Source organism: Phocoena sinus, chromosome 1 (assembly GCF_008692025.1).
Source record: "Phocoena sinus isolate mPhoSin1 chromosome 1, mPhoSin1.pri, whole genome shotgun sequence".
NCBI classification, from domain to species: domain Eukaryota; kingdom Metazoa; phylum Chordata; class Mammalia; order Artiodactyla; family Phocoenidae; genus Phocoena; species Phocoena sinus.
Window position 1 is genome coordinate 109,787,927 of NC_045763.1, and position 54,088 is coordinate 109,842,014.

At 45.8% G+C, this 54,088-nt stretch overlaps 4 protein-coding genes across 9 annotated transcripts; 3 read left to right on the plus strand and 1 right to left on the minus strand.

Moving 5' to 3' along the window:
* Positions 1-5,221: 5,221 nt before the first annotated feature.
* On the plus strand, positions 5,222-12,093 carry CA14 (carbonic anhydrase 14). The gene is made up of 11 exons (XM_032653552.1): positions 5,222-6,114; positions 8,077-8,097; positions 9,058-9,237; positions 9,750-9,892; positions 10,120-10,215; positions 10,411-10,477; positions 10,674-10,831; positions 10,940-11,060; positions 11,280-11,300; positions 11,426-11,510; positions 11,633-12,093. The coding sequence occupies exons 1-11, from the start codon at positions 6,060-6,062 to the stop codon at positions 11,694-11,696; spliced, it is 1,011 nt and encodes a 336-aa protein (XP_032509443.1). The 5' UTR covers positions 5,222-6,059; the 3' UTR covers positions 11,697-12,093.
* Positions 12,094-12,422: 329 nt separating this feature from the next.
* APH1A (aph-1 homolog A, gamma-secretase subunit) lies at positions 12,423-16,066 on the minus strand. The gene is made up of 7 exons (XM_032606821.1): positions 15,719-16,066; positions 14,990-15,160; positions 14,750-14,823; positions 14,390-14,512; positions 14,109-14,236; positions 13,564-13,687; positions 12,423-13,225 (listed from the first exon to the last, which is right to left on the minus strand). The coding sequence occupies exons 1-7, from the start codon at positions 16,054-16,056 to the stop codon at positions 13,161-13,163; spliced, it is 1,023 nt and encodes a 340-aa protein (XP_032462712.1). The 5' UTR covers positions 16,057-16,066; the 3' UTR covers positions 12,423-13,160.
* Positions 16,067-17,974: 1,908 nt separating this feature from the next.
* On the plus strand, positions 17,975-30,354 carry LOC116742284 (uncharacterized protein C1orf54 homolog). 5 transcript variants are annotated; one of them, XM_032609609.1, is made up of 10 exons: positions 17,975-17,981; positions 18,423-18,488; positions 19,671-19,754; positions 20,155-20,213; positions 20,633-20,743; positions 26,473-26,889; positions 27,057-27,132; positions 27,360-27,438; positions 27,573-27,675; positions 29,767-30,354. In XM_032609609.1, the coding sequence occupies exons 2-10, from the start codon at positions 18,443-18,445 to the stop codon at positions 30,292-30,294; spliced, it is 1,503 nt and encodes a 500-aa protein (XP_032465500.1). In that variant the 5' UTR covers positions 17,975-17,981; positions 18,423-18,442; the 3' UTR covers positions 30,295-30,354. The 5 variants fall into 5 exon arrangements, with proteins under 5 accessions (XP_032465500.1, XP_032465530.1, XP_032465537.1 ...); XM_032609639.1 differs by lacking the exons at positions 17,975-17,981; positions 26,473-26,889; positions 27,057-27,132; ... (1 more) ...; positions 27,573-27,675; positions 29,767-30,354 and adding exons at positions 22,883-22,984; positions 23,668-24,309 and having other exon boundaries at positions 18,367-18,488; XM_032609646.1 differs by lacking the exons at positions 17,975-17,981; positions 26,473-26,889; positions 27,057-27,132; ... (1 more) ...; positions 27,573-27,675; positions 29,767-30,354 and adding exons at positions 22,886-22,984; positions 23,668-24,309 and having other exon boundaries at positions 18,367-18,488.
* A 5,673-nt stretch (positions 30,355-36,027) lies between these two features.
* On the plus strand, positions 36,028-48,945 carry MRPS21 (mitochondrial ribosomal protein S21). Of its 2 annotated transcripts, none has more exons than XM_032607321.1 (3): positions 36,028-36,119; positions 36,554-36,668; positions 48,627-48,945. In XM_032607321.1, exons 2-3 carry the CDS (start codon positions 36,586-36,588, stop codon positions 48,805-48,807), a joined length of 264 nt encoding a protein of 87 aa, XP_032463212.1. In that variant the 5' UTR covers positions 36,028-36,119; positions 36,554-36,585; the 3' UTR covers positions 48,808-48,945. The 2 variants fall into 2 exon arrangements, with proteins under 2 accessions (XP_032463212.1, XP_032463202.1); XM_032607311.1 differs by having other exon boundaries at positions 36,074-36,337.
* The last annotated feature ends 5,143 nt before the right edge of the window (positions 48,946-54,088 follow it).

Here is a 54,088-nt window from a genome sequence, read left to right on the forward strand (position 1 = left end):
ATGACTCCCCACCAGCTACAGGGAATTAACTGAGGCAGAAGCAGCCAGAGTCAAAAATGTCATCTGTTTCCTTTAAAGGTTTTTGGTTTTGTTTTTAAAGTATCTTACATTTTGAGTGGTGGGTCTGTCAGGGCCTGCTGCTTTGTCCTAGTAATATTTCTACATGACCCCAGCCAAGCCACTTTACCCTTCAAGACTCATGCTCTTTTTTTTTTTTTTTTTTTTTTTTTTTTTTTGCGGTACGCGGGGCTCTCGCTGTTGTGGCCTCTCCCGTTGCGGAGCACAGGCTCCGGACGCGCAGGCTCAGCGGCCATGGCTCACGGGCCCAGCCGCTCCGCGGCACGTGGGATCCTCCCAGACCGGGGCACGAACCCGTGTCCCCTGCATCGGCAGGCGGACTCTCAACCACCGCGCCACCAGGGAAACCCTCATGCTCTTTTTTTAAAAAATATATAGATATTTTGAAGCAAATAAAATGTCGATGAAAGCACAGCAAGCTCTTTTCCTTTAAGGTTTCAAAGAAAACCCAAATCATTTGTCACAATCTGATCTGAGAACAGACTTCTTATTTGGGGGATGATTAAACCAGTAATAAGCTACCATTGTCACAAGATTTTGCTATATTATCATCTGATTCCTATTCCTATAGCAATTCAGACATAACAATTCTTTAAAAAACAAAGAAAAAGATATCTTTAACTAGAATCTTCTCACTATTGAAAGGAAGTGGCGTAAGTGTTACTGTCTTTTGCTTGGGTTGGAACACAACCTTCATTTGAGTTAGATGAATGGTAGAGAATAAAAAGAAAAGGGAGAAGTCAGGCAGAATGAGGAGGCCACCAGAGCAGATGGAACAAATTATTATAATTCCGGGGCTCCATGATATCCTTCCTTGCAGAGGAAGCAGTTTATTAAATATATTAAGGAGAATCCTGCTTTGACATAACGTATCCTTTGGCGTCATCTCAGAGACAGTGAAGCATGGGTCTGCCTGCTGTGGAGTGCACTTTTTATGTTCTCATATATAACTATAGGCCCTGGTTACGCACCCATCCTGTGGAAACATTGTTGACATCAGCTAAAGAAAATCTCACTGCCAATTGTCCACCCCCCTTGGTTCACATAACACTTTGTTCTACCACTATTTAGAACTTCTCACTGTTGTATTCTAGTAATTGGGTAAGGTATCTGCATCCCCTAAAGAGATTGTGAAATTCTTGAGGGCTGGGATTATGTCATTAATTTTTTATTTCTAGGGCCTGCCACGTCGCCTAGCACCTAGAAGTACTCAATATATGTTTGTAAACTAGTGAAAGTATTGTTGCTAACCTTTGCAAAAGGGACTGCAAGAACAATTCCAGATGGCTGGAATCTCTACAAAGAATGTCAAACTCCTGGGAATCCCCTGGCAGTCCAGTGGTTAGGTCTTGGTGCTTTCACTTCCGTGGCCCAGGTTCAATCCCTGGCTGGGGAACTAAGATCAAGCCAGGCCGTGCGGCAAAAAAAAGAAAAAAGAAAAGCAAACTCCTTACCACCTCTGCTCCTCCAATAGGTGTAGAGCACTGATTCTCAGGTGTGGGCCCTCAGACCAGTACCATCTAACAGGTCACCAGGGGACCTATTAGAAATGCAAGTCTCTGGGCCGTTCTCACCTTCTGAGAAGGACCACATTCTGCCTATGGAATGTGTCTCTCTGCTTTCACTTTTAGGGATTCAAGAATCCCTCTTGAATTCTTTCCTGAGTGAAGCCAAGGACCCTCACTTGGCAGCCTGTCCCAGGAACTTGCCCAAGACCTGGGACATGACCATCCTCTTGTGCCCCATTTTCCTCCAACCTCTTTACAAAGCGTTATTAATAAATCTACTTTTTACCTATCAAAAAATGCAAATCTCTGGACATACCCCAAACCTACAGAATCAGAAACCTTGGGTCAGAGGCCCAGAAATCCGAATTTTAACAGGCTTTCCAGGTGATTCTGATGTACAATGACGTTTGAAAACCAAAAAGAGAAAGTTCAATGGCGCCTATGTCCTTTTTCTGGCTTAGCTTAGCAGCTCTATGACTAGCCATGGGAGAATCCATAAATCCCTCAAAACTCAGTCTTTATAGAGTATAACAAGAGAGTTGAAATGATGCCTGAGGACCCTCCTGGCCTAAAATTCTGGGAAAAGGCAGAAAGAAAGTAAATAAATATTCCAGTGACTAGACTCATTCATTCAATCAGCAAATATTTATGTACCAGGCAGTGTTCTGAGCATGGAATCAATGCATGACACAAAGTTACTCCTTTTTAATTAAAGTTGCAACATTTCAGACCACAAACTTTGACCTGTCTTCTGTCTACAAGATTCTCATACTGCATCTGTCATGCGATGTGAACTGGAAAACCGAGAAAATGATCCAGAGTTCTGACCAGCCCCTCCCCCAAATTACTTTGACTTTAATTCTTGAAAGTTTTTGTGTTTGCTTAAGGGCCTTCAGTACCAGTGTGTTAGAAGACAAGCGTGTGATAATAAATGTGATTATCAAAATAGACTATCTCTATGTTACTATGTTACTCACGGCGCAAAGTTGCTTGCCCTTTTAGGAAACTGAATCCATCTAATTCTGTCTCCTCATCGATTCTTTCTTCTAGGCAATTAGTCACCACCTGTACTGTTTGAGCAAATTCCTGTGTTGACCATTCCTCTTTCCTTTTGATCTGCCTCCCTCCCTCGCTGAACTCTCATATTCCCCACCACACAAACTCAGAGCACTTAGTGGGTTACTGCAAGGTGTTTTAGACTATTTACCCTATTTAGTAAGTTTAAATATCCTTTTAAGAAAGGACCCTTTAAGGGACTTCCCTGGTGGAGCAGTGGTTAAAAATCAGCCTGCCAATGCAGGGAACGTGGGTTCGAGCCCTGGTCCGGGAAGATCCCACATACCGCGGGGCAACTAAGCCCGTGCACCACAATTACTGAGCCTGCGCTCTAGAGCCTGTGAGCCACAACTACTGAAGCCCTCAAGACACAACAACTGAGCCTGCGTGCCACAACTACTAAAGCCCACGCGCCTAGAGCCCGTGCTCTGCAACAAGCCACCGCAATGAGAAGCCCATGCACTGCAACGAAGAGTAGCCCACGCTCGCCGCAGCTAGAGGAAGACCCAACGCAGCCAAAAATAAATAAATAAATAAATTTATTAAAAAGAAAAAAAAGGGCCTCTTAAGAAAAAAACAAAGCCTTGGGACTTACCTGGTGGTCCAGTGCTTAAAACTCCACGCTCCCAATGCAGGGGGGCCAGGCTCGATCCCTGGTCAGGGAACTAGATCTCACATGCATGCCACAACAAAGATCCCATGTGCCGTGACTAAGACCTGGCACAGCCGAGTAAATAAATAAATAAAACAAGGCAAGAAAAAACAAACCCAAAAGTCACCACACTTGGATACCTTTGACTCTCTGACTGGTTCATATTGCACTGCATTTGGAAGGACAGGAGATGGCGCCAGAAGGCAGCAGAACTTGGTTTTAGCAGGGTTTCAGCCAACCCCAGAGTGAGCAAAGGGCTAGAGGGAGAAGTAGGAATTAAAAAAAGGCGTCAGAGTTTGAGTAGCAACTGTGGGGGGCTTTTTTTTTTTTAACATGTAGGGGTCCTCCTGACACTACTCCAGATCAGCCTGGTGACCACAGGAATATCCACAGTAAAGCCAAAGGTAAAAATAAAGGCAACTCCGATAAACATTTTAAATAAATAAAGGCAAGTGCCTGGAGTTTGCCTCCTTTCCCCCTCTCTCCTAGATACCAGGGCCTTTGTCCTTTTGGGAAGCATGAGGGCCTGGAGGGACTGCTCACTCAGAAGTGGGAAGGTGCTGATTTGGGGCTAAGACATCTTTGTGAAACATTATTCAGTTGTGTAGGCAAAATCCCAAAGCCCACCAGTAGTGAAACACTTCCCAGAAGGAATCACACACAAAACATTTTGAATTGAAACTTTAAAAATTAAAAAATTCATAGACAACCAGGAGGTGGCGCCTGGTAAGACACATGACCTACCTTGGGAGGCTGCATCACAGCCCCAGACACTCCAGGGGAACTCTGTCCTGGCAGAGGTCATTCTGTCCGGGCCTCTTCTTTCCTACCTTGCAAAAGATGTCTCTGCTTTCTTTCTTTTTTCTGTTCCTCTGTGTTAACTATCCTGATTCCCAGGAAGTCTAATTTACACTTTAAGCCTTTTCTTCTTCTTAGATGGGATGAGTGGGGCTTTGGGGGAACTTTGAAACATAAAACTTATCTGTAAGGGAAAAGTAATTCGGAGGGTGATGAAAGAATTAAAAAGGAAATGACATCTGCAAAATGGCTTTGCTTTCCAGATCAATCACAGTGGACAGAAAAGCATGGTAGGCTCCTGCCTCTGCAGGGGCTGATGATCTAGCAGATGCATTATTCTGTTCACTTGGCTTTTATCCTGCACCCTTATTTAGCTTCCGCTCCCTTTGTTTTGGCTATTTATTGCTACTTGGCAGAAGCAAGGAGGGCAGAAGGAGCTCAAACGGGTGCATCTTTCTGGCTGTGACTCCGGTGAAGGGTATCAGGAAAAAGAGGTTTCAAAGTCTGGCCTGAAGTTATCTTTGGGTTTCACATTCTGTAGTGAGGGATTTAGGATGTACATTCCAATCGGGATTTCCAGTCCCGTGGGGGAACAAACACCAGCCCACATTCCTGAGACTCGGCAGCCTCTATGCTCCACTTGCCCAGTTCTCTGGTGGCAGGTTTCACTCAGTCCCAAAAGTCCTGCCTCAGCCCTTTGTTGGGCAGGAGGGAAGACCCTGGGCCCCTCTTCCACTCCAACGGGATCACATGGTCTCTCTCTGCTCCCTCCCCTCTCTTTCCCTGGAGTCCGCCTTTTTTCTGATGGTGGTAGTGATTGTTTCTAAGGTCACCCCGTCTCTCCTCCTGCCCTGGCCACCGTGCCAGGGGTCAGTGTCCTCTTTGGTGACAAAAGCCGCCCTAGATCTGGGCTCCCTGGGGAGGGAGATGGCTGGGCCTCACAGTTGGAGCCGCTGTCTCTCCAGGGTGTTGCTGCAGCCCCGCCCCCCGCTGGGCACACAAATGGGCTTTATTCAGCAAACAAAACCACCCCCTCCCAGGCCACACAGGCACGTGGACCCAGCCTCACCGTGGGAAGCCGGTGGTGACAGGCGCAGGAGAAGGAGATCGCTCCAAACAAATTCTCTTTGCCTCACTTCTCTTCCTTATTTTCCACACCCCACGTTCTGGTCCTTGACTTCCTCCCCTCCACCCGCACCCTGAGTCTCCCAGCTCCTTCTCGTTTACCTCTCTCCTAACTCTGCACTCTTCCTATTCCAGGGTGCTCACATTCTGCAGGGCGTGGGGAACGGGTCCTCCCACCATCTGCCCTACACCATCCAGGGAGTTGCTCCTCAGAGGAGAAGCCAGATGGGGAATAAGAACCCCTGAGGGAGCTGGATGGGACCCCAAAGGATCGGACCCCCAAACCCTCCGTTCCTGCCCCCGCCCATTCCAGTGTCTGTGTGAATAGCAGAGGAAGGAAGAGCTCACCCCAGCTGCGCTCCTGAGCCAGGGCCAGGGCCCCTGTGAAACCCACTGCGCTGCGCTCTGAGCAAGGCCATCCTGCATGCTTAATCGGCTATTTAAGGAGCTGTTCGCCAACAACCCAGACAGTCCCCACTCTCCACGTACACCCGTCCAGAGCCACCTTAAAAGCGGGAGGCAATTGTGAAGTAGCTGGCCAGCAAGTGGAGTGAAGACTGCAGAGGGAGATAAAAAAGAGAGGGCAGAAAGAGAGGCAGAGAGAGATTTATCCTGGGGACCCAGAAACTCACGGTACCCCACTGAAAACCAAATCCCCTGGAAGCCCGCAGAGGCACAAAGAAAGCAAGAGAAAAAGATAAATACACTCAACTCCAGGAAACTTCTCTTCTCTCTCTCCCACCCCTCCGCCTCTCTCTCTCCCCTCCTGTCTTCCCCTCTCTCCCTGCCCTAGTCCTCTAGTCCCCAAACTCCCAGTACCTTGTGTTTCTTCCAGGGATACCATGTTGTTCTTCACGCTCCTGCTAGAGGTGATTTGGACCCTGGCTGCCAACGGGGGTAGGTACATCTGGATGTCTGTGTGTGTGTCTGTGTGTGCTGATGTACACATGTTGCCATGCATGCTTAATGGAGGAGGAGGAGTGTAAGAGGAAGCCTAGGGCTAGAATAATAGGCTCGGGAAAAGACAGGACTGGGGAGGAGACCACTTTCCTTCTTTTTCTTTGCCATTCCAGCCTTGCTGTTAGTGGGGATGGGGGCAAACTAGCCTGGGTCAGGATGTGTACACACACTGCGGGAGTCACTTTGCAGGCTGCAAATTCTCTCTGGAGCTCCTTCCCCCACTGCCCTGGTCCCAGGCAACCCTCCTGGTCTTCTTTATTTACAAACTCATCCAATTAGGGAGCCAAAGAGGCCTGGAGTGAAAGGATAGAGGACTGATGGGGTGGGGGGAATACTCTTGCCTCCTGCCAAACTCACACCCTGATCCCTGACTATGAACTTCATGGCCAAAGTCCCCTCTCGGTTCTATGGGGCGACTAATTTCCCGGTTTTTCCTGAAAGCTGTAGCAGTAACAGTCAACACTCTTGGGCCCTTTACAATTTACGCAGGACTTTCAGGAACTCCCAGGAGAGGAGGAAGGACTCTTGGGGGGGGAACAGGCCGAGGTGCTCCAGGAATGTCCCCAGAACCCCTAGCCCTCATCTTTGTGATCCCTGTGTCTAGCACATAGCAGGTGTGTAATTAAAATTTGTTGGAAGAACAGGATGAGGGGGGTATCTAGAGGGCAGAAGGGGAACACAAAGAAGATGATGGTGAGGGGCACCCAGCCGAGGAGAGTTGTAGATTGCGCCTGAAGAGAAAGGAACAAATTGGGGAAAAGGAGGAAGAGATGTAAAACTACTGTGCTGAGGATTTGGTGGGAGGGGAGGGCAAGGCTCTCAGCCTGCCCAGAACCAGGGAATTCGAGTTGTTGAAGTGTCCCACTGAGCTGGTGAGTGAGAGGCTGCCTCCAGCCCTCCCTTGCGCTGCTTTTCAGAATTGTCTGAACGAAGGGATGGGCCAGGAGAAGAGCCCAACGATGAGATAAAGGATATCTTAGAAGTCTGAGGGGTTTGTTTAAGGGAATAAGAGAGAGAGAGAGAGAGAGAGAGAGACAGGGAGGAAGTTAGAATTTTTCTCCAAAGTTTCTAGCAGTTTGAATAATGCAGAGACAACCCGCAGGAAGGCCTCCCTTTCCCCTTGAAGCAGTTTGGCCCTGGGTGAGAGCTGGACCAGTAGACCCCCGACCTTTTAGCTGGAGACAGGACTGCACCAGAGCCTGGCATGTGACCCAGCTGGCAGTGCCCTTTTCCACACACAACGCTTCACTTTCATCCTGTCCCTGCCAGCCTGGCGGCCTGTGCCCACACATTACCCTCAACGTGGAGCGGACCCTGCCCGATTCCCACCTTCCCCAGCCATCTGGGAATCTAGGGAGCAGAGGTTCCTGGTGATGGGGAAAGTTTCCTTTAGAGTTCCTGGGACCAGAGGAGGAACTTAAATGTTAATTCACAGCTCAGTGCCTTCTTTCGTGCAATGCTTCCAAGCAAAGGAATAATGGCCCTCTCCCCTCAGCAGCACTGCCCGCCCACGCTGAACTCCTTGCCCCTCTCTTTGTTCCAGTCCCTTTCCTCCAAACCCTACACCATCACCTCAGCCCTATCTTCTAAGGGTTAGATTGGCTTGGCAGAGGCTGTAGAAAAGTGAGGGTTGGGTATTTTGCACATTTGGATCCAGGTTAATTTTAGTCTCCTGGCTTTATCTCTTTTCATTTCTCCTCCCCCTTTACTCAGCGAGCACAAGCACAGCCTGGCTGGTGATTTTAAATAGGCCCCCGCCTCGACCTTTCCACCGAGGTGTCCAGTTTCAGGGCTTCCTTTGGGAAGTGCTAGAGCAGAGGGAGGAGAAAGGGGGGCGGGGTGGAGGAGGGCCCTGCCCCAGGCTGCGCTGGCTGTAACTCAAATTATTCTGCCTTGCAGGTCAACACTGGACATATGACGGTGAGAGCAGAACCCAAGGCCTACCGACGCCCCTTTCCCACTGGGACCTCTTCACCTGGCGGGAAGACTTAGCCACGTGGGTTGGGAGGTTTCCTCCAGCTTCTCACCCTGGCTCCTTCCTTCCCCGACTCCCCATGCCTCAGCTTTCACATATATGATTCCTAGACACTGTTATAACAATCAAATCCCACACACCCTGATTCAGCAGAAAAGCCAGTTATGTCCTCAGTCAATCTGTGCGGGAGTGAGGGAGCTGGAGTGGAAAGGGAACTGGGTGGGGAAAGGCGCCATAAGCTTAGCTGCCAATTCTCCCCCTGGCTCTCTTTCTATCCTGATGGATCCTACCCCCACCTGAATCTGGAATTGGGACACAGCTTGAGGTCAGGGGTGAGGAAGAGGTCGGCAGGACAGTTTGTGACCCTGGCAGAGGTGGAACCCGATTCCTTTGCGTTTCTGATTAATAACTTAAACCGAATTCCAGAGTCAACGCAAGGTCCAGTGCGAAAGCAAGAAGTGAATGATGGAAAGTCAGTAGATCTGAATCTTAAGGCCACCTGATAGGGAGTTCCCAAGAAGACCCTACCTCTCTAGGACCATTTCATTTCCCCAGTTTTCCTGCTCCTACTCAAATCCCACCTTTCTGGGTATGCGGGCTTTCTATCCATCCCCTCTTCCTCTCATTTAGCTTTCTTGTCTTCCAACAAGAGGACAAGTAAAAGCAACTGCTCCCCGTTCATCAGGAGAGCTGGGGAATCATCACTGCCTCTGCGTAGGTGAAGGGACTGCAGCAGCAAGTCCAGCAGGGGCTCCTTGCTCACCCAGCCCCGCACACCTAGGGGCTTCATCTGGGGTGGAGAGAAGTGCATTTCTGCCTCCACACGGGTAAAGCTGGGTGAAGGGTTGCTGAAGGGTGGTTAGGGGCTGGAAGACAGGACAGATGTCTGTGGTAACCCCCACCAGGTCCACATGGTCAAGACCACTGGCCAGCCTCTTACCCTGAGTGTGGAAGCAACGCCCAGTCCCCCATCAACATTCAGACAGGCAGTGTGACTTTTAACCCTGAGTTGCTACCTCTGCAGCCCCATGGATATGAACAGCCTGGCACCGAGCCTTTGGACCTGCACAATAATGGCCACACAGGTAAAAAGACCAGGTCTCCAAGGAGATATAAGCTCCAGTTCCAATCTTAGGAGTCAGAAGTGAAGAAGCATTCTCCTAACTTCTAAATTCTCAGAAGGTTTCATCTATAAATTTGGAGACATGAGAATGGGGATCAGGCTCCTGTAGCCAAAGGTGGGCACTGAATGTGTATGATCAAGCTTTATGGGTGGGTTAGCATCATAGCATTGACTAGATCTTTACTAGAAAAGCAGTGGCTAGGACTTCCAGCCAGTGGTCCAGTGGTTCAAACTCCAAGCTCCCACTGCAAGGGGGCACGGGTTTGATCCCTGGTCAGGGAACTAAGATCCCACATGCCACACGCAGGGTGCGGCCAAAAAGAAAAAAGAAAAGCAGTGGCCTATGGGAAGAAGTGGGTGATGTGCAGGGAGACAGAAAAGGCCGGCCAAATCTCCCCAAAGTGGTGGCAACCCAGGGGTGGGAACATATCCACATTCGTCCACCAACCCTAACTCGCTCTCTTTCCCTCACAGTGCAACTCTCTCTGCCCCCTACCCTGTATCTGGAAGGACTTCCCCGAAAATACGTAGCTGCCCAGCTCCACCTGCACTGGGGTCAGAAAGGATCCCCGGGGGGGTCAGAGCACCAGATCAATGGCGAAGCCACAGCTGCAGAGGTACCAGGGAGCAAAGCCTCGATTAGGACACAGTGGTAGGCACTGTCGGTGCCAGGGGGAAAGGAAGGATCTGGAAACTGGGAAAAGTCATACTTGGGGGAAAAGGACAAGCTTTGTGGGACAGATTTAGGGCGTGCTAGAGGTGGTGGTGGTGGCTAGGATAAAAGCTTTTGGGAGGGGGTGGTGGAGAAACATTAAATGATTCAATTCCCTCTCCCCTCCCTCAGCTCCACATCGTACATTATGATTCTGATTCCTACGAAAGCTTAAGTGAGGCTGCTCAGAGGCCTCAGGGCCTGGCTGTCTTGGGCATCCTCATTGAGGTCAGTGGCCCCCAATCCCTCCTTGGTCTCTCTCCACTTCCTCTGTATCCCTCAGTCCTATTCTGCCCATGTCTGTTGCTGGTCGCCCTCCCAAGACAAGTCAGCAACCCATTCTGACTATTTATCCTATACACAAATGTCTTACTCCAAACATGGACTCATCCCGAACTCTCTCACCCTTTCCTCCCCATACAGGTGGGTGAGACTAAGAATCCAGCTTATGAACACATTCTGAGTCACTTGCATGAAATCAGGCATAAAGGTGAGCCCTAAAAATCTATCTTAAGACAAAGTAACATTAATTAGGCTTCAGGGAAATTTCTCAAAAAGGCCTGAGAGGCCTGGAACGAGGCAGTGAGTTGGGGCCGGAGTAGGTAGGGTGTTCGCTTCTAGGAGCCCTGTCTAGGTAAGCGAGGGTGCAGTGAGAGGGAGATGAGTCCTAGTCTGTTCTTGCCCAGATCAGAAGACCTCAGTGCCTCCCTTCAACCTGAGAGAGTTGTTCCCGCCACTGCTGGCACAGTACTTCCGTTACAATGGCTCGCTCACCACACCGCCCTGCTACCAGAGTGTGCTCTGGACAGTCTTCAGTCGAAGGGCCCAGATTTCAACAGGACAGGTGAGTGGTGGAGAGGTGAGACAGCAGACATAGTTGTAACCTCAAACCCTTTCCCACTCCCGAGAGCGAGTGCCACTTGTCCCTTAATCCCACTCTTCTACTTCTCAGCTGGAAAAGCTTCAAGAGACACTGTTCTCCACGGAAGAGGAGCCCTCTAAGCTCCTGGTACAGAACTACCGAGCCCCCCAGCCTCTCAATCAGCGAACGGTCTTTGCTTCGTTCATCCAAGGTAACTGTACAGGGCTCGGAAAACGAGACGGGAAACTGGGGGACTCAATGGCAGGAACTAGGGAACCCCTGGGAAGGAATAGAAGGCTAACACGGGAAGGGATTTCCAGGACTTGCTTGGACTGGGAACCACGCCCCAACCCCGAGTACTGGCATGGTGTGCTACTCCCAACTGGGGTGGGGATCTAGTCTCACTGACCCAAGTTTTCTTACCTTACAGTGGGATCCTTGTATACCACAGGTAAGACAGGCCTACCCATGTATCAAGGGGTGGAGTGCAGGGTAGGGTTCTCCTCAGTGAGTTAGGGAAAAGCTCAATATCTATGTTAGTCTTAGGCTGACACCTTCCATCTTTCTCTCTCCCAGGTGAAATGCTGAGTCTGGGAGTGGGAATCCTGGTTGGCTGTCTCTGCCTTCTGCTGGCTATTTATTTCATTGCTAGAAAGATTCGGTGAGTTCCTATTCTCCATTCCTCCAGTCCTTTCTTTGGCGTTGAAAAGCATTCGCCTACTCCACCTCGAATCTGTTTCGCCTAGGACATTAGCCATTTCCACGAACCATTCTCCCTTTCAGGAAGAAGAGACTGGGAAACCGGAAAAGTGTGGTCTTCACCTCAGCACGAGCCACCGAGGCATAGACTCCTTCCCGGTCACCACAGATGGCTTCCCCTCGCCTATCAGGGAGCTTCTAAAGTGGGGTGCTGGGACTGGCCAGAAAATACTGTAGGAGTAGGCTGACATCCCTCCTTCCTCCAGACAGCCCCTACACAGAGGTATGGACAGGCTCTCATTCAAGGAAGAACAGAACCTTCAGCCTCTCAAAACATGTAGATAAGGACAGCCCTATGTTGACAATGCAGAGGGTGAACTGTGTTTAGTTGTAGGGGAAGCTGGGGATGTGCCCCAAAGTCCCCCACCCCCTCATCTTTGTATCCCTGTCCCGAGATATAGTACAAGATCTCCCCTTAGGAAAAAGGGTTGCTGCTGCTATGTTTTTTTCCCTCAATATATTAGGAAATTAAATTTGCCGACTCCGCCTCTGGCCTTACTTTGGGGGCTCTTGAGAATGGGAGAATTCCTTAATGCCTCTGATGGCAGAGGTAGGCAAAGGGTATGGAAAAGGAAGAATGGGTGAGTAACTCCTTCTACCCCAATCCTGGAGAAGGGGAGATCCACTGCTGGAAAATGCTTAACCCAGAGCTTCTGACATGTTAGACCCCCAGCCCAGATTTCTGCCCTTGTATCAAAGCTATGCTTGGAGGGAACCAGAGGTTGCCAGGTTAGGAGGGAGGTTGGAAAAGAGACATGAGAGGGCAGAAACCTCAATCAACATGTTATCCCCTCCTTTTAAAGCCAAGTTCCCCCACAATTATAAAGTCCTTTTTATTGGTCAAAATCACAATCACCTTGATTAAAAGGATGGGATATGCCATCCTCAGCAGAAAATGATACAGTTTATAGAAAACCTCCCCGCCCCCCCCACATCCCCCAATTAAAAACTAGAAAAAAATCTGCCCTCCTTCCCTGCGATGTTACGGTAGGCTGACTTCCCCAGTGGCACTGCAGCTCTGGAGTGGGCCAGCTCCCCGCAGCACCCTCCAGTTCACCTTGGGGAGAGGAGGGATGCTGGTGGTCAAGGAGGTTGAAACATTAGTTCCAGTAATACCAGTTCCCAAACATGCACTTCCTTCCTTTCCCCCAAAGCCTGGGACCAAGGGGAAAGCTGGATAGATATAAGCCCAGCCATAAGGAGCAATTTGAGGAGGGAAAATATAGTCCAAGGAGGTTAGGAGAAGAATTAACACATACTTCCTCCCTCCTCCCGCTTCAAAAGAAAAAGGCAATTTGGGGGTCTTTATCACACCAGAAACGGTTCCCCTCAGACCTGAGAAAAAGACTTAAGATATCCAGTCTGGGGAGGGGGTACTGGGAAACTCAGAGCTCATCTACCCTTGAACCTCCAATTGACTTCATCTCCACAGCAATGGCTAAACTAGGTCCCTTTTCTTGGCAACCTGCACTGTCCAGAACAGGAGATGGAGAAATACAGGGCGAGGAATCAGGAGGGCACCCCAGGCCCAGGGGTCCCCCCCAAGGTTCCCTCAGTCCTCGGGTGGGATGCGCAGGGCAGAATACACCATCACCCGACTGTCCTCCTGCCGTCGGCCTGCAGAGGGGAATGGGGGTGAGTCTTGGGCAGGGTGAGAGCAGAGCACTGACACATGGGGAGTCCTGGACAACAAGGGGGGGGGTCCCCAGATGGTGGGGATAAGTGCAGATTCAAACCCACCAGTCACTGACTGGCTGAACCCAGACTGCTCCTGGTAAAGCCTAGAGACTAAAGGTCATGAGTGGACAAAGCAAAACCCTGAAGGTGGTGGAATAGACCGACGAGGAGACAGAGAATGGTGGGCAATGGACCCGGGCTAGGGCTGGGCTCAGTCACGGGCAGTGGGCAGGCAGGTGGGATCTGTCAGGCGATCAGTCCAGGTAGTCAGTCCTTACACGAGAGACTGCGCTGGATACTTCGGAAGGACCCTCCAGCTGTGATGAAGGCCCAGAGCCCCATGGAAACAGTGACTGCATAGATGGGCAGCAGGCTGGCCTCGTACCAGGGGTTCAGGAATGTCTGGGAATGGGGGAAAGAGTAGAAAAGAGGTTAGATTCTTCCTCTAATCCCCATATTCTCTTTGTGCCTTTGACCCAAATCTCCCCCAGATATCTCACTCGAATCTCCCAGTCCTTCAGAACACCAATATCATCACGGTTAAGGGCATTTGTGATTTTTCAGCCCCCTCAGAGGTTTCTGCCACTCCTGCTCACCTCAGGCCATCTGCATTAGTTTGACTAATCCATTCAAACTCCTCCCTAGAGCATCCCCAGAGCAGGTTATACAATTGATGCTGAGGTGAGAGACGTCTAAAGACTCACCTTTCTGCCTCCTCCCAAGGTAAGTTTTTAAATGTTAAGAAGTGAGAATATATTTCCCCTCCATCCCACTCACCATTAAGTTCTTTTCTCTCTAACTCAGGCCCCTGTCCCCAACTCACCAGTCCCGATGTCAGTAGGTGACTCCCAACCACCAGGCCCAAAGCCCAGTACCGTCTCCTCTCACAGGCATCAAAGAACACAACTCCCCAAAAGGTATGGAGCAGGATAATGGCTGCTGTCAGAAAGGCTGCAGGGAGGGAGATGGGGATGAGATACATCCCTCATCTTCTCCCAGCCTCCTGAGATGTTGAGCCAAAGAAGTCTCCCAGGGAAGGCCAATAAATCAAATCAGGGTCAGGGATGAATGGGGCATGGAGGCAAGAAAGAAAGTGGACCTTACCTGAAGTCAAGAAGTAATAGGGTGAATCTCCATGGATCCCAACCACACCTGGCCCAAGAGCATCGGCCAAGATATTGATAACAGAGAAGACACCACTGATGATACCGAAGGAAAGACCAGAAACTGCGGGGGGAGGGAGGGCTTCATCAATGTCAAAAATCACTATAGCCTTATTACCAGTGATCCCTCCCCATTCCCAGTCACAGTTCCCCCACACCTACTCTCCCTCCAGACCACCTCTCCTTGGAAGTCAGGTATGAAGAAAAACAAGAAGCCGCTTAGGACATGTGGATGTTCAGAGACTTCCCTGGGAGAGAGGAGTGTCCAACTCCCTCCTCCAGTCCCTCTCCCTTGGCTCACCATAGGCCATCTGGCGGATGGAGATGGGTGATCTTCCGTCCTCACTCAGCGATGCTAACCCCTCATCTGCCTTCCTGGGGTGGGGTGGGTGGGATAGGGGAAACATGAGGGAGGGCAGGAATCGCCTTCCCCTCTAATATCTTCCCTTAGTACCTCCTCGTTCAAACCACCACCCACGGCTGCCCCACTTATAGTTCAGTCTTCTGCCCTTCTCCCCTCCAGACCACCCCAACTCCTTACTTAAGCAGCTTGTAGTAGGCAAAGCGGAACACCTCCTGTAGAAGGACAGAGACTGCAGCACCAAAAATCAGGAGGCCATACTGGAGTCGGGCATCCGACCGGTCGGTCACATGGACCAAGATGAACCAGACCACAGAGGCCAAGAGCAGGGAGACCAGCCAGAAAAATGCCCTGAGGAAAGACAAAGGCAATCAGACAAGCAAGAGTAGGCGGCAACCAGGGAAATCAAAGAGGGTAACCAACCAAGGCTGCAGCATAAAAAGTGGAAGTTAGACTTCCGGATTGTCCAGGGAGACAGGGAGGAGATAGGATAGGTGTCTCCACCAAGGGAGTTTGTAGGGATCTGAACACAGGGAAAGGGTAAGAAATCTGATTAAAGAGTCTTCAGAGTGATGAGAGCCAGAGTGTAGGAGGACAGGAGGGCGAGGTATCCATTCCTGGATACTCCCTTAAGGCCGGCCGAGGTCAGCACAGCCCCCTTCCAAGTCTTCGCCTTGGGCCTTCTCGGACGTCGCAGGAGGAGTATAGGAGGAATCTGTGCGATCTCTGGAAGGCGGAAACCAACTGCGGGAAAGGGTGAATCACCCAGATCCCTGACTCGACCCTCTCCAATCTTCACCTCCGACTTGTCTCCCCCTCTCAGGCTCCCAGGCTCGCCCCAGTTCCTCCAGCCCCTTTCGGATCTCTCTCTTCGGCGTCCTCCCGCGTCTCCCCAACCCCTTAACTCACCCGGCGACCAAGATGATGACGCGAAGCGGGTCTCCTGCCACAGTGATCAAGAAAAGCGCAAAGGCCGGGCCGAAAGCGACGAAAGTGCATCCGAAAAACACTGCGGCCCCCATGGCTGCGCTGCTGGGGGCGAGGTGGGGGCCCGGCCAAGAGAGGCGAAGGGATGAAGCACGCCAGCCAGGGAGTCCGCGTGGGGTGGCGACGCGACCCCGTGAGGGGCGCGGTGCAATGTCACCCCGGACCCCCGGGAAGGCGGGGACACCGAAACCCCAGATACAGGTCGGCACGACTTCCTCTACGGAAGCCGAGGAGGGGACAAACCCCTGCCGCGTCCCCATGGCCACCTCCCATCTAATCCCCACCCCCTGGAGGCCAATGGAGAACTCGCGGGGGCGGAGCTGCGGAGGCGGGGGCGTGGCTTCACGACTTGCTGGGAGTTGTAGTCCTGCCCTCCTCCTGGACCTCGGCCCTGGGAGTGGCTCCAAACTGTTAAACCAGTGGGCTGGGCCCGAGCCCAGTTTCCTGGTTCGGTTCGACTTTGGTCGCTGTTCCCTTTCGGTATTTTATGGGGCAGGGTGGTAGCAATCCTACGCTTCTTGAAGAGCTGCAGAGGGGGGAAAATCCTGTTGGAACCTAAAGGACAAATACAAAGAAAGCACAGGATAGAGGGTGCAGGGAGATAGGGACGGGTATTGTTCTTACTTGAATGAGAGGAAATGAGCTAGAGCTACTGCCTAAGAGATGAAGGTTACACTTAAAAGTAGGAGCTCTTTGAACAGGCTAGTATAGGAAGCATGCAATACAGTGTATCGCTAATGGAGCCTTCATCCGTAATGACAAGAGAATCAGAGGGAAGTAAAAGGAGCCCGGAGAGCAATGTTAGGAAGGTTAGAGGGGATTTTGAGTTAAAATCGGGAGTTAGAGTTGTTTGTAAAAAGCAATTCGAGCTATGGAGTTGGAAAATGACACCCCACCACCACTAGCCCGCCAAGTTACTCAGTTCCTTTTATGTCATACTTCCTCCATTTATTTTCTGAAAATGAACCTCAGTGGTGTCTTTTCCTCAGGCTGGGGGAAGAGAAGGCGCAGAGGATGCATATTAGAGCAAAAGAAAGTTAAAGTATGAGAAGAGGGTATTGTATCCTCATTTGGATGCAGGTGGGGTTAGTCCTTAGGGAGGATGTTTGGGAAAAAGAGTACCAGGATGGGAAAGTGAGGGAAACTGGAATATTGTTCTTGAGAGAGTAATCAAAGTACCCAAAAAAACTATAGAAATTCTTCAGAGAGAACCAGGCTTACTTTCCTTCCTGGAAATGATTTATGGCAATGTATAGATGTACATCCACATAAGAGTTTTCCATTTTTTTCCAGGAAATTCTGGAAAGGAGCTGAAGGAATAGATTATATAGATGTACGTGAGAAGTCACCATGCAAATCCTCCCCCAATAAGGTTAAGAGGGTGGGAACATCCTGGCCAGTGCTCAAGACTCTATTGTCTTGCTTCTGAGCATAGCAATCCAGAAGAGAGAGGGATAAGACAACTCTTCTCATCTCTCCTTTGAGCTGTTGCCACAGCATTTGCTGACTTAAGAACGGGAATCAAACCTATCTCGTTCATTGGTAGTTCCACAGAGACTTGCGTAGACTACTCATAGTAGATGTTGAATAGATGTTTATTAACTCCCTTAAAAAAAAAATACCTGCATTCTTTTCTTATTCCCTTGCCTCTGAACCCTGAATTGCCTATCAGACTAGGCCTAGCACACTGTGCCTAGCACATACATTATGTTTGATGTTTCTAAATTGAATTGAATGAAAATGGGAAATATAAAAGCAGAGAGAAGGATAAGATGAACTCCACCCCTGTAGGCTAGAATGAAGGGAACATACCAAGTGACTGAAAGTGGGAGAAGGGGTGTGGCATATACAGCAGGGAAAGAGACTACCTGCTTCCTCCCTTTTCCCATCCTGTGTGCAGAAAGTTGAGAAAGAAGTGAGGTGAGATCAGTACTTAGCAGAGAGGAAGTAACTAGTCTTGACTGAAAGCTGTTTTTTTTTTGAAATCAGAAGCAATCCAGCAGGTGCTTGGAGAGTCAGACAATGATGTTGATATTGTTCCCATACTTCGTAGTCTGAGACACGCAGAGAAGGGAGACTATTTTCAGTCTAGAAAAAATGCTCATCCCTTCCTAAGAATATTTTGACTGTGAAGAAAGAGATTGTGATGAAGCCTCAGAGAGAAGGGCAGCTCTGGATAGTGATAGTAAGTTAGGGACAGTGAGAGGGAGGGTGAGCTTTTTGTGAGGACTGGGAACAAGGAAGGAAAGTAGGTGAGAGGGGAAACTCCTTGGTAGGCTGGGGTTTTTGTTGTTGTTTGGTTTGGGTTTTGGGGGGGTTTTTTGTGGGTTGGTTTGTTTGTTTTGTTTTTCTGGAAGTGGCAGCAGGAGGCCTGAATGGATCTAGTCTAGAGCCAGAGGGTCTCGATGAACATGTTTCCATCAAAGTTCACTTTGCCTCTCTTGATCTGGGCAGCTGTGGCTGAGGACCGCACTGGCAGTAACTGATGGCCCAGTCAGTAAGCAAGTGGGCGGGGAATTCCCCCCCTGGGAGAAGGACTGCTGCAGCTCCTTCCCTGCTTTGGAGGAGGGCAGAAGGCGGGGTAAGTTTGGTGGGAAACGCTGTAATTTCCTTTTTTACTTTCAAGGCACTAGTGCAGAATCCAGAATGGATGTCCTCTTTGTAGCCATCCTTGCTGTGCCACTCATCCTGGGTAAGTACACGTCTCTCCCTGAGCTTTTGAGCCAGGTCTTCTACCATAAATGGGGTGGGAGAAAAGAAAATGAGGAGAGGGCGGGAGGTGCAGTTCAATAAGGAGTGATAACACTTTCTCAACTGTGTTAGATTTCAGGGGCAGAGGGGGAACCTGGAAATTAGGGCCAGGAAAAGGCAAGGAGAGCAAAGAAGAGACAGCTGATGGGGATGGAGCCCCAGCCATGGGGAGGTCCTAACAAGAGTGAACTCAGCTCGCCATAACCACAGAGTTGAACAAGATGAGAAGGACTAAAGTGAGAGTGGAGAGAGGTGGACTCTTTGAAGGTGGGGCAGTCTGAAACTAGCGAGGGAAGCCAGGGTATCTTCTTTCCCAGCGAGTTGGAGAAAAACTTTGTACTAGTAAAGACACAGAAGGGGTGGCTTTTAGGATAGTGAGTACTGTCTGCCTTCAGGGACAAGGTCCCAAAAGTAGCTTGGCTCCTTCCCTCCTTTGTTCCCAGTCTGCCAGGTGCTCTCATTGTTTCCTTTTCCTCCAGACTCTGTGTCATTGCTTGGGGTTAAGAGAGAGCATTCAAGGAGCTTAGGGAAATATTTAGCAGGAGGCCTAGAATTCCTGACCCAGTCAATTCCAAGCCACATATTTTTAATCCTGGAAAGGAAGAAAAACTAATGCAGATGGATAATTTGGTCCAGCTGACTCATTTTAAGAAAGCAGATGTTAACTGGCTTGTTCAGAGATATTCTACTAGTTAGCATTGAAACTGGAACTAAAGCCCAAGTCCAAGAGGCTGTGTGTGTGTGTTAGTTGTGGGAGACACTGATAAGAGAAAATCTCTCACAAATACAGTAGGTCTAGAGCATACTGAGGAGTGGATTTGGAGGTCTTAATTTCTGGTGTCTCTCTGCTTCCTACCTTTTTAAGGCTTAGTTTGGGTTACAGTGTGTGAAGGGACCCGTTTTCTCTTCTGGGAGTTCCTAGATTGAAAGGGCACAGTGTAACAGGTCTCATCAGAGTTATGGAGCCCAGAAGACTGAGAAAGGTTTAGAGGTACAGAGGCAGGGAGATAGTAGAGTGGAGGCAGAAGGAAAGGAAACTGATAGAGCTGAGGTCAACGTCAGGTGTCCTTCTATTGCTAAGGAGTTCCAGATGCCCCCTGACCTCTAGTCCTTGTCCCCCTAGGACAAGAATATGAGGATGAAGAAGGACTGGAAGAGGATGACTATTATCAGGTGGTCTATTATTACACAGTCACCCCCAACTATGGTGAGTATGTATAAGGTTCTGACCCTTCGCAGGATGGAGAGAGGTTTGGGAGATGCTCAGTTCTGACACTTTGACGTTTCCTTTACAATGGTATAACTAGGTCAGAGAGAAATGTGGCTATGAGCAAAGACTATCAAGCTCATGATGTTATGTCTCAAACTAGTGATTTTCAAGCCTTTAGAAATTAGAAATTTTTCAAATTGTACATGATTTTAGACACCAGATTGAAAATATAAATGCATACACATTCACAAACATTTCAACATCAAAAGTTCATTAGAATTATACCAGTAAATTTTACAACTTGAGCAAATTGAAGTATTCTGAACGGTTTCTTCCTCTTCTCATTTCCAGATCTAGTGCTACCTTTGTTACTACTAATTTTTTTTCTCCTCCCCAGATGACTTTGGTGCAAACTTCACTGTTGATTACTCTATGTTTGAGTCAGAGAACAGGCTGGTGAGTGATATCTACATGACCCTCTAGGAGGATCAGGATAGGTAACAGTTAAAAAGAAACTGGTCATTGTTGAAATGTAAGTGATGAACAGGAATAAAAATTAGTTAGGTGAAGTGAAACTAGGTAGTGAGCCCAAAACAAATTTGTTAACCAAAGCTGGGGAGGAAGCCAGAATGCAGTAGGTTTGCTAAGACACTGAAAGGGAGGAAAAATCCTTGAGACAAGGGAAAAATGGTGAATGGGATGGGTACATAATCCATGCAAACATGAAGTAGGGAAGATCCCTGAGCTTAAGTCTTGGGGGATGGGAAGGGGGGAGAAGAGGTGGTGAAGGAGAAAAGAACTCTAAATAGAAAATCTGTGAGGATGCTGGATGGAGGCAGTGATAACTCTGTGTTTCCTAATCCTACTGAGGGCAGAACAAGTGGGATAAGGAGGTAATGGAAGCAGTAGAGACTACCATTAGTCGTGAAACAGACCCTGCAGACCATCAGAAGCCTGTAACAGAGAAACCAGTGACAATGGAACCAGTGAGTGGATTGGGGATAAGGTGGGGGTGGGGGGAGGGGGAGACAGACAACCCTTACCCTGGATAGATCCCAGAGCTGGTGACGTGCAGCAGAGGGAGGCTTTGGTGGATGGGGGAGCCAAATAACTAGTATTACAATGCAGGTGTTCATCTCAGCTTGGCCATCATTCCTTTCACTGAGATTTAATACTAACCCGTATACAGAACACTGGGAAGATTTGGTGCAGTTAAATTTCAGTTAAATAGTATTTAATGTGTAAGTAACCTATGCCTAGAGCTGCTGCTGCTGCTGATGATGAAAAAGAAATCTGTGATGTTGTTATTGTCCTCAAAGTATTCATAAAACTCAAGTTCACACTTATGAAACATTTAAAACAAAATGAAAAGATTTGTAACAATGTTAAATTGCATATACATTTGACAGCATATGACAAACAAGTGCTTTAGGCTGTGGAAGGAGAGAGACTAGCACAGGCTGAAGTTGTCTGGAAGACTTTTAGGAGGTAATTATGCTTGAAATACACTTTGAAGAATAGGTGAGCTTTTGGTTGGCAGGAAGTTATGAAAGGATGAAAGCAATTAGGGGGAAGAATAGTTATTCCAAGAGTGAAAGAGCTGCATAGACAAGGGGGATAGAACAAGCAGGGTATGTTTAGTGGATGGAGTATGACTGAAGGAGAGGGTATATGGAAAGGAACAGTGGGAAATTAAGAAATAAAATTTACAGTGCTCCAAATATTTGCTTGATAATCTCACATATGGGAAGATAGGGCCAAATTACAGAGTCTGAAGTATCAGGGAAGGTTCAGACTTATAAGCAATAGGGAGCCTAGTAAGTTCTTCAGTGTGGTAAACACACAATGAAAGTGGTATTTTTGAAAAATGATTTATCTGGTTGTATGAAGGATGCAGTGGAGTGGAGAGAGACTCATGAGATTTGCATCATTCCAGAAACAATCCATTAAAGGTCTGGACTAGGGAAGTGGCATTTTGAATGGAGAGGAGAAAAATAAGAAACATTTTGAATAAAATGCCTTGCTCCAGTGATAATTTCATATGGGCAATAAATGAGGAGAGAGTTAAAATAACTTAAAAGTTTTAAACATGGATATCTGGGAAAACGGTTGACCAAAATGGGAACTGTGGGAGATTAGAATGATTTAGGAGTGAAGTTATAAATTTGGTATTGGCCAAGCTGAATTTATAATGACAGCCCTATGAGGGTGTCGTAAAGGTAGCTGAATTAAGTCAGTGCTACAGTTCTAAGTGCCAAGTCACAGTCACAAAAGTAGAGCTCATTAGAGCCAGTACACACAGAAGACCAAAAGGCCAATGACTGTGCCGGTAGTTAGTAGAAGAGGAGTCAACAAAGGAAATGGAGACGAGCTGATTGGAGAGGTAGGCAGATAGCCAAATTTGTATTTTAAAGTCTAGAAGAGAAAGCTTAATACAGTCAATCAAAAGCTACCAAGAGGCCAAGGAGAAGGAGGTGATTGATAATCACAGAGAAAGTAGTTTTAATTGAGTGGATGTAGCAAAAGCTAGATTTTGTGGTGTTAGAGCGGGAATACATTGTGAGGAAGTGGAGGGAGAGGATAGACCAACCATCTGAGAAATCTGGTAATGCAAAAAGAGAAGCAACAGCTAGAAAGGGCAACAGGATCAAAGTGCAGTCTGAATATAGTTGAACACAGATGGGAAGAATTAGTAGAAATGGAAAGCTGATGCTTGACAAGGACAGATAAATATTTTAAAGTGTATAGTAGGCTCTCTTTAGATTGTAAACTCTGTGAGGACAGAACCACTGTCTTAATTATATTTATGTCCCCCCTATGGCACCTAGCACAGTGACTAGTATAGTGTCATGCACATAGCTTAAAAAACAAAACAAAAAACATCTCATTGAAAAAAAAAAAAATCTCATTGAATTGAGTCAGGTCTCCCTGGTATGGTCAGGAATGGCTGAAAGGCACAGAGGAAAGGACTTCTTATAGTGATGGGGAGGAGGGCTGGATCTTTCTCTAAGCTCAGAGGAAAGAAGACAGAGATTGGTGTAAAGAGATGGTTATCCTTCCAGAGTGGGAGGTGGGCAGTAGGAAGGGTGACACTAGCCTACTATGAGGGGATGTCTGTATTTTAGCAGAGTCCAGATCTGAACAATGCTGTATCCAGTCTGCAGAGTCCTGGTGCACTCCTCCTGTCCTGGGCCCTCGTTCAGGGGGGGATGTATTTCATGTAGAAGGTGAGAGTGCAGCCACTGGCCTTGGGGGAGTCTGTGAAGCAATTTTACCAGTATCTCTGGCTAGTGTTTCCAGCCTGGTCAATTCTGTCTGAGCTGCTTAAAGAGGGATCACATATAGAAAAATCTTATCTAACTTTAAGGAGGTTTAGGAGATGTTGAGGCAAAGGCCTTTGTCATAAGAGTCATTACTCTTTCTGAACTGGGAGGATTTCAGGACCTCCTAGAGCAGAAGCAGGTGGAATGGAGAAGAAACTTCTCCAGGTTTCCAGTCTGCCTCGAGGAATCAAAGCTGGTTCCAGCCTGGCCTGGTTTAAGGCTCTTCAGGTGCCAGAGGGCAAAATGGGAGGGGCCCTACAACCTGGCAGAGTCAAGAGGCAGAAGTGGGGGTGGTTCCCTAATGTAGGGGAGAGATGGTGGAAAGGGGGAAGGAAGAGAAACCTGTATTATAGGGAAGGAATTTAAGTTGGTAATCTAAATAACTATGGGCATGAAGGGGTTTAGCAGAAGGAAGGAGTAAAGAGGGGAGGGGGACACATGTAGTGGATGTCATGAGGAAATCTAGCTCAAAATAAGAAATCTGGGGGGTTTCCATAGAGGTGGGAGGGGCTTCCTGAGTCCCCTGACCCTGTTTTTTTGTTTTTCCCTTTCTTCGTTTTTTTTTTTTTGTTTGTTTGTTTTTTTAGGAGAGGAAAGGCTGCTACGACTCATTGGATGGGGATTTGGGAAGAGGAAAGTGGAAGATTAAATAAATAAATGAAGTAATCTGGTTACTCTCTACTCCTTTATGAGGGTCAGTTCTAAAGCTGCAACACTGAAGAGAGCACCAGGATATAGGTGTGTGAAGGGTAGATTAGAAAGGGAGTTAGGCGACAGTAGAGTTAGAGGGAATTATTAGGGCTGTGAAAAAATAAACCCTGAAATTTTGGGAAGAATGGAGAAAAATACCCACAAACAACAGGTTTATTCACAGCCTATAATTCCCTCTAATTCTACTGTTTTGCTTTATCATATATGGTGTTGAGACAGTATATCTGGAGAAAGAAAGTTGAAGTGGAACCCTTTTTATAAAATAAGCACATTGTTAAACATATGTAAAATATCAAAAACTACTTAGAATAGATTTTTAAAATTCACACCCTCCCTCCCTTATCTCCCCCCTCCAGCCCCTAACTATGTACCTTTTCAGTTAGTAATTAAGGCATTCGAGGACAGACTGTTTTTTTCTTTTTATAAATTTATTTATTTATTTTTGGCTGCTTTGGGTCTTTGTTGCTGCAGGCTTTCTCTAGTTGCGGCGAGCGGGTGCTATTCTTGGTTGCGGTGCGCGGGCTTATAGCGGTGGCTTCTCTTGTTGTGGTGCACGGGCTTTAGACGCGTGGGCTTCAGTAGTTGTGGCTTGCGGGCTCTAGAGTGCAGGCTCAATAGTTGTGGCACATGGGCTTAGTTGCTCCGCAGCACGTGGGATCTTCCTCGACCAGGCCTCGAAACTGTGTCCCCTGCATCGGCAGTTGGATTCTTAACCACTGCGTCACCAGGGAAGCCCAGGGACAAACTTGAAAAAAATTTTTTTTCCTTTTATCCTTCGACCCTAAAAAGAACTGGGCTGCCCCCTTGCGGCCTCTTCGATGTTATAGCTTCAATCAGCCCACAGTCCCTGGGTCCTGTCCCCTTCTCTCCACTGTGCTCTCAATACTGCAAGGGGGAGTTCCCCGGTGGCTTAGTGGTTAGCACTCCGGGCTTTCGCTGCGGTCACCCGGATTCAATTCCTCGTTGGGGAACTGAGATCCCGCAAGCCTCCTGGCACAGCAAAAGAAAACAAACAAACAAAACAAAACAAAGCACTGCAAGGGCCAGTGAATAGTAAACTCCGGACTTGCCACCCTCCGTCCTTCAAATCTTCTCTAGAGGACAAATGAAGAAACTGAATCTGGACAAGTACATAATCTAGGAGATCAGAGACCTACCCACTCTCCTTTTCTTGTGCTAAGAAACACAGAACTAAGGGCGCAGGGCCCAGGGAACCGGGTAGAAAAGTCAGGAGCAACCCAGCGGGGCTTTGACCTCTGGAGTCGTGGCGGGCTGGCATCTGAGCTGGTAACGTGCGTGGCGGGTTACATAAGGAAAGGGCTGGTGGAGCCGCCCCAGCGGGAGCCGGGGAGAGGACGCGGTGTTCTCGGCAGCAATCCCCACCCTCCTCACCCAGCAGGGCAGGAGGCACCCAACTTGTAGGAGAAGGAGGAGGAGGGGAGGGTGAAACAGAGACCGGGAAGTCACGAGAGCTGGGCCGCCGAGAGGGGGAGAGTATACATAGTGGCACACATCCATTGTCTCACACACGTTGCAGACGCAAGTCGATCGTTTCCACGTGCTGCACTCGTGAGCGGAGGCGCTGAAAGAGGGGGCAGAGGGGTCGGTTCCCAAGGAAGAGCCAAGAGTCCCACATCTCAAGGCTCACTCCTTAGGTCACACAACCAGTCTGCACACTCCAGCTGCGCGGCTCCGGCACACCACCATCCTATTTAAAGCCACAGGCTCCGCCCTTTTCCTCCCCTCCCTTCTTTTCCACTCTTTTTCCATCCTCCTCCTTCTCTCATCACCGGGTCCTCCTCGCTAGCCGCATGTAGGGGCGGAGCACGGAATGCTTACCTTCCAACCAATCGTCACCTGACTGCCTCTTTATTGGCCGAGCCCCTGTATGCTGTAGCAAATGGAATGTGAACTTCAGTAACGAGAGTCACGTGCCACCGGCTAGACAACCAATGAGGGTGCGAGGTCTGTGTACGCCGGGGGAAGGCACGTGCGGAGCTGCACGTGTCTGGGAGGGGGAAGGGGCGGGACCCAGTGGGAGGGAGGCGGAGGTGGGTAGCCCTGACCCGACAGTCGGAGTAGGAGCTGGAGACAGCCTGGGCTGAGCCGACCGACACAGGTGAGGAGACTCAGGTCAGGGAGCGATCCGCGCAGGAGGATCAGACCCGGTGGGAGTGGGCTTAGGGACTCAACGCGGATATTGGTATTGAGAGGGATCGCATCACGTGTCAGGCGCGACTGGAGATGGTCCGGCGCAGGGATCCTGATCAGAAAGATTGGCAAGAGGAGGGAGGTTGCTGCCGGGTCCCTAGGTGGGTTCGGGTGCCGCAGATTTCCGGCTTGCCGGTGGCGTGATCTCAGGTAGAGGGGCTCACTGCGGGGTCAGGATGAGACCAGAAGAGGCGAACCGGGGAAAGGTGTCAAATCATTATATTTACTCTGAACTGAGGGAAAAGAGTCTGTGTCAGGCTAAGAGCTGCTCTGCGGAGGCCAGAGAGGCAATCCAGGTTCTTAATGGAGGAGGGGAGGCGGGGAAGATGACTTTTTAAATTGTCCCTGAGACAGGTAATATTGGGGAGGGAGGGAGGAGATATTATGATCGCAGACAGTACACCCTAGTCTCCCAGTCCATTTCCTAATACTCAGATTCTGGTTTCAAACTCCCTCGCTTTGCTCTTCAGTTGCAGGTCCCGATGTTTGGGTACTCCGGAAGCTGCTCTCCAGCCCCTGCTTCTGAACCCATGGATTCTCCATCTAGCGTTTCTTCCTACTCTCTTTATTCCTCTTTTTCCACCTCCCCAGTGAACAGTGACTCTGGCTTCCCCTCCGATAGTGAGAGGGAGGACAAGTGGGCCCATGGCCCCAGGCCAGACACTGTTGGTCAGAGGGGAGGTTCTCGGCCCAGCCCTGGTCCTATCCGCTGCAGGCAACGACCCAAGGTTTCCAGTAAGCAACCTACAGCATCTCATTCGGAACAGCGGGGCTTGGCTTCTTCTATGTCAGGATCTGGGGTCAAAAGATCAAGAGGTGGTGAATTGGAGACCAGTCTAAACATCCAGGGTTGTACCACAGCAGGAGACCTGCTCTTTGCTCAGAAGGTAAGAGAAAGCTGGGGAAAGGAGATACGACCAAGTGGCTTAGCACCCAGTTGGTTGGTAAGGACCCCATGAGGATAGTATTGGCTCTCAGATTGGGAGATGGAAGAATAAGTACTGGTGTGGGCAGTTCTTGGTCTTCTCATACCCTTCATCCTGTTTTTCTACAGTGTAAAGAGCTCCGAGGATTCATACCCCCTCTCACAGACCTACTGAATGGACTGAAGATGGGTCGATTTGAGAGAGGTAGTTATCTGATTACTTGCATTCATTTGAGCTACATTCATCTCTCTGTCTCTCAAAATATGTTTTGAATGTGTATTTCTCTTAAGTCTTTGTTTGGGGCCTGGATGATTAGCTTTTTCTCCTGTGACTATTTCTTTAGGTGAATCCATTTTAACCCCTTCTGTCTTTCCTTTACCTGATTAAATTCTTGAATCTCAAGCCTTGATCTTTCTCTTTCCTGACCCCAGGGTTGAGCAGTTTCCAGCAGAGCGTGGCAATGGACAGGATCCAGCGTATAGTAGGTGTTTTGCAGAAGCCACAGATGGGGTAAGTCCCCTTGATTCTTTCCTCAGTACTTCATAAAAGAGCTCTTTCCTCAGTACTTCATAAAAAAGGAGCTATCTCCAGTCCTGTCCTGTTGCTTTTTTCACACCTAATGGCTTTTTTTTTTCTCCTCACAGAGAGCGTTATCTAGGAACCCTGCTACAGGTAGAAGGAATGTTAAAGACTTGGTTTCCTCATATAGCTGCCCAGAAGTCATCATTGCATAGTCAGCTGACCAAGGTGAGAACTTATAAACCTGAGGAAAAGGTGGGGAAATAACCAAAGAAATGAAGTGTACATGCAGAATTGGGCTCCCTCTTGCATTTTCTTTTGGAACTTTTCAACAAGTTTTCTTTTCAGGGAAGGGAATGCCTAAACTTCCTTCATTGTCTTGATTTCTAGGTGTTTGGGGGTTCTATTTTGTTTGGATCATCTCAAGAAACTCCATGGAATTTAGCCCTGTTCCTCATGTTGTAGCTTATCTGCTTTCTGCATAGATACAGAATGCTTTTTACCTGGCCAAATGAATCATGCAGGAAGATTCCTCAGCTTCTCTCTGCAAATCTTTTCTCTTCTGCTGCCCCTAAACCCCTTTCCCTCTCCCTCTTTTTACTCCTTCCCAAGTACCCTTGTATCCCTCTGGAAGCATGGGTTTTGAGGACTGGTCACAAGAAGTACATCACTGGGAGGGGTGAAGGCACCCATGGGGCACCCATAAGGAGAGTATTGCAAAGATTCTTTTTTTTTTTTGGCTGCGTTGGGTCTTCGTTGCTGCACGTGGGCTTTCTCTAGTTGCGGTGAGCAGATGCCAGTCTTCGTTGTGGTGCACGGGCTTCTCATTGCGGTAGCTTCTCTTGTTGTGGAGCACGGGCTCTAGTCGCACAGGCTTCAGTTGTTGTGGCACGCGGACTCAGTAGTTGTGGTGCACGGGCATAGTTGCTTCGCTGCATGTGGGATCTTCCCGGCCCCATGTCCCCTGCCTTGGAAGGTGTAATCTTAACCACTGCACCACCACCAGGGAAGTCCCTGAAAAGATTCTTAGATCTAGTGTGGAATGACCTATTTTCTGTGCCTTCAAATAATAGAGTATGTAGGGGGCACTCAAATGATAGGGAGAGGAATGTTTCCTGTAGCTAATGGACAGTCCTTGTTTTCAACTGCTGTGGGAATAATTGAGTTGTAAATAAGCAGGAGGGGACTTCCCGGGTGGCACAGTGGTTAAGAACCTGCCTGCTAACCCAGGGGACACGGGTTCGAGCTGTGGTCTGGGAAGATCCCGCATGCCACGGAGCAACTAAGCCCGTGCGCCACAGCTACTGAGCCTGCGCTCTAGAGCCCACGAGCCACAACTACTGAGCCCACGTGCCACAACTACTGAAGCCCATGTGCCTGGAGCCTGTGCTCCTCAACAAGAGAAGCCACCACAATGAGAAGCCCATGCGCCGCAACGAAGAGTAGCCCCCGCTCGCCACAACTAGAAAAAGCCCACGCAGCAACGAAGACCCAATGCAGCCAAAAATAAACAAATAAATAAATTTAAAAAAAAAAGCAGGAGGGGGACTTCCCTGGTGGTGCAGTGGTTAAGAATCTGCCTGCCAATGCAGGGGCACGGGTTCAAGCCCTGGTCCGGGAAGATCCCACATGCCGCTGAGCCACTAAGCCCGTGTGCCACAACTACTTACTGAGCCTAAGTGCCACAACTACTGAAGCCCGCACGCCTAGAGCCCGTGCTCTGCAACAAGAGAAGCCACCACAATGAGTAGCCTGTGCACCACAACAAAGAGAAGCCCCCGCTCGCCGCAACTAGAGAAAGCCCATGCATGCGCAGCAACGAAGACCCAAGGCAGCCAAAAAATAAATAAATAAATTTATTTTAAAAATTAAAAAATAAATACATAAACATAAGCAGGAGGATCTTGCCTGCATATTAATCTACACTTCTTAAGGAACTCAACATAGGAAATTAGAACTTAAAATACAGAAATTGGGAAATGATGATTCCAGTTAAAAATAGACTTTTCAGAAAGAAGTTCTAAAATAAATTAGTTTATAAATAGTGAGAATCTATGGGACTGTTTGTTTTATTTTGTATACGTGTGAATAGCCAGCGCCTATATAGTGTGTGGTACAAGAATTTGTTAAGTAAATGAAAGTACAGTTCGGTTACTAAAACTTTTACTTAATCATGGCCTGACAGGAAATTATCTATTGCATAAAACAAGGTATGGTAGCATTACAGAGTTCCCAAGGAAAGCAAATGTTTAAGCAACCGGGTGGAGTTAATCTGAAAGCTTTCTCATATAATTTTTTCTCTTTTCTCCCCTTCCCTAGCATTCTCCAGGCCACCACAGTTATCCAGCTGCTTCCTCTCCTGCACTTTCTGTGGAAAAGATGGACCAGACACAGCTAGGACAGCTAATATTGAAACCAAAGCAGCCTTGGCACCTCACTGAATGGCCAGCTATGAACCTCACTTGGATCCACACTACTCCAATTTGCAATCCCCCTCTCAGTTCCCCAGGTACCATCTCCTTTAGCCATGGTCCTTTAGGCACTGGAACCAGCATCGGTGTCATCCTTTTCCTCCAGCATGGAGTACAGCCCTTCACCCACTCAGCCCCAACCTCTCCAGTTCCATCTACTACTACAGCATCTCCTGTCATCCCTGGTGATCCTAAGCAACTATCTGGAGAGGGGCCTTGTTGCCACAATTTGCCAGTAACTCTGCCATCAGACTGGAGCTGTACCCCATCCCCTCCTGGTCTACCCACCATGACCAGAGAGATGACCATGGGAGACCTACAACAGATGAGAAGCCACCCTTCTGTTGCTCCTGATGTCCATCCTCTCAATCCCTAATGCAGGACTTGAGACTGTAGTTTCTAATTTGTGTAAATATATGTCTCTCTATATACTTTTTAAACTGTTAATGTGTGAATTTGTGTTGAGGGAAGAGAAATCCTTTCTGATGAAATAAATTTTATACCTAAACAGTTTGCTGACAGGGGGAAATTGAAACCTTCTGCCTCGAATACCAATATTCATCCTCTGAGCTGCAGGAAAGAAAGGGGATGGGAATGTTTGTGAACCCGAGCTCCACCAAATTAGAAGTCTGGATGGGACAATATACGTCCTGTGGGAGAGGAAAAGGGACTCTCTGCTGCTATCTTCCTAGGGAACACCCTTGGGACAGTTACAGGGTTCAGAGTTGGGTGGTTTTTTCATTCAGGCCCAGAGACTAGTACCTTTCTGTTTGTGTCTCTCACTCTTGTAACCTTCCAGCTGGCCCAGACTAGCAGGTTCTACTGCTCTGGGGCAGCTCTTTGCTTTATTGGGAGCTGTTGATGCTTGTGGCTAAATGCATATGTAATCTACTGCTGCCAGAGGAGGGACACAAAAGCCCAGAACAGCCGCTGTGGTTGCCAGTTTTGAAGAGGAAGCGGTGCCCCAGAACTGTCAGAATGGGAAGTCCCCTCAGATGCTGGGCCTCCTTCTTCAAAAAACTGCAGCTGCTAAATGTATGCTACCCAGTGTCATCAAAGGGCAAAACTGAAGTCTGTGAATTTACCTACGTCTACCCTTCTCCATGCATTACTCTTTCTGATTTGTCACAGTTTCCATCAAAACTATGTCATCTCCCAGCCTTGGCAATGTTTCACACTACTTAGTCATTTTAGTTATTGCACATTGGCTACTTAGCATATTTCTCATAGCTGGTTATACATCTTTCACCTGTTTCCCAAGTCCTCTGTTCTCAGTGAATTATTGTCTCATTTTATTTCAGACAACATGCCCTCCCCTTAGGGCAAACTTCTCCAGTTGTGCTTTTGATTACCTTGCACCTCTGGAACTTTTGCTGAGTCACTTACGCCCTCTTTACCTTGTAACTTCCATTTGTTATTGAATTATTTATTCTTTCTTTCTCCTACAAGTAATAATTATTCCTCCCGCAAGTATGATTAGGTACCCCTTCTTGAAAATATCTCTCGAGAGACTTCCCTGGTGGCACAGTGGTTAAGAATCCCCCTGCCAATACAGGGGACATGGGTTCGATCCCTGGTCCAGGAAGATCCCATATGCCATGGAGCAACTAAACCCATGCACCACAACTACTGAGCCTGTGCTCTAGAGTCCGTGAGCCACAACTACTGAAGCCCACACTCCTAGAGCCCGTGCTCTGCAATAAGAAAAGCCACCGCAATGAGAAGCCTGCACACCAAAACGAAGAGTAGCCCCCACTCGCCACAACTAGAGAAAGCCTGCGTGCAGCAATGAAGACCCAACGTAGCCAAAAATAAGTAAGTAAATAAATAAATTTTAAAATAATTTTTAAAAAAAGAAAATATCTCTTGAGCCCAATTGCCCTCTTTCTCATCTTTTCTCTATAATTCTTGACAGAGTAGGGACTTCCCTGGCAGTCAGTGGTTATGACTGTGTGCTTCCACTGTAGTGGGCATGGGTTTGATACCTGGTCGGGGAACTAAGATCCCCCATGCCGTGCAGTGCAGCCAAAAAATTAAAAAACAAAAATGAACAAACAACCCCCCCCAAAAAGGAAGAGTAGTCTAATCATACTCTTTCTGACTCCTTTCCACCACTCAGTCCTTACATTCTTGCAACCTAGCATCCACTGCTATCACTCTACTGCACCTTCTTAAGTCACTAAGAAGATCTTACAGAATTAGAGTATTATAATGTAGCTTCCATCCAGTCAATAGCTAGATCCAGGGGCTTTTACAAAGCCTAGGTACCCCATGCTCTCAGTATCATTTGACACTCTTGGTAATGCCTACTGAAACTCTCCTCCCTTGGATCCCATGTCAGCACGCTATCCTAATTCTCCTCTTACCTATCTGGCAACAACTTCTATATCTCTTAATAGCCTCACTTCTGCCCACTCCAGAGTATGCATGTTCCCTTAGGCTCAGCCCTTGGCTCTTTTCTCTAACTACATTCCTTCACTTCAAGGTTTCCTCTCCTTTCATGGTTCTAATTATTGCCTCAACTTAGAAGACTTCTGAAGCTTCATCTTCAGTCCCAGTCTTTCCTGAGATGACATACTGAATGTCTACATTTCTGCTGGACAGTTCCATTTACATATTACTAACACTTAAAACATTGAAAATTTCAGCATTTTAGAGCCAAGAGGGCACCATCTGTATCTAATTCAACCCCTTCATTTTATAGATGAGAAAACTTAGGTAGCTTGTGTAAGACAACACAATGTGTCATACGGAACTCATTTTCCAGTCTGGTACCTTTTCTAGTGCTCACCAATCAAACTATTATCCTTCTTTTAGAGATGTCCCATTCTGCCTTTTTACAACCTCTTTTTCTTCTGTTAATGATGGTACCATCATTTTTCTTTTAATTCTTTAAAATATTTATTTATTACTTATTTATTGAGGCCGCGTCAGGTCTTAGTTGTGGCACACGGGATCTTCATTGCCGCATGCGGGCTCTTTAGCTGTGGCATGTGGACTCTTAATTGCGGCATGCGAACTCTTAGTTGTGGCATGCGGGATCTAGTTCCCCAACCAGGAATTGAATCTGGGCCCCCTGCATTGGGAGCACAGAGTCTTACCCACTGGACCACCAGTGAAGCCCCGGTACCATCATTTTTCTATATAACTAGGCTTAAAACGTGGTGTATTTAATCACCAAATCCCTTTTATTCTGTATTTGAAATGTCTCTTGAAATCTGTTTCTTCCTATCCATTCCATTGCCACCTCTCTGGTCTAAACCTTAACTATAGCAATAGCCTCTCTTACCTCTAAACCCTTCTCACTGATAACAAGATTAATCTTCCTGGAACAATGCTTTGCATGTCATTACCTATTCAATGGCTCCCTGGTATTTTGAGAAGAAAGTCTAGAGCCTTTAGTCAAGGTCTCTGTTTCTCCCTCTGCTCCCCTGTATGATCCCTCTGTTCCAGGTTTTTGTTGTTTTTGTTGTTTGCCCTGAACACTGTAAGCCTTTTTGCCTCTAAACTCCTGTTCATGCCATTCACCTTGCCCAGCCTTTCCTGCTTCTGTTAACTAAGCCCTACACTTCTTTCCATGACTAACTCAAGTCCTTCTCCCAATTATTCTCTCCATTAAAGATATATATGCTTTGGGGCTTCCCTGGTGGCGCAGTGGTTGGGAGTCCGCCTGCCGATGAAGGGGACACGGGTTCGTGCCCCGGTCCGGGAAGATCCCACATGCCGCGGAGCGGCTGGACCCGTGAGCCATGGTCGCTGAGCCTGCGCGTCCGGAGCCTGTGCTCCGCAACGGGTGAGGCCACAACAGTGAGAGGCCCGTGTACGCAAAAAAAAAAAAAAGATATATATGCTTAGTCTTTGGCCCTTTACTCCTTCAAATGAAGTCAGGTACATAAACTGCTTAGTACAAGGTTTGGTATATTGTAGGTTCTCAAAAATGCTACTTTTCCTCTTCTTATCTTTCAAAGTATTTTTATATTTTATCCCATTTGATTCCCATGACAAATTTTGTGTGACTGACAGCAGATATTAGTTCCATTTTACAAATGAGGAAATAGACTGAGCGTTTAAGTCAGGGCTTAGCAAGAGCCAAATAGATATATGCTTTGTGGGCCATACATCTCTGCTGCAACTACCCAACTCTGCCATTGTAGCCCAAAGCAGCTATACCTAATGTATAAACAAACAGCACAGCTGTGTTCCAATAAAGTTTTATTTACAAAAGCAAGAGTGGAGCTGGATTTGACCGGTAGGCAGTACTTTGTAGACTACTGGTTTAAGTGACTTGTTCAAGGTCATATGCCTCAGTATCAGAATTTGCATAGAATCCAGATCTCCTGACTTCTAATCCTTGCTTTACACTATATTATGTTGCCTATATAATTTATTTTGCATTCAATATATGCTACCTTGTTTTACTATTTATTTTTTATGGCTACTTACTGTTTTTTGGTAGTCCAAGAGTCAGCAGCATGACACAAAGTAGGCATTCAATAAAAGTTTGTTGATAAGCATAATCATGTTCCGGTCTAGCTCTATTTTGGTACTTTGAACCTGGCTTACTCTAAAGCAGGCTTCAGGGTTTTTTTGTTTTTAGATTTTTTTTTTTAAATAAATTTATTTATTTATTTTTATTTATTGGGTCTTAGTTGCTGTGCACAGGCTTTCTCTAGTTGTGGGGGCTACTCTTCCTTGTGGTGTGCAGGCTTCTCATTGTGGTGGCTTCTCTTGTTGCAGAGCTTGGGCCCTAGCCCCAGTGGTTGTGGCTCACACGCTCTAGAGTGCAGGCTCAGTAGCTGTGGTGCACAGGCTTAGTTGCTCCGCGGCATGTGGGATCTTCCCAGACCAAGGCTCAAACCCGTGTCCCCTGCATTGGCAGGTGGATTCTCAACCACTGCACCACCAGGGAAGTCCAAGGCTTCAGTTTTTGTGTAAGGTCTATTAGCATAATTGATGATACATCTGTGTGTGTGTATGTGCCTCTGTGTTTTAGGGGAGGTAACCAAAGAACCTTATTACACAAGTACCTGGTTAGGACCTACTTTCTTCTGCGCCTTTCCCTACTGTATTCCAGTAGATCCGAACATATGTGAATAACCATAAAATGATATATATGTAGAAGTAACATACGAATAAAATAAAAGGAAAGCTGTTTCCACAATGAGGAAGAAATAAAAAAGGAGTTATTTATACTGTCACTAGGAGACAAATGGGATAGAAGCTGACATAAAAGAGTCTTTGATCCTAAATCCTGCAGGTGTTTCCCAATTCTTGTTTTTTTTAATTTATATTTTTGTCTGCGTTGGATCTTCGTTGCTGCTCACAGGCTTTCGCTAGTTGAGGCGAGTGGGGACTAGTCTTTGATGTGGTGCACGAGCTTCTCATAGTGGTGGCTTCTCTTGTTGCAGAGCACCGGCTCTAGGCGCGGGCTTAGTTGCTCCGCGGCATGTGGGATCTTCCCAGACCAGGGCTCAAACCCGTGTACCCTGCATTAGCAGGCGGATTCTTAACCACTGCGCCACCAGGGAAGCCCTGTATTGATTCTTTCTTCAGTGATTTCACTTTATTTAGTGCAATGTCTGAGAAGGTGATGTTATAGGAATCTGATAGTATGTTCATTTCATTTTTTTTTCCCTTAGTTTTCAGGCAGATGAGGGGGTAAAACTCTTTTCCATCCGGAGAGCAGACCTCAAGGAATTTGTCCTTGGCGAAAACAGGAAGCATGCTCAGGAAGCTTCGCCTATTCTTATTTTCCTTCCAGAAAAAGAAATGGATTATCTATTTAAGGTTTAATCGAATTACAGCAGAGATTGGCACCACATTTTAAATCAACTATAATTCAATTTAAAAAAAAAGATTTAATAGGATTAAGGGGTACGGAATCGGGCTGACCTCTGATGCCGAAGGACGGCGACTCCACGAGAAAGCGAGGAATCCGTTTAGGGCGGAATTTAAGGCAACAAGTATTTTGCTTTGTCAGGTGTTGAGTCCAGGCCCGGGGGTTGGCGGTGGTGGGGGAGGATTGGAGAAACAGCCAACCCCGGCCAGAAGGACGGTTGCCATGGTTTCCACGTAGCTTCATTTCCCTTTCAGCCTCATTGTCTTCGCGCGGCGCTGGAGATCACGCAACTTCCGCTTCCGGTCGGGGCGGGCTTCCAGTCGGCTGGGCGCCGAGCGTTGAGGACCTTGTGCGGGGGAAGGGTAAAGTGAGGCGGGTGTGGCGGGAGGGCGCGGTCCTCGCGATTCCCCCCTTCCAAGCACGGAGAGACCCTGTTCCCGGCTCCCACCCCAAACCGACCTGGGCCGAGGAGCGGTAATTGGGAGGGAGAGGGGACGCCTGCGGCGCGTCCCGGTCTCCCATGATCGGCCAGATAAATCTACGTGGGGACGCCCTGCTACCGTCTGTCTTCTTCCCTATGGTAGGGTTTGTATTGGCAAAGAGATCGGGCGAATCTTGATAACAAGTCGCGTATACTTTCTAGGATATGGGGACTTGCACGTGCCCCAGTCGCGCATGTTCCAGAGCCCGTTGCATTTCCGGGCCCTGAATAAGCTACGTCGTTGTGTATTCTGTTGTGTTTCTCTTTATCAGCTGGTCTCTATGCTTTACCACCCCTTTCTCCGTCATACTTTAGGTCCTGCAGACTGAAGACTTAAATCCAAGGTCATGGCAAAACATCTGAAGTTCATTGCCAGAACTGTGATGGTACAGGAAGGGAATGTGGAAGGTGCATACAGGACTCTAAACAGGTAACTGGTTAGGGACCAGAATCATGCCTAGACCAACTCTTGAGAAGTGCGGTGGTTATTCTCTCACTTCCCCTGTTGTAGGTTGTCTCAAACCAGTGCCAGCCCAGGTGTTCACAGCCTTGAAACTTCTCAGACCCTCAGTTTACTATATTAAAAATAAAATTCTTTCCCAAACCTAACTGTGAGGCTTACTTATCAGCCATCATTCCTTTGATAATGAACCTGAATTCTATCCAAGACTTTAAAAAGAGCCCAAAGGGAAAATCAAATTATAAAATTGCTAGTAAGCGAAAACATTGTACATGATAAATAGAAAGCTGAGTGAGGGATTGGTGTGGGACAAGGCTAATGGAAAAGATGAACTCAGATTTGGGATCTTAGAGAAGCAAGCAAGAGATAGAAAAGTGTTACAGGTTCAGAGAAAGGTTAACAACACAAGCAAAAACAAGATGGAAATGAACTGGCTGGAGTGGAGGAGCTGTATTGAAAGGTTTTGAATGCTAGGGTAAGAGATGTAGAATGACTCTAATAAAAAAACACCTCACAGTTGTGGTTTCTCAAGAAAATAGTTCCTTAAGCTTCCCTTATCACTAGTTGTAAGGATTTTGACTTTCACTTATCATTTTCTCCCCAGTGAAGCAGAGTTTGGAGAAACAAATGCTTGTTGAGTTGAATTATAAAATAATTATATGAAAGAGATGTTAATATATGAGCTGGTCCTCTGCCTTAAGGCCACTAAGGTGGTATCTTTATGTCAGAAGTAAGAGAAGCCTAGGGAGATTGAGTTATATTCCTTGGGTTACAATTGTTGAATGGTGGAAAGAAGCATAAATCACAATTTTCTAGTGCAATGTTCTTTGCTCTGTTACTACATTATTGACTAGTTTCACTGGAAATGGAGAGACCTACGGCAGTCACTCTCCAGTTAAGAATCCTTATTTGATTGGGTTTAAATATAGGTGGGGTTCTTGGGGACTAAGAAGGTAAATGAAAGAGAACCAATTCTTATCCAAGCAAAGAGTTCTAGGTGTGGAGGACTGGATGGCAGAGGACCATAGTAAATGAGGACAAAGGTGCTGTCAGAAGCTATGTAATTGAGAAACAGTTGCAGGCTGAGGATGATTTGTATGTCTTTTAAAAGGATCTGGTCTTGGGTCAGCCTCTTCTTTCAGTGACTGTGCATGCCAATCATATCCTTGGGCAGAAGCTGTTCCCTCTGCATTTTCACTTGCGTTGAAAGTAAAGATAATCAGTTAAGTACAGGGCAGTAAGATAATCCTATTTCATGTTTTTGTATTGCTGCTCATTCCCTACTCTCCTATTTTAGACCTTTAGGTGGCATGTCTGTGGGACGGTTGAGATGTCTAATGATCTTTCTCTGCCCCTATACTGGAAGCACCAAGTGAATGTCTTTACAGATTCTGAAGTGAATTAGCTAGTGAGATGAAATGCTGAATTTGGGGAAAGGCAGTCTTGTAGATTACCTCACCCTTCTGACCTCTTCCTGTAAGTTTTTTGTTTGTTTGTTTTTTGGTTGTGCAGTGCAGCTTGCAGGATCTTAGTTCCCCGACGACGAGGGATCGAACCTGGGCCCCCTGCAGTGCAAGCGCAGAGTCCTAACCACTGGACCGCCAGGGAATCCCAAGTTTTTTTCTGTATGATTTATTTTGGTGGATTTAGATGGGTCTTCTAACTAGGGTGACTGTGATGTTTGTGTTGTTAAGGGATGTCAAAGTAAAACAAATTTCCAGAGGCTCAGCTTTAGCTCCCCTCACCTCTTTTATTCTTAAAGAACAAATAACACAAAAGCAAGAATTTTGTTTTTAGGAAATTAACTACTCTGATGAAGAACCAAAAAATAATTTGTGCAGCATTATTTATTGAACCATTTCTTACAGTTGTATCAAGAAAGTAGCTACAGGGAATTCCCTGGCAGTCCAGTGGTTAGGACTCTGCCCTTCCACTGCAGGGAGCACGATTGGGGGTGGGGAGGTGGGGGCGTGAACTAAGATCCCACATGCTGCGCAGCATGGCCACAAGGCCAAAAAAAGAAAGAAAGAAAGAAAGTAGCTGCAACTTTAATACTTTTGACCAAAGCCAGGCCTAAAAATAGTTTTCTCACATAAATGAGGCAGCATAACTTAGTGGTTTAGAGCACAGAGCCAACTGACTGGTTCAGATCCCTGCTGTGCCATTTATTGGCCTCATAATCAGTGATTAGCTACTTAATATCTCTGCCTCAGTTTCTTCAGTAAAATGGAACTAATAATAGTGCCCACCTCATAGGGTTGATGTGAGGATTAAGTTAGTAATATAAATAAATTGCTTAGGACAGTGCTTGGTACATGGTAGGCATTATGTGTTAGCTATTATCATAATTTGGAAGTAACTGTAAGGGAGTTTTTACGCTTTTGGTTTTACTTTGTGGGTGATTTGTTTATTCATTTGTTTTGCAAGATTGACAGTTTGCTTTAACTGTTTTTTCTCTTATGCTCCCTGATTATTAAGTTATGCTCAAGGTGGCCTGGAGGTGAAAAAATGAGAATTTAGCTTTATTTTGTCCTGAGGCTCTAGTTGGCTACTGGTATATTGGAATGACTTTTCCTATACATGCTGGTACTTTCCAACCAAGGCTTCTTCTCTATATGCTAATGCTAATCTCATTTTGAAATAACAGCATTTATTCCGTCTGTATGCACTGCTCCCTCATCCCCCATTTCCACTTAGAAAAATTTAAAACCTGAAAAACAAAATGTTTCTAACTTCCTGCCTAAAGGAGTTGATCATCTCTCTATTGATGCCAAGTCTGCAGAAAGCATAAGGCCAATTCACCTTCTGAGAGAAGACTCTTCTTCTATTTTTTTGCCTGGGATTGTTATTAACCTGGAAATAAATCTCTGTATCTCCGCCTCTTATGAAATCCTAATTTAGCAAATACCTTTTTATTTAAGCAACATGAGGGTTTTGCTTTTCCTGTTTTTTCTTTTCTTTTCTTTTCATTTTATCTGAAAATCTTTCCTGATCCCAGGTGTGGAGTGGGTGTAGGTGAGAATAAAAGAAATACATGACAGAAGGTGAGGTGTGTTTGGATACCTTCTGTCATCTGGCCTGGCCTAGTACTGTCTTATACCTTCTTGTTCCTAAGAATCTGTTTTCAAATATCTCTAAATTGATTTCTTCCTTCTTTCCTTTCTTCTTCCCTCCTTCCTCCTTTTTGTTAAACAAGAGCCCCATACTTTTAAGATTCTCTTTTTATAGGTGAATTGCAGTTTATGCATACTTTTTTCCTGGGTAGAAATGCTCATTTTAGTCAGAAACAGCAGGAAACTGGTCAGTGTAACGCTATGTGGTTTTTGACCCTGCTGCCAATCACCTGGGGGAATCTTTATTTAAAACAAAAAACAAAAACCCTCGTGATGTCAGGGCCCAACCTGAGACTAAATCAATCTCTTGATGGTGGCGTCTGACCAGCAGCATTTTTTACAATGTCTCATGAGATTTTAATATTCAGCTAGGATTTTAATAGTCTTAAGGGTAGAGACCTATGCTTTTTCATTTGTATATTCCTTGCATTTACCAAAGTGTCAGGTGCATAGAAAGCTCTCAATAAATGTCTACTTAATGAATATAAATGTTCCTTTATCTTCTGTCACTCCCTAAGTTTAGTGTTTGTCAAACCTTTCCACTGAAGTATACTTAACAGGAGAGGAGAGTGAAGGAACTATAAGGGGCTCTTCCACCACAAGCAAACATGGAATTTCTTTTTTTAATCTCTCTTTTTTTAATTAAAATTTTAGGTGATTTTTATTTGTTGTCTTTACGTTTGTTTTAGGGCTAGCACCCCCACTTCCACTCTAGTTAAAGTTGGTCCTCCAGGCAGATGCATTGAATTTATCTAGAGATTTTTGTCTTTGGATAGTACCCTTGGCATTCTATCAAGTATCCTAGGTAAGAAATATGGTATTACTTTTTCCTCACTTCAGGGATTAAAACACCAACATAGGAATAGATCTGGGGGGGGGGGAACAATTTACATTGCTGAAAAAGAAAAGAATTTGATCAGAAAGGAGAGGCATGGTTAGGCAGAAAAAAAAAAATGAAGAAATTCTGGTCCCAGACCCTCAGGGCCTGAGGTGTGATGATCTCGTTTTAGGCTTCCTTATGAATTTGGAAAATTCGAACTTTGTGACTAAGGTTATCTAGGAAAACAGTGCAAGAAGTGCATGGTTGGAAGAAGCCAGCTTGGAGCAAGTATTACGGCGGTGATTTTTATAATCTTTGGGGAGGATATGTATTTTGTCAATGTAGATTTATTCTTTAGGAAGCTGCATTTATGTTCCTTTTTATCTTGGAGTGTTAGATACATATCCTTAAATTGTATTTTAGCCTCAGGAGAAAAAAGTGAACAAATATTTTGTTCTTAGAATAGGCAAGGACTTTTAAGCATTCAAATGTGAGCAGGTTGGTTCTGGAGTGTCCCAGCCTTCCTATCTGTCAGTCTGTCAAACACAGTAAACACAGTATTTTCTTTCTTTCTTTTTTTTTATAAATTTATTTATTTTATTTATTTTTGGCTGCATTGGGTCTTCGTTGCTGCGTGTGGGCTTTCTCTAGTTGCGGGGAGCGGGGGCTACTCTTCATTGTGGTGCACGGGCTTCTCATTGCGGTGGCTTCTCTTGTTGCGGAGCATGGGCTCTAGGCGCGCAGGCTTCAGTAGTTGTGGCTCACTGGCTCTAGAGCACAGGCTCGGTAGTTGTGGTGCATGGGCTTAGTTGCTCCACGGCGTGTGGGATCTTCCCAGACTAGGGCTTGAACCCATGTCCCCTGCATTGGCAGGCGGATTCTTAACCACTGCACCACCAGGGAAGCCCAGTATTTTCTTTCTCTTTCTTTCTTTTTTTTTTTTTTAATTAATTTATTTATTTTTTGGCTGCGTTGGGTCTTCGTTGCTGCGCGTGGGCTTTCCCTAATAGAGGTAAGCGGGGGCTACTCTTCGTTGTGGTGCACAGGCTTCTCATTGCGGTAGCTTCTCTTGTTGCGGAGCACAGGCTCTAGGCACACAGGCTTCAGTAGTTGTGGCATGCAGGCTCAGTAGTTGTGGCTCACGGGCTCTAGAGCGCAGGCTCAGTAGTTGTGGCACATGGCTTAGTTGCTCTGCAGCATGTGGGATCTTCCTGGACCAGGGCTCGAACCCATGTGCCCTGCATTGGCAGGCAGATTCTTAACCACTGAGCCACCAGAGAAGCCCTTTTTTTTCTTGTATTGAAGTACAGTTACTGTATAATATTATATAAGTTACAGGTGTACAATATAGTGATTCACAATTTTTTAAAGGTTATACTCCATTTATAGTTATTGTAAAATATTGGCTATATTCCCCATGTTGTACAATATATTCTTGTAGCTTATTTATTTATTTATTTGGCTGTGCCATGCGGCTTTGGGGACCTTAGTTTCCTGATCAGGGATCAAACCCGGGCCCTGGCATTGAAAGTGGTGAGTCCTAACAACTGGACCGCCAGGGAATTCCTCTTGTAACTTATTTTATACCTAATAGTTTGTACTTCTTAATCCTCTACCCCTATATTGCCCCTCCCCTACCCTCTCCCCACTGGTAACCACTAGTTTGTTCTCTATATCTGTGGGTCTGCTTCTTTTTGTTATTTTCACTAGTTTATTGTATTTTTTAGATGCCACATATAAGTGAGATTATACAGTATTTGTCTTTATATGACTTATTTCACTTAAGCATAATGCCTTCCAAGTCCATCCAAACACAGTATTTTCTGACACTTTACTTCTTTTCCTCTGGTTTTCTGTAATGTCCTCTGGCTGCCTTTGCTGTATATCTCTCTTAAATCCCGGGCTTCTCCTCGTTTCTCTCAGCTTTCTGATAGTTGGTAGTTTAAAAATAAGTTGCATGTTCTGCGGTCTAATTACAACAATAGGTATGAGAGCAAATGAGAGAAGAGGGAGGTGGTTAAAGCTTTAGCGTGTTTGGAGCACAGATGTAGTCTTACAAAGGAAACAGCCTATGTGTCTGCACAGTGAGACCACCACAAAATGCTTGTTATATAACCAAGGGCCCTCATTGGTGCCCTGGGATGAAGAGATGGAGAGTGGGGGTTATTAGGAAGCCCTGCGTGATTGGCTGGTGCCCAAGTAAAGAAAGGCAAGCACACTGGAAGCATGCCCAGTTGAACCCTTTTATTCCTGGTAGGTGAGCTTCTGGGCCCATTGAGTCCTTCTGTGTACATGTTGATCCTGATGTAGGCTGGCTACACTGACATGTGAGTCTGCCACCCCCAAATTCCCCAGCCCAGGCAGCTCAGCTCCTTTTACGTAGTCTGTTGAACTGGCAGCTGAGTTCTCCTTAAATGTTAGGTTGCCAGGCGCCCAAACTCTGGGTTAATCTGTTTACTCTAAACCCCTTGGTTGACTAGTCCTTGAACTACCTGTGAAAGCAGAAGCATCATTAGTAACACCCTCTCTATTTACTTCATGAGTTCTACAAAACTCTTCCTACATCCTTTATTAGAAATGAGTTGAGTAGATGCCTCTACTTTAGGGATTCTGGAACATTTGAACATAATCTGTGCTTTTTTAGGATACCTAGAAAGTGCAAGGTAAGGAAGGAAATCCTCACCTTGCACCTTGGAATTTATTTGGTTTGTGTTTTGGAACTAGAACCATCCAAGGAACACCATTTAGCAACCCCATCATTATGTTGGGGGCCACCGATCTTTTCACTTTTTTCACCTCCTCTAACATTCCTTTGGTACTTTTTTCTTGTCTTTCTTTTCTGCCTGACCACACAGGCATTTACTTGGTAAGATGATCACTTCTGTTTCAGAACCCTTTTGAAACTCCAGTAGGATACCTGAGTGTGTTTCTAAACTCCTCCTCCTTTTGCTGTTTTCTTTCATACTACTTTAAACTGTCTTTGTCATTCCAGTAGGCTCTTCTTCCTAGGTGAAGTCATATCTAGGGTCTCTGTTCTTTTCATAGTTTCTCCTCAAATTCAGTCTCCTTGCCCTTTTTATATTTCCAGTCTTTCCCTTTCAGGCACTTTTTTTGTTGTTGTTTTTTCTGTTTTTTCTCTAATATACTAGTCTCTAGTCCAAAAAGTGGCCTTCATTTAATAGCAGTAAACAGGGTCTAGACAGAAATAAATACTTAATTGTTTGTATCAATTCCTTTCCCTTTGTGTGCCATGTCTTCTTGGCTTGCATCTTTTTACTCTAATTAAGGAGCCTGGCCCAGCTCTTCCCTCCCTTATTTTTCGCTTTGCCCATGGGCACCGCAATAATTTGTCTTTCAAACCTCAGTGGTTTTGTTTGAGAAGCAGAGTGCTATTACAGAGCACTGCACTAAAGACCTGAATTCTACTGCTAGCTCCATTTTGTGATCTTGGGCAGGTCAGCCTGTCTAAACTTCAGTTTTCTAATCTGTAAAGAGACGACGGGAACTCCCCTGGTGGTCCAGTGGTAAGATCCTGCATGCCATGTGGTGCGGCCAAAAAAAAAAAGATGATATTACCTGCTTAATCAGGTTCATAGGATAATGATTAGGGTCATGGATATGAAAATGCTATCTAAAGTCTAATGTGCCATTTTAGTAAAGGTAATATTGAGGCCTTCTGAGCTAATATTCCCAAGAACTGTGTCTGTTAGAAAGTAACTTAATCCCTTGAGCTGTGGACATTTGTCAGTCACCAAGAGGATTCATTTTTGTCATACATTTACTGATATTTGCTCTTTTGCCAAGTACTATATTAAATGCAAAAATGAAAGACTTAATCTCTAACCTTAGAAAGCACACAACCCCGTAGGGGAGAATTTAAAAACTAAAAAACCAAACATGGCTAAATATAATACTGTCTGATCAGTGCTTTAAAAGTGTACTGTGGCATTGGTTCTCCCTGGACCATTAGCAGCAAAATCATTTGGGAACTTGTTAGAAATGCAGATTCGTGGGCCCCACCCTAAACCTGTGGAATCAGAAACAAGGTGGCACAGCAGTCAGTGTTTTAACAAGTTTTCCAGGTGACTGTTGCATGAGTCTCAAAGTTTGAGAACCACTGTGCATTGGGAACAGAGAGAAGGAGTGATTAATTTCTCCTGGACCAGTTTACAAATGTCGTTACCCGTTGATCTGGGCCTTTGAAGAATAAATAGCCTTTCATAAAACAGAAAAAGAAAGGAATCATATTCTCAGAGAACATCATGAACAAATGTAAAAAATACATGTGTAGTGTGTTTGGAAAACACCTAGTTCAATATGACTAGACATAGGCTTTTTAGGGCAAGTTATTAAAGATAAAGCTAGAGAGAGAGAGGGTGAAGCTCAATTGTTTAGAACTTTGAGCTTAGACTAGTGGTTCCCAAATTTATCTGCACATTGCAATTACCTAGGGAACTTAACAAACCCTGCCCATGTCCCTCCCCTCTTGTGACTTAATTGGAATGTTTTAAAGATCCCCAAGTGATTCTAATATGCAAACAAGTTTGGGAACCACTGGCTTATTTTGTTTATTGGGAAAGATTTTTTAACATCAGAGTACACAATCTGATTTATTTTTTATAAATTTATTTATTTATTTATTTTTGGCCGCATTGGGTCTTCGTTGCTGCGTGCAAGCTTTCTCTAGTTGGGGCGAGCGGGGGCTGCTCTTCGTTGCGGTGTGCAGGCTTTTTATTGTAGTGGCTTCTCTTGTTGTGGAGCACAGGCTCTAGGAGCACGGGCTTCAGTAATTGCAGCACGCGGGCTCAGTAGTTGTGGCTTATGGGCTCTAGAGCGCAGGCTCAGTAGTTGTGGCGCACAGGCTTAGTTGCTCCGTGGGATCTTCCCAGACCAGGGCTCGAACCCGTGTCCCCTGTATTGGCAGGCGGATTCTTAACCATTGCGCCACCAGGGAAGTCCCACAATCTGATTTATGTTTTAGGACAATAATTGGTGTAGGGAAGGAGAATGGAAATAGGGCAGCCTGTTTACCCTTCACAATTCAAATAAGGTATCCGTTAGAAAGCTTTCATAACCACCTTCTTATCAAGTCCAGATTATATACCTCTCCTGTGTGCTTCCCTTATCTTTGCATCTATCACATTCTATTGTAATTCTTACATAATTGTCTTCTCTACTAGACTGCAAGGGTAGGGAACTATGCCTAAGTTTGTTTTATATCCTCAGCATTTAACACAGTGTCTGGTACAGAGTTGGGATTACATAAATACTTATTGATTAAATGACCAGTTAGATGATTATTTCAGTACAGGTATAAGGACCATAATAAGAGCTGTAGCTATAGGGAAAGGAGAGAAGGAAAAGATCTAAGAACTATTTCAGGTTATAGAATGTATAGGATATTGTAAATGTGAGTGTAGGAAGTAAAGGAGAAGGCCTACTCCAGGAACATGGTGAGATTTTTAGCTTGACTAACTGGTGATGCCATTAGCAGAGAGAGTACAGAGGAGGAAGAATGAATTTTAGGAGGAGATAATAAAATTGGTTTTTGTGGGGTTTAAGGCAATTGGAAACATCAGTCTAGTTCTAAGATAAGATTGGGGCTAGAGATAATGATTTAAGAGTCAACCAGTGTCTGGGTCCGTTCTCAAGTGTGGCTCTACATTAGAATTACCTGAGGGGTGTTTTAAAATATACCCAGTGTATAACCCCACTGGAGACCAATTAAATCAGAATCTCTGAGGAACGGGACCAAGGCATGAATACTTTTTAAAGGCTCTTCAGGAAATGATTGCATTGTGCACAGGGTTGAAGCCCGTGGTAAAGTTTAAGGGAATCATGTAGAACCAAAAAGGAGGTGGTTTACAGTCAGAATCTGGAGGGATACCAACAGTCAAGGGTAAATTAGGAAGAAAGCCAGCAATGGAGACCCTTTTGTGGGCCAAGATACTGAGTCTTTGGTGCCCTACTTTTTTTTGGCTGCGTTGGGTCTTCGTTGCTGCACGCAGGCTTTCTCTAGTTGCGGTGAGTGGGGACTACTCTTTATTGCAGTGTGTGGGCTTCTCATTGCGGTGGCTTCTTGTGGTGGTGGCTTCTCGTTGTGGAGCACGGGCTCTAGGCGCGTGGGTTTCAGTAGTTGCAGCATGTGGGCTCAGTAGTTGTGGCATGTGGGTCCTACAGAGCACAGGCTTCAGTAGTTGTGGCACACGGGGCTTAGTTGCTCTGTGGTATGTGGGATCTTCCTGGACCAAAGATTGAACCTGTGTCCCCTGCATTGGCAGATAGATTCTTAACCACTGTGCCACCAGGGAAGTCCCCTGGTGCCCTGCTTTTCTATTGTACAACTCTAGTGTTGGATCCACATGACTTCTGGGCATGACTGTGTTTTCAACAGAACCTGAACTATCTACTCCTCCCACTTCTGGGAGTTGGCAGCAATTCCCTTGCCTCCCGTCTCCCTGCCACTAAAACCTAGACAAACTGATCTTACAAATCAGCAGGAGCCTAGGAGAGGATCCCAAAGGATAGTGGTTCCCATGTCTATTCACATTTGTAATGTACCCAAAGCTCAAATCTTTTCAAGTACATGTTCAATCTATTATTGTTATCTTGGGCTTTTGGTATAACATACCAGCAATAAATAGGGTTTCCCACTGAGCGGAAGTAGCTGGTAGTTTCTTATTTTTATTTCCTTCTGCTGTCCCCCTTGCAGTTATAATTAAGCCATGTCTCAACTTCTCTACCTCCAATTGTGTTTTTGACTTACTTTTTACATGTAATGAAAGGAAAGGGTAGGCAGGAATGGGGTCATGTAAACAGTGCCAGGATGGAGGGCAGTAGCAGCAGGTGCCTCCAGACCTCCTCAGGACCAACTGATGATGAGTTGAGAGGGAGAGACAAGTTGCAGATTGGAGCCAGAGCTCTCAGGAGCCCAGGGATAAGGTAGGTTATAGAATAAACCCCCATGTCCTCTTGGCTCAGTGAGAACAAAGGGGCTAGTTTGAGTTAAGCGTGTTATGAATCCAAGAGAAACTGTGTTGTAAGGAATTAGGTGGGCAGGAAAAAACAAATTGAACTAAATTAAGATTAATAAAATACGGTTTCTGTCTTCAGGGATTGTTAGTCTAGTGAGGGAGACATTTGTATAAATAACTAACAGAATGGCAAAATGAAATAATCTCTAAATATGTATACAACAAAATTATTTTCTCTAAGAAGATGAGAACGCTTTTGTGGAGAGATGGCATCTGGATTTAGCATCAAAAAGATGTGGAAAATCTCAGAAGTTTGGCAGCTAGGGGTTGGGGATGGCATTCTAGGCTGAAGAAGCAGTGTGAGTAAAGACTTGGTGTTAATGTGTGTTCAGAGAGTAGTCAGTAAAGTAGTGTGGTTGGAGCATGTGGTACATGGAAAAATCATGGTTGAGGCTGTTATTTTAATGCTCCCATTTGTATCACTGTTGTGATAAGGGCCTCTTCTTTCCCTGTATTAAGTGGGCCCAGATATTTCTCAGACTTACAGACTTCAGCTGCATCAGCTCTTAAACACAGTAGGGGTGGAACTACATTCTCCTCTAAGGACCACGTAGGAATCACCCCTAGTTATTTTTTCCTATTGCAAATGACTTACCCATTTGAAAATTCTGAAATGGCCCCTTGGTTGAGACTCACTGCCATAGGGAGCCACTGTTCTTTTGGGTCTGTGCCATATCCCTCAGGTGTGTTGTGGTAGAAAAAAAAAAAAAGGTTGAGAACATGACCATGACTATAAACTCCCCAAGAACAAGGACTGTATAATTAATTGCCTTTTTATTTCCCCACATATTACTGTTTGGTGCCTGACCTCTGTATGTTGGCAGTTAATGCTGTATTGTCACTATTTCACACCATTTTTACAGACACCAGTTATTTGGTCAATTGACTTCTGATCATTGTGAAACTGGAAAAGAACAATAAGGAGCCTAAGCCTCTAACTTCATTGCCTGTCTTTATACAGAATCCTTACCATGGATGGGCTCATTGAGGACATAAAGCGACGGCGATACTACGAGAAGCCTTGCCGCCGGCGACAGAGGGAAAGCTATGAAACCTGCCGGCGAATCTACAACATGGAAATGGCTCGCAAGATCAACTTCTTGATGCGAAAGAATCGGGCGGATCCGTGGCAGGGCTGCTGAGGCCTGTGGATAGGAGGCCCCATGTGAAAATCCTTATCCAGCTGTCTCCACCTCTCTTCTTTCTCCCACCCCATTTTCTCTTACCTTTCTTACAATAAACTCACATATATGCAAGAAGGCCTGCATATATAGAAGCAATCCCACTAGTCAGCAATAGATACTTTCCTGTATTAAGTCAAAGAGAAACCGAGTCCAGAAGTAGTCTGGGAGTAGAATGGTGGTTGCCAAGGGCTGGTGTTGGGAGGAGGGGAATGGGAAATTATTGTCTAATGAGAGCAGAGTTTCAGTTTGGGAAGATGAAAAAGTTCTGGAGGTGGATAGTGGTGATACTTGCACAACAATGTGAATGTACTTAATGCCACTGAACTGTACACTTAAATGATTAAAATGTTAAATTTTATGTTTTGTATATTTTACTGTAATTTTTAAAAAATATTTACTTATTTATTTGGCTGCGCCAGGTCTTAGCTGCAGCACACAGGATCTTCGTTGCCGCCTGCGTGATCTTTAATTGTGGCATGAGGGATCTAGTTCCCTGACCAGGGATCGAATCTGGGCCCCCTACATTGGGAGCATGGAGCCTTAGCTGCTGGACCACCAGGGAAGTCCCTATATTTTACTGTAATTTTTTAAAATGTAGTCTGAAGTGGGAAATTTTAAAAATGTCGTGGAGTATATCTACCATGTCTAATTTTTATGAAACCCAAAGCAAGATCTTATTATTGGAAAACGATCTATTCCTCTTTACTGAACCACCTTCCAACTATTAGGTAAAAGGAAGAGGAAACATGTATATATTTGGAATAAATTCTACTTCTGAAACACCCATCAACCAGGGTAGAGAGCTGGAACCCTTCCCCAAAGGAATCCTTAAGACAGTCTAACATTCACCCCTGTTTTGTCTTTCCTGTGGTTTTCCTAAAGGAGGCTAGTGGAGGGTTGGTGGAAAAGAAAGCAGTAGATGGATGGTAGGAAAGAGAGAATGGGGGAGTGTTAAGAGAAAGAAGGGCACAAAGCCAGAAATACCTACAGCAGTGGTTCTCAAAGTGTGATCTTCAGATCAGTAGCATCACCTGAGAAATTGCTAGAAATGGAAAATTTGGGACCCTACTTTAGACCTTCTGAATTGGAAATTGAGGTTGAAGCCCGGCAATCTAGTTTAACAAGCCCTGCAGGTGATTCTGATGCAGGCTAAAATTGGAGAACCATTGCCCTATAGTACTCAAAAGAGATTCCAGGTGGAGGTCCCAACTACCACCCCTGCCCTCCTCAACAGGCACTCCTGGGCATGGGACTCTTGACAGCTGGGGCATCTGACCACTGTGGGAAGACCAGCTGCTCTGCTTCCTCTCCTGCTGTGTTTCCTCTGATCTTGGTCCCCTAACAGCCATGCCTGCTAGTATAAGGAGAGTTGGTGCCAACCCCTGTAGGAGAATGCAGAGGGTAGGTGGAAGTGGCTAGCCCACCTCTCCTCACCCTGAGTGGAGCCCACTCAGCATAGTGTTAAAAAAGGAAGTAAACAATGTATAACTGATTCACTTTGTTATAAAGCAGAAAATAACATACCATTGTAAAGCAATTATACTCCAATAAAGATGTTAAAAAAAAGTAAACAGAGCCAACTGCCAAGCCTCCTATCTCTCCAGATTACTAGTGTTCAAATATTGCCCCCTTGTGGTACAGTAGCGTGGCTTCAGATTTCTTCTGGTCTTAATTCTGTCTTCAGTGTCTTTTTCTCTCTTTCACAATAACCATACTTACTGATTAAACAGCAGATATGATGGAACCAGTGTTCCTTGTGTCTCAGGGCTTGATTGTCTTTCTTCCACTCATCAGGAATAAGGCCCATGGTGAATAAAGCATATTATTGGGCACTACATAGAAACAGCTTATAAATAGAATATCTGGTCCTTGTCCTCTAGAAACTTACGTTGCGGTTTGAGAAATTCTATATACAGACTGTCTTCAACTCTGTTACTTTTGTACAACCTCATTTTAATAAGTTAACAAATTAGACACTGATACTTCTGAATCACCTTTCAATCTCTGAATTTGGTCTTCAGTACATTACTTTTGAATGATTTTGAGCCACAGCATGTTATCACCTGTTGCCGATTGCTGTTGCCAAAGAATAAAGACCTGGCTTCTGCCAAAATGGCAGGATACGTTTGTGATAGCAGAACTAGGTCTGTTACTTGGCAGCATTTCTCCCTGTTAAGTGGCAGCTTTTCTCTGAGGCTAAAGTTGCTTCTGTCGTCTCTCCAAAATACTAAGGGGTGGCTAAGCTCTGGAATTTGTCTCTGAAATTATCCCCGGCTTGTCCTAATCTCCAGTCCTGACCACTGTCCATGTGCCCTGGAGCAGTGAACAATGATGGGTTGTAGCAGGTAGCCAGTAGAAAAGGCCTCGTGTGTGAGAAGTGGGTAGCCGACTTGGTGAGGTCCCAATCAGCTTGTGCTGTCATGGAAGGAAGAAAGACCTTCCACTCCCTGCTCTGGGAAGCTAGAGGATACCTCATGGTCATTTAATGAGTGGGGATTGCCCTAATCTTTTTATTCCTGCATCACCTTCGGGAGAGGGGTGCTTTAGTATTTACACAGTTATAGGGCGATAGATACAGTACCTCCTACCTTGATCTTAGGCACCTATGACATCTCTTAGATGTCCACTGGATTACCTCTGTCAGGCATGTTTAGTACTCTGGAAACAGGTACCCCTTTAAAATTGGACTCTGTTGAGTAACTTTGACATTGTACTTTTAAAGTTTTCAGAAGTGCACTAAGTACAAAATAAGTTTGCCTATATGTTAACTGAAAATACTAAGGAATAACTACTCACTGTATACAGTAAGTCCTCTACATACAAACCTTCAAGTTGCAAACTTTCAAAGATGTGAATGTGCGTGCCAGCCCCTGCGTGCCAGCTGTTGTACTGTACTACTGTACTTCTCAAGGTACTATACTGTAAGGTTAAAAATGTTTTATTTTTTGTGTTTGTGTACACATTATTTGTGTGAAAAGTATTATAAACCTATCACAGTACAGTACTATATAGCTGATTGTGTTAGTTGGGTACCTAGGCTAACTTTGTTGGACTTACAAACGTGCTCTTGGAACAGAACTCGTTCATATGTAGGCGACTATTACTTCAGACTGTATTAAGTGTAGGTAGTTGAAGGAAAAGGAAAGGATTGGAGCTTCTAGTATGTTCCAGCTACCTTATATGCATAGTTTTTTACATAGTCAAAAAGATCTAGATTCAGGGGCTTCCCTGGTGGTCCAATCGTTAAGACTCCTCACTCGGGCTTCCCTGGTGGCACAGTGGTTAAGAATCTGCCTGCCAATGCAGGGGACATGGGTGCGAGCCCTTGTCTGGGAAGATCCCACATGCCGCGGAGCAACTAAGCCCGTGTGCCACAACTACTGAGCCTGCGCTCTAGAGCCCACGAGCCACAGCTACTGAGCCTGCGTGCCACAACTACTGAAGCCCGAGCTCCGCAACGAGAGGCCACGCAATGAGAAGCCTGCGCACCGCAACGGAACAGTAGCCCCTATTTGCTGCAAATGGAGAAGGCCCTCGACAGCAACGAAGATCCAACGCAGCCAAAAATAAAAATAAATAAATAAATGTATTAAAACAAACAAAAACTCCTCACTCCCAGTGCAGGGGGCCCGGGTTCGCTCCCTGGTCAGGGAACTTGATCCTGCCTGCCGCAAGTAAAGATCCTGCATGCTTCAGCTAAGATCCCACATGCCACAACGAAGATCCTGCACACGGCAATGAAGATCCTATGTGCCGCAACTAAGACCCAGCGCAGCCAAATGCATAAATAAATATTTTTAAAATATATATATAACATGAAGTTTACCATTTTAACCATTTTTAAATGTACAATTGAGTGTTATGTAACTATTACCACTATCTATTTCCAAAACATTTTCATCACCTGAAATAAACTAATCATTAAGCAATAATTTCCCACCCTCCACCCCCTGCCTCCCCATAGCCCCTGGTATTTGTCTATTCTATTTGTCTATTCTAGGTATTTCATATAAGTGGGATCATACAATATTTTCCCTTCTGTGTCTGGCTTATTTCACTTAGCATATTTTCAAGGTTTATCTATGTTGTACTATGTATCCGAAATTCATTCCTTTTTATGGAGGAAAAATATTCCATTGTGTTTATATATATGTATACGTGTGTGTATATATATATGTGTGTGTGTGTATATATATATATATATATATGCCACATTTTGTTATTCATTCATCTGTCATTAAACACTTGGGTTGCTTCCACGTTTTCACTAATGTGAATAATGCTGCTATGAACGTGGATGTACAAGTATCTCTTTGAGACCCTACTTTTAGTTCTTAGGGTATATACCCAGAAGGAGAATTGCTGGATTATAGAGTAATCCTGTTTTTTGAGAAACCACCATGCATTTTTCCATAGTGGTTGCACCATCTTACATTCCCACTAACAGTGTGCAGAGTTCCGATTTCTCCATATCCTTGTCAACCCTTGTTATTTTCTGGGTTTTTTGATAGTAACCAACCTAATGGATGTGAGGTGGTATCTCCTTGTGGTTTAGATTTTTATTTCCCTAATGACTAATGATGTTGAGCATCTTTTCATGTGCTTTTTGGCCACCTGTATATCTTCTTTGGAGAAATGTGTAGTTAAGTCCTTTGCCCATTTTTTAATTGGGTTATTTGTTTTTTGTTGAGTTATAGGAGTTCTCTATATATTCTATATATTAATCCCTTATTATATATATGACTTGCAAATATTTTCTCCCATTCTGTGGATCTCTCTCTTGATGGTGTCCTTTGATGCAGTTTTTAATTTTGAAGTCCAATTTATTTTTTCTTTTGTTGCTGTGTTTTTGGTGTTATATCCAAGAAAATCATTGCCAAATTCAGTGTCATGAAGATTTTCCCGTTTTCTTCTAAGACTTTTTATGGTTTTCGCTCTTACGTTTAGGTCTTTGATCCACTTTGGGTTAATTTTTGTATATGGAATGAGGAAGGGGTCTCATTCTTTTGCATGTGGATGTCCAGTTTTCCCTCCAGCATCTGATGAAAGACTGTCCTTTTTCCATTGCATGGTCTTGACACCCTTTTAAAAATTCAACTGACCGTGGACTTCCCTGGTGGTGCATTGGTTAAGAATCTGCCTGCCAATGCAGGGGACACGGGCTCGAGCCCTGGTCCGGGAAGATCCCACATGCCATGGAGCAACTAAGCCCATGTGCCACAACTACTGAGCCTGCGAT

Coding starts and splice junctions, on each gene's coding strand:
- CA14 (XM_032653552.1), top strand. CDS start 6,060: ATGTTGTTCTTCACGCTCCTGCTAGAGGTGATTTGGACCCTGGCTGCC. Junction 9,893..10,119: donor GCGAAGCCACAGCTGCAGAG/GTACCAGGGAGC, acceptor CCCCTCCCTCAG/CTCCACATCGTACATTATGA. Junction 11,301..11,425: donor GGGATCCTTGTATACCACAG/GTAAGACAGGCC, acceptor TCTCTCTCCCAG/GTGAAATGCTGAGTCTGGGA.
- APH1A (XM_032606821.1), bottom strand. CDS start 16,056: ATGGGGACGCGGCAGGGGTTTGTCCCCTCCTCGGCTTCCGTAGAGGAA. Junction 14,513..14,749: donor CATCCGCCAGATGGCCTATG/GTGAGCCAAGGG, acceptor CTCCCCCCGCAG/TTTCTGGTCTTTCCTTCGGT. Junction 13,226..13,563: donor TATCCAGCGCAGTCTCTCGT/GTAAGGACTGAC, acceptor TCCCCTCTGCAG/GCCGACGGCAGGAGGACAGT.
- LOC116742284 (XM_032609609.1), top strand. CDS start 18,443: ATGGATGTCCTCTTTGTAGCCATCCTTGCTGTGCCACTCATCCTGG. Junction 20,744..26,472: donor AACCAGTGACAATGGAACCA/GTGAGTGGATTG, acceptor TTTGCTCTTCAG/TTGCAGGTCCCGATGTTTGG. Junction 27,676..29,766: donor TGCATAGTCAGCTGACCAAG/GTGAGAACTTAT, acceptor CCCCTTCCCTAG/CATTCTCCAGGCCACCACAG.
- MRPS21 (XM_032607321.1), top strand. CDS start 36,586: ATGGCAAAACATCTGAAGTTCATTGCCAGAACTGTGATGGTACAGGAA. Junction 36,669..48,626: donor GCATACAGGACTCTAAACAG/GTAACTGGTTAG, acceptor GTCTTTATACAG/AATCCTTACCATGGATGGGC.